A 72,089-nucleotide genomic window follows, 5' to 3' on the forward strand; every position below is an offset into this window, starting at 1 on the left:
TTTAAATGTTTGGTAGAATTCAGCAGTGAAAGCAATGGGTCCTGGGCTTTTATTTCCTGGAAGACTTTTTATTATGGTTTTGATCCCATTACTTGTTAGTGGTCACTTCAGGCTTTGGACTTCTTCATGGTTCAGTCTAGGTAGTTTTTATACCTCTAGGAATTCATCCATTTTTTTTCTGGCTCTTTTAATTTATTCACATATAGTTACTCATAGTAGTCATGAGATATCCTTTGAATTTCTGCAGTATTGGCATAAATATCTCCTTTTTTATTTCTGATTTTGGGTTTGCTTTGCTCTTGCACTTCTAGTTTTTTAAGATGCATTGTTAGGTTATTTATTTGAAGTTCTTCCTTTTTAATTTAGGCATTTATAACTATAAACTTTCCTATTAGTGCTGCTGTCATTATGTTCCACAGGTTTTGGTATGTTGTGTTTTCATTATCATTTCTTTCAATAATGTTTTCAATTTCTTTCTTAATTTCTTTATTGATCCACTGTTCATTTAGGAGAATATTAATTTTTGTGTGCTTATATACCTTCCAAACATCCTCTCATTTTTTATTACTAGTTTTATTCCATTGTGGTCAGAAAAGATGCTCTGTGTCACTTCAATTATTAAGACTTGTTTTGTGACCTAACATATAATCTACCCTTGAGAATGATCCATGGTGCTGAGGAAAATAATGTGTATTCTGCAGCTGTTGCAGGAAGTATTCTGTAAATATCTATTAGGTCTATTTGACCCACAGTCCAGATTAAGTTTAATATTTCTTTGTTGATTTTCTGTCTGGGATATCTGTCCAGCACTGAAAGTGGGTTGTTGAAGTCTCCAGCTATTACTGTATTGGGGTCTATCTCTCTTTAGCTGTAATATTTGCTTTATATATCTGGCCACTCCAGTGTTGAATGCATATATATTTAAAATTAGTATATCATCTTGCTGAATTGACCTCATTATCATTATATAATGACCTTCTTTGTCTTATAGTTTTTGTATTGAAATACATTTTTGCATATAAGTATAGCTACTCCTGCTCTTTTCTGGTTTCCATTGGCATGAAATATTTTTTGCATCCCTTTATTTTCAGTCTATATGTGTTTTTATAGGTGAAATGCAGTTCCTGTAGGCAACAGATCATTGGGTTATGCTTTATTATCTATTCAACCACTCTATGTCATTTTATGGGAGAATTTAGTCCATTTATACTCACTACTATTATTGATAATTAAGGACCTACTCATACAATTTTGATATGTGTTTTGGGGTGGATTTGTGGTCTTCTCTCTTCTTTCTTTCTTTCCTGTCTTCCTTTTAGTGTAGGATTTTTTTCTGGTGGTATAATGTTATTTCTTGCTTTTTATTTTTTGTGTACCCATTGTATGCTTTTGATTTGGGGTTACTATGAGTTTTGCAAATATTATTTTATAATCCATTATATTAAACTGATAACAACTTAACACTAATTGCACAAATGAATATTTAAAAAGAAAACTAATAAAAACTCTACACTTCATTTCCCCACTTTTTAACATTTGTTGTTTCTCTTTATTTATTGTTGTATTGTCCATGTCTTGAAAACGTGTAGTTATTAGTGTTAACTGATTCATCTTTTAGTGTTTCTACTTAAGAGTAGTTTACACACTACAATTACAGTATTATAATATTCTGTGTTTTTCTGTGTGCTTACTGTTGCCAGTGAGTTATGTATATTCAGATGATTTCTTATTGCTCATTAACATCCTTTTCTTTTTGACTGAAGAACTCCCTTTAGCATTCCTTGTAGGACAGGTTTGGTATTGATGAAATCCCTCAGCTTTTCTTCATCTTTTGATGCCTTTATTTCGCCTTCATGTTTAGAGGATATTTTCACTGAACACACTATCCTAGGGTAAAAGGGTTTTTTTTCCTTCAGTACTTTAAATATGCCATGCCACCCTTTCCTAGCCTGTAAAGTTTCCATTGAGAAGTCTAGTCCAGACATATTGGAGCACCATTGTACATTATTTGGTTTTCTTCTGTTGCTACTTTTAGAATCCTTTCTTTATCCTTGACCTTTGGGAGTTTGAGTATTAAATGCCTTTAGGTAGTCTTCCTTGAGTTAAATCTTCTTGGTGTTCTATAACCTTCTTTAACTTTAATATTGATATCTTTGCCTACATTTGGGAGGTTCTCTGCTATTATCCCTTTGAATTAATTTTCTACCCCAATCTCTCTCTCTCTCTCTACCTCCTCTTTAAGGCCAGTAACTCTTTGATTTGCCCTTTTGAGGCTATTTTCTAAATCCTGTAGTAGTGCTTCATTGTTTTGTATTCTTTATTCTTTTGTCTTCTCTGCCTGTGTATTTTCAAATAGCCTGTATTTCAGGTCACTATTTCTTTCTTCTTATTGAGCTATTCTGTGATTAAGAGACTCTGATGCCTTCTTCAGTATATCAATTGAAATTTTCATCTCTAGAATTTTTGCTTGATTCTTTTTAATTATTTTGATCTCTTTGGTAAATTTATCTGATAGATTAATAAATTTATCCTCTGTGTTAACTTGAATTTCTTTCAGATTCCTCATCACACCTATTTTAAATTCTCTTTCTGAAAAGTCACATATTTTTGGTTCTCCAGGATTGGTTCCTAGTGCTTTATTTAGTTTGTTTGGTGATGTCATGTTTTCCTGAATGGTCTTGATGTTTGTGGATCATTGTTGTTGTTTGGGCACTAAAGAGTTAGATATTTACTCCCATCTTTACAGTCTGGGCTTGTTTGTACCTGTCTTTCTTGGGAAGGCTTTCCAGATATTTGAAGGGTTGTGGGTCTTGTGATCTAAGCTCTATCTGCATTATGGAACACCCCAAGTCCAGTAATGCTGTGGTTCTTACAGATTCACAGAAGTACTGACTTGGTGGTCTTGGATAAGATAGGAAAGAATTATCTGAATTACCAGGCCAAGTCTCTTGCTGTCTTCCTTTATTTTCTCCTAACAAATGGTCTTTCCCTCCCTCTCCCCCCTCCCCCTCCCCCCCACTCCCCCTCCCCCTCCCCCCCACTCCCCCTCCCTCTCCCTCTCCCTCTCTCCTGAGCCACCTTGAACTGGGGATGTGGTGACATAAACCCTGCTGTGGCCACCACTGTTGGGACTGTACTGATTCAGGCCTGAAGCCAAAACAGCACTGAATCTTGCTCATGACCCACTGCAATCACTTCCTGGCTACTGCCTGTTTTCTCTCAAGGCCCTAGAGCTCGATAATCAGCAGTAGGTGGCAAAGCTAGTGAGGCTTGCATTCTTCATTTCAGGATGATGAGTTCCCTCAAGTTTAAGTGGGTCCAGAGATGCCATTTGGGAGCCAGGGACTAGAGTTAAAACCTTAGAAATCTACTTGGTGCTCTATACTATTGTGGCTAAGCTGGCACTCAAACCACAAGACAAAGTCCTTCCCAGTCTTTCTTCTGCTTTTCATAGACAGAGGAGTCTCTCCACACACCTACTATCACCACGAACCCACAGGGGTTACTGCCAGGCTACTGCCAATATCCACCTAAGGCTCAAGGGCTCTTCAGTCAGCTTGTGGTGAATGCTTCCACGTCTGGGACTCACCCTTTAGGACAGTGGACTCCCCTCTGGATCAGGGCAGGTCCAGAAATGATGTCCAATTGCCAAGACCTGTAATTAGGTACCTGAAAAGCCCACTTGGTACTCTACCCTCCTGTGGCTTTTAGTACCTAAGTTGTAAGGTTGTAAGACAAAGTCCCCTTTACTTTTCCTTCTGCTTGAGAAAAGCAGAAGAGATTTCTGATGTTAGCCACCACAGCTGGGCATGTGCTGAGTCTTACATAAAGCCAGCATGTATCAAAGTCTCACCAACAGACCACAGTTTACCACCTGGGTATTGCTGCTGGTTACTCAGGGTCCAAGGGCTCTTTATTCAGCAGGTGATGAATCCTGCCAGGACTATGTCCTTGTCTTCAAGGCAGCAGGTTCCCCTTCTTGCCCAACGTGTGTCTTGAAATGTAATCTGGGAGCTAGCAACTGGAATGGGGGCCTCTCAGCTCTGCCAGTGCTGTATCCTACTGTGGTTGATCTGGTATCCTAGATGCAGGACAAAGCCCTCTTCACTCTTCCCTTTCTTTTCCTCAAGCAGAAGGGAGGAGTCACTTTTGTTGTCTCAAGCTACACTGCCTGCAGTTGGGGAAGGGGTAGCACAAGCATTCTCAGCTATTTCAGCTGATGTCTCATAGGTCACATGCCTCCCAAGTCCACTGGCTCTTAGCCCAACTCAGCACTAGGACTTCCCTAGGAATTGCAGTCTTTATGGCCTAGATTATTTTTCACATTTATTTTAGGTCCCAGAGCACTGTAGCTCACAGTGGTGAAGTTTGCTGAAATTCAAGTTCCCACCACTGGGATGAGTGATTCCTCTCTGGCTAGGGCTGCTATAAATGCTCCCTCCATGGGCAGGTATCAGCTGAATTCAACCTGGTTTACTTTCTGCTGTGATAGGCAGCACTGAATTCAATGCAAAACCCCACAATAGTTACACTCTCCCTCCCAAGTGCACAGATTCTCCCTCTGTTCCATGCGGTTACTAGTTACTGCCAGCAAATGGAAGAGGGGTGGCATTAGTGATTGAAAACTATCTTTCCTTCCTTCTTTAAGGCCTCTTTCAGTGAAATGAAATTAAAACCAAGTACTGTGATTTCTTACCTGATTTTTGGTTCTTATGGAAGTCCTATTTTTGTGTAGGTACTTGTAAAATTTTGTGTTCCTGTGGGGGCTGCGGAGAAAATCCATGGAGGCTTTTACTTGGCCATCTTGCTCTGGCCCCTCCTGCTGCATTGCTTTTGATATATGTCACAGTTATATTTTTCTCAGTTCAACTCAGTTTTTAAGATATTTGGTGTTACTTCGTATAAAAACCAGTTTTAAAATATCTAGGCAAATTTACTGTAGCATAATTTACATTTAGTAAAATTCACCTTCTTTAGGATATGTTTATTTGAGTTTTGACAAGTGTGTACACTTGTGTGACTATCATCAAAACCAAATATAAAACAATTACATCACCGTCCCTAAATCATTGCTGGCCCCTTTGTGGACACTTCAACTCCAGTACCTGTCAATTGCTGAACTGGTTTGTTGTTTTGCTTTTTTGGCAGTCAAACAAATTGAATTATATGTAGTAACTAAACTTGGGAGTCAGGCCTCTCTCATTTAGTGTAATACATTTAATATTCATCCATGTTGTTATGTACATTAGTACTTGCTCATTTTTATTAATGAGAAATATTTCATTTAAAGATTTGTTTCATTCAGCTTTTAAGAACATTGGGACTACTTCCAGTTATTTCTAATTGTGAATAAAGATGTTACAAATATTTGTGTAATAATTTTTGTGAGAGCATGTTTTCATTTCTCTTTTGTGAATACTTATGAGGGTGCCATATTATTAAGTGTAGTTCTAACTTTGTAAGATAGTGATGAACTATTTTCCAAAATGGTTACAATGTTTTACATTCTTCCTTTTATTGTATGAACATTAGAGTTGCTCCACATCCTTGCTAGCACTTGGTATTGCCAGATCTTAGCATCATGGTTTAAATTTTGCTTCCTTAAAGACTAGTGATATTCATCATGTTTCCATGTGCTTGTTTGCTATTCATATATCTTCTTTGTTAAAGTGTCTGTTCAAATCTTGGGCCAATTGTTAAATCAGGTTGTTTTTTCATTACTGAGTTTTGTGAAACATTTATATATGCTGGAAGCAAATCTATTGTCAGATATGTGTTTTGTAGATGTTTTTCTCTCAGGCAGCAGCTTGTCTCTATTCTCAAAGCAATATTTTTCAAAGAGCCAATATTTTAAATTTTGATGAGGACAAACTTACAAATTTTTCTTTATAATTGCGCTTTTGTTCTCATACCTAGAAAATCTATATCTAACTCAAAGTTACAATAATTTTCCCCTATTTTATATTCTGGAAGTTTTATTAATATAGGTCTATGATCCATTTTTACTTTTATTTTTTGTACATAGCATTAAGTCTGTTTGTGGCTCATTTTTTTCCTCTCTTTCTGTCTGGATGTCCAGTTGTCTTAGGATCATTTGTTGAAAGACTATTCTTCTTCAATTGAGTTAGCTTTACACATTTGTTAACAATCAATTGATGAAATTTATGTGGCTCTATTTGTAAACTGTTTCTTTCACATATGTATACATCTTTTTGCCACCAATAGCACACTGTCTTGATTGATGCATCTCTGTGAAAATTCTAGGGTTTAGATAATATGAACCCTCAAACTGTGTGAATGATTTACAAAATTACTTTGGCTATTCTTACTCATCTTTCTTTCCCTGTATATTTTAGAATCAGCTGTTTATTTCTATTGGAAGGAGAAAAGTTTCCTGCTGGAATTCTGAACAGAATTGTATTCAGTTTATAGGTAAATCTGGGAGAATTGACATCTTAACAAATTTAGTCTTCCAATCCATGAACATGGTATCTATCTCCACTTACGTCTTTTTCATTTCTTTCATTATTGTTCTACAATTTTCAGCTTCTAGATCTTATATATATTTTATGAGATCTATAACTGTTTATTTTTGTTATTGTTGCTATTTTCAATGGTACTTGAAAAAATTCAAATTCCAATTGGTCATTGCTAGTATACATAAATATAAATTATTTTAATAAATTGATCTCATATCCTGTGAACTTGTTAAACTTCCTTAGTTCTAATACCTGTTTTGTAGATTTGGGGAGATTTCTCTCTATATAAAATCAAGTCACCTGTGTATAGACACAATTTTATTTTGTTCTTCCAAAACTATATCCCTTGAATGCATTTTCTTGACTATTATCTTGGCTTCTTTTGTCTGTTAATATTGTGAATTACATTAACTGCATATGATTATACTTTGAATTCCTGCCGTAAACTTATGTTGGTCATGATATAGTATTTCTAGCTTTAAATATTAAATATTTTATTTATGAATTTTGTATCTGTATTGATGAGGGCTACTAGTCTCTAATTTTCTTGTAATGTCTGTATAAGTGTTTTATTGTTAGTGCTATTGGGGTGTTTAGCCCACACACGTTTAAATTATTTTATGTGTGAATTCGATTCTACCTTTTTTAAATTTGTTTACTCAGTCTTTATTCTCTTCCCATTTCCCATTTCTTTACTTCTTTTGTGTTATTTGAACATGTTTTAGAATGCTATTTTTATTTATTATGTTTTTTGCTATACCTTTTTGCATTTTTAAAAACCATTGTTCTAGGGATTACAATATGCAAACTTAACTCTTCACAGTCTTCTTAGAATACATGTTTTACCACTTTCCATGTAATGCAGAAATGTTATATGCTACCCTTTATGTCAGAATCTTTCTGGTCTCTATGGTTTCTGATGTGAAAATTACAGACATTCAAATCACTGATTCCTTATAAGTAATATTGTTGCTTTCTAGATTATATTATTTTTCGTTAAATTTTAGGAGTTTAATTGTCTGAGGATAGGTTTCTTTTCTTTTCTTGCCTTTCTTCTCTCTCCCCTCATTGAGATTCTGAGATTCTTGAGTTTGACTTTGTATGTCTTTGTCAAATTTGGGAAGTTTTCAGCCATATTACTTGAAATATTTCAGGAACTCTAATAACTCAAGTCTTCAAACTTTTATAAGTGTCTCCACAAGTGCCTGAGAATCAGTTTACATTTTAAAATTATTTATTCCTGTTTCACAGACAGAATAATTTCTTTTAATCTATCTTCATGTTCACTGACTTTATCTTCTGTCATCTCAATTTTGCTATAAAGTTCACCCAGTAATTTTTTTATAAATACTTTTTTCATTTTTGAAATTTCCAATTGGTTCTTCTTTTCTTATTCTTTTTCTTTCATTTTAACAGAAATTTGCTTTCTATTCCTTTAAGAGCTTTGGGTGTACTTGTTGTAGCTCTACTATAATAGTGTTTAAAATTCTTCTTAGATAATTCCAACATCTTGGATATCTCAGCTTTGGTGTCTATTAATTACAAGTTGAGATTTCTGTGGTTCTTCAAATGCCAAGAAATTTTAGGTAGTGTGCTGGGCACTTTGGTATTATGTTACAAGATTCTCAGTCTTATTTAAATCCTGTGAGAAATATTTATATTTTCGTTTGATCACCTGATTTTTCTGGCAAATTTAAGCTCAGGTAGCAAATTCTTCTCTGAGCTGCAGTTCTAATATCAGCTTAATTTCAAACTTTCCAAATCCTTTTTACTGCCATCTAGATCTGTGCCATATATATCATTCAGTGGTTCAATCTGGGGCCTAGCAGTGGTCTATCATTTCAGTTTCCAATGTCTTTTGCATTAGCATTAAATCTGTGCAAAATTGCAGGATTGCATTTTCACATTTATCACTCTCTGCAATCTCCCCAATACTTTCCATTTACCTGGAGAATCTTTTCAGTCCTCCAGCCAGGCTTTAGTTCTCTCTGACATGGACATCTGCAACTGCAACCAGGTTTTTGAACAAGCAGTGGGAGACCTGAAGGAAAAAGTGTTACAATCATCTCCAATGTGGTGAAACTTCGAATTCTGGTATTCTTCCCCAATCCACCTACAACTATTTACCTCTCAGATTCATCCAATAGCTATCCTAAAATCATCAAATAACTGTCCCATGACTTCTCTCCTGGTTTTATGTTTGTATTCATTGGTAAAGGCAATGGACTGTGCTTACTCCATCCTACTCATAGCCAACACTTAAACTTTATGTTTCAATAAAATAAAGGTACAGTTTCAGAAATACCATATTCATATTTGCAAGATATGCAATAGAGATGACAATATGTTTTTTGCAAACCATGCATCTGACAAAGATCTAATATCCAGCATCTATAAGAAACCTAAATTTACAAGAAAAAAAGACAAACAACTCCATTAAAAAGTGGAAAAAGGACCTGAACAGACACTTTTCAAAAGGTGTACATACAACCAACAAGTATATGAACAAAAGTTCAACATTACTTATCATTAGAGAAATGCAAATCAAAACCACAATGAGATATCATCTCATACCAGTCAGAATGGCTGTTACTAAAAAGTCAAAAAATAACAGGTGCTAGAGAGGTTGCAGAGAAAAAGAAACACTATACCCTCCTGGTGGGAGTGTAAATTTTGTTTAACCATTGTGGAAAATAGTGTGGCAATTTTTCAAAGACCTAACAATAGAACTACCAATTGACCCAGTAATCCCATTACTGAGTATATACCCAAAGGAATATAAATCGTTCTATCATGAAGACACATGCATGCATATGTTGATTGCAGCACTATTCACAATAGAAAAGACCTGAATCAACCGAAATGCCCATCAGTGATAGACTGTACAAAGAAAATGTGATACATATACATCATGGAATGCTATGCAGCAATGAAAAATGATGAGAATATGTTTTTCGCAGGAGCATGGATAGAGCCGGAGGCCATTATCCTTAGCAAACTAATGCAGTAACAGAAAATCAAATACTGCATATTCTTATTTCTAAGTGGGAGCTAAATAATGAGAGCACATGGACACATAGAGGGGAACAACACACACTGGGGCATGTTGGAGGGTGGAGGTTAAGAGGAGAGGGCGGGTGAGGAAAAATAACTCATGTGTACTAGGCTTAATACCTGGGTGACAATCTGTAAAACAAACTCCCATGACACAAGTTTACCTGTATAACAAACCTGAACATGTATCCCTAAACTTAAAATAAAAGTTAAAACAAAAATGACAGTATATATGATACTGCACACACTTAGCAAGCATTTCAGTTAACTAACATGTACCTTACGCTGCTTGCTCCGAATTCTTTCTCACTGTATCTTCTAAGTATGCTCAGCATTTGTGATTACTCAGAGAGACACTTACTTTTTATAATCTGAATTATAAAAACAAGAGCTTTCTTTTACATTCTTTACATATTAAAATTATGTTGTAATATTGAATAATTTCTCTCAAGTCACATGTCTTTTTATTCCCAATAACGTGGTAGCTCCTTTTAACTTTACCCCCTAATTCAGAATTGCTGTCCTAACATATACTATGTTCAGGCTGTTGCTAGCCCCAAAACATTTGCTGGTTGACTATTTGCATTTTTAGACTAGGAACTAGACTGGCAAAGCCGATTTGAAAACACAAATGTCCATCATAGAATCTGCAGTGTGGGTAATCTGCATAAGAACAATTGAGAATTTTCTCTAAATAAAATTTTAACCCATATTGAAGGCCTTGGATACCCAAAATAATCTTAACATAGTAAAAAAAAAAACCCAAATTATTATTCTTTCATACTTTACATGGTAGTTCTTACTAAACTACAGGTGGAAAATAAGATCAATCCTAAGAGCTTAACTGTTCTAAGAAGTCACTCGCTACTTCTTTCTCTGACTGATGAAACACTTCTCATCCTCTAGGTTCAGGTTAAATGTTATATTCCTATTGAAGCCCTCATTCATACACCCACTCAGACTCATTTGTTCTCTCTTTTCTGTTTCTATGGCACTGTATTCATGCTGCTAATATGTTTTATATGCCTTCTATCTTATTTTATATAGTTTTGCTTCTCAGAGAGATTTTTAGCTTCTTGATGGTAAGGACCTAGGATGATTTTGTTTTTTTCATCTTCAGTGCTTAGTTCAGTTGCTGACAAGATCAGGTACATATCTTTTTAAATAAAGCTCCAAAGGTGATTCTGATGTACAACCATTTCAGAGTTTACATGAGATAAAGAATTTCTTAAATAAAAATGATCATTTGATGAAAATTGAAAATACTGACTAAAAAATCGGATGTAAATTCAGCACAAGAGAGTGCTCAAGGTATAATGAGATGTCATTATTACTCATTTTTAACATATTTTTCATGAATTTTTGTTGTTATTTACCAAAAAGTTTTTACCAAGATATCTCACTTAGTAGCAGCTGTCTCCCTGGGTTTTCTGGATAACATAAAAAGGCCAGTCCCAGCCAGATCTGACACCAACATAATAAGAATTTTTTAGCCTCATGACATGTGTTAGACTCATTGTTAGCTTAAGGGGGCACTCAATGTAATATTGCAAATACAGCTTGAAAAGTACATTTTTAGTTGAGTTAATATAGTTTTTAAAAAACCTTTTTCTGTCATACAATTGCTTTTAGTCCCCTCTTAGTTCAACTAGCTTCCATTTGCATAAGAAGCATTTTATGTCAGGGAGAAGCAGTGTTTTCCAGAGCAGGGCACAGGGGACAGAGGGGGCAGAGGGGGCAGAGGGTGCAGGATGAACATGTCAAACAACCAACACTCCCAAATAGAGAGATTTCTTCTCTGAAATTATCAAGATAAGAGGTTTGAAATGTATTCATTTGGTTGTTTGAAGTGAATTTGCTTATAAATAAAGAACCATTAATCATTCCTGAGCAGTAAGGAAGGATATTAATATTTATTATCTGCTAAGTGCCAGTCAATATGCTTTCAGAGCTAAAGGCTTTTGTAACTAACACTCTTTTCTTACTTACTCTACTCTTCTCACTTTAGCATCAAGACTTTCAGGTTATACCATTTATGGCTTTAAGGAATCTGAAATTTCAAAGGCCCTAAAGCCGCCCCAAAGTTTCATACTCTTCTGTGGCTACACTGTGCACTACCTTGGTGACAACTTTGCATTTCGTATTTAGACCTTTGTACTAATCAGAAAAAAATTATACCCAAATAGGTTAAGACAGCACTTAAAGTGTGAACCCAGACCACTGCCATCAAACCATGGAGTGTAGGTGCTTAAAATAAAGATTTCTAAGTGTTACCTTAGCCACACTAATGCAAAACCTTTGAAACTAGGGTCCAGAAAGCTGTATTTTAACAAGCACTTAGAGTATTCTAAAGGGCAAAATAAATGACTTGGGGGTTCATGCAAATACAACTTTGTAAGAACAAGATCCTCAATGAGTTGTCTGATGGGTCCCTCACTAAACATCCTGAAAGTGGAGTGCTCAGACCCATAACCAACACTCATGCCATTAACCTTTATAGTTGTATTTCAAGGAACCAAATTATAGTCAATTGCAAGCAAGTTTCACCATGAGCCTTGCAAAGCCACAGACTTTGCTCTTCTCTCATCTTCTAGAGTACAAAGAAAAAGCAAAAACACAATCGATAAAATCATGGTTCAGTTTTGATTTCTGTTTATGCAACTATAACAAAATACCACAGATTCGTTATGAATCATAGTAATTTATTTCTCATAGTTCTGTAGGCTGGAAGTCTAAGATCAAGATGCTGGCAAATTCAGGGTTAGTAAGGTCCCAGCCAGTCTATCTGTTTCTATGATGATGCCTTGTTGCTGTGATTTCATGTGGTGGAAAGATGAAAAGTTAAGAGGGCAAACTCTCCTTGTAGCCTCTTTCATAAAGACATTAATCTATTCATGAGAGCAGAGACCCTATGATTTAATTGCTTCCCAAATGGGCCTACCACTTAATACTACCATAATCAGGATAAAGAGTCAACATGAATTTTGAAGGAGATTCACATTTAACCCACAGCAATTTCCAAATCTCTTGCACTTATTTTGTACTTTTCTTCTCATTAAATATCAGCATAGAGAAGAATATGTAGGTAAATATATATCCCTTCACATTCATTGTGATCTGTGATAAGTCAAGTCCGGATGCTCAAGACCTAAATGAGTATTATCGACATTAAGAACTACTTACTTTATAGAAGATTGTAATGAAAGAAATGTGCAGATCAAATTCTAGCTGCGTGTACAAACCTTTATTTATAAGCAGATGAAACCATCATAGATAATATTTCAGAAATGTAAATTAGTTGTTTATCAGAATAAAATGACCATAAAAATCTTCAAAGCAACATCTTGACCAGAAATGTTTAGAGAACAAATTTACAATGCAATCTCAAACTACAAAGTTCACTGTATTTTTATGTCCTGTTTATAATGAACACATCTTGGATACAACTAATTTTACTGAGAACCTGTTGCTAGCATCCATTATACAACTTGCAAATCTTCTAGTATTGGTAGAGATAAACACAGTTGAAACAACTGAAATAGCCAATTCTGGTCTTGCAAATTAAATGCCAGCTGACAAGACTTAAAATGGGAATTTCTGAAGTGGACTACTGACTGCTTATTAAGCTTGAAATAACATATTTCAAATATCAGACCCTTAATGAAATGTGGACCTATAACTGAGTGTCCCAGGTTCTTAGCCTCCCCTGCCCCAAGAATGGGGGAAGAGGCCCTGGAGGTGTGGTGGGTATACAATTCGTATAAATATCATGGACCCAAAGTTTTGCAGAGAGCAATTTATTAGGCAGAGAGAGAGAGAAGTACAGAGACAACTTCCATGATGTTGTGAGCGGGGATCCCAGAGAGAGAAATCTGCACAGGTAGAGAGGGAGAGACAGCTCACACATTACAGTGGGAGATGATCTGGAGAAGGAGTTCGCACAGCTTAGGTGCAGTGGAGTTTTAACTTTGAAGTTATTCCCGCCTCATTCATCTTCTTGTCCAATGAGAGCAATTATTTCAAACTTCCTCTGGAGTGATTGATCTTCGACTCTGATACAGGATTGGCTGTTTGGCTCCCAGAGAGCCCCTCCTTTCAGGGCTTTTGGCTGTCTTTTTAAACAAAGGAGCACACCTGAAATTTTACCTAGCCCACCTGCAGGAAAGTTAGACAAATAAATCTAGGTTCCCGGATGGGGAGGTGGATGGAGGCATGGTACTGGGAAGTTCTTGCCTTTGAAAGCACGCCCCTTGTGGAGCCAGGAAGAGAAGTTAACATAGTCCCTCAGATCCATCATTCCCCACAAATAAAGGAAGAAATTTGCTTTCTTCTTTAAAAGGTGGAAAAAGCTCCATTCCCATCCATTATTTCTAAGTGTTAAGTGGTTGAGATATATGTACATCAACAATTTTCTATATCTATATTTATATTCATATGTATATCAATGATTTTCTATTCTCCTAGGATTTCCTTTGGCAAATTTCTTATTGAACATACTAATTAACTTATTCATCTATAATAATGTTACTATCTATTTTTTCAAGTTTAAGATATAACAATTATAACATACTTCAATATTTTATGTGCCACTAAGAAAAAAGAAAGCATGCTCATTAAGTTGGGCAAATGCAATTTCACAATTTCAAGATGGTAAACTTTGAAAAAAAATGGCATCATAGAACTGATGAAATACAATATTTTATAAAAGGTAATTTTGTAGGTATTGAGACATTTACAAAGAAAAGAATATGACGCACATTTTCTTACAGGTTTTGTGAATGAGAAAAAGTACATCAATATTAATGCTGCTAGGTGATATGGTGTAAGAACACAGTGGTCGGAAGCAACAGAGTCTCAGATGGTTCTTCTACAAAAAGTTAGTACCCATAGTTGTTACCAGACTAAACCCCATACCCAATGTTAGCCTTTGTGTAGGGGGTTTCCTTAGTAATGTCCCTTTAATGGTCACCAGAAAGATGTTGCCAGGCAGAGTCCTGGATCCAGACCTCAAGAGAGGGTTCTTGGACTTCACACAAGAATTTGAGGCAAATCCATACAGTAAAGTGAAAGCAAGTTTATTAAGAAAGTAAAGGAATAAAAGAATGGCTACTCCACAGGCAGAGCAGCCCCAAGGGCTGCTGGTTGTCTATTTTTATGGTTATTTATTGATTATATGGTAAACAAGGGGTGGATTATTCATGCCTCCTTCTTTTAGATCATATAGAGTAATTTCCTGACATGGCCATGACATTTGTAAACTGTCATGGTGCTGGTGGGAGTATAGCTTTAAGGATGACATGAGGCCTCTCTCATTGCCATCTTGGTTTTGGTGGGTTTTAGCCAGCTTCTTTACTGCTACCTGTTTTATCAGCAAGGTCTTTATAACCTGTACCTTGTGCCAATTTTCTATCTCATCCTATAACTTAGAATGCCTTAACTGTCTGGGAATGCAGCCCAGTAGGTCTCAGCCTCATTTCACCCAGCCACTATTCAAGATGGAGTTCTCTGGTTCAAATACCTCTGGCATTTTACCCTTCCTTTTTATAACGGATCCCTTAATCCTAAGGGTTGCAGAGGGATGAAGGTCCATCTGCAAGCTGAACAGGGTGATGATATTTCTGCCTAACTATGAGGGTCTATTTTATTGGGGTGGAGAGGAGCCAGTCAGAAAGCATTGGTATGTCAAGAGCAATTCAGAATTCCTGAGTTACAACAAAAGGTGATATCTGGAAGATTAATGTGTTCAATTTAAGAAAATGTTGAGTAAGCTTATTCTGCATTCCTACACAAAGAGTACAACAGCAATATAGCCAAATGAGTAAAGCAAAATAAGTGAAATTATTCCAAGGTAACTGAATTAGAAGGCTTTCCATTAACTGGGCAACTGTTGGAACCAAGCTGATATGGGGTTGCTAGCTGATTCCAATGTGCCCATAATTAGAATATTGACTCCAGATTTTTACATTACCCATCTTTTTTCGCTTCTTTTGAGCAGCAGCCAGAGATCACTGGTTGACTTAAAGGAATAAGCAAGGTCAACCTAAATTGCAGAAAAAACTCAAAAACAACTGATGAGACTAGAATCTAATAAGAAGTATACCTTAGTTCTCCAAACATATTTTTTCTCTACAGTTTCACATTTTTGCGAAAGACAAATCATGGTAAGACTGATTTGCTTTATTATACTTGGCCTAATTATTTGTATAAAGTGTATCAAGAATAATTATTTTTCACACAGATGTTTTAAATTGGCTTTGATGGAACTCTTTTCTATAAGAAATCTCAGATAAGACTTTTTATTTAAAGGTGAGCCCAGACATGGGTTTGTACCCTCAAATCACTATGAGTTGGGTAAATTCCTCTCCTCTTAAGGTCCCAAGATAACTTGGGCTCCTGGACCCATCGGCAAGTCACATTCTTTACTTACTACAGGTCAGAAATCCCATACAGGGACTGTGTAGGTAAGATATAAGGCCAGTTTTCTTAAAGGGCTTTTATTGGCTTTACAAGTAAAATTTGATATCTTAAAGGAAAGCACACCATTCCAGTCAAAGCCTTGGGAAAATAACCAGTTTCTCCAATTGTGTTCTGTAAAAAATAAAAATAAAAAAAAAAAAGCAGATTCTTTTGCACTTATACAAATAACTATATTGCCATAAATAAAGAACACTCACAACTCCTTTCCAAATTCTGGAGAAATCAGGTAGAAAGAAAGAAATATGCTCCAAATTTTCATTACAGGAGTATACTTTACTCAATTGTTAAAAGCTATAAATAGCTCAAAAGAAAGTTTCTTTGACTCTGAAAAACAAAATAAAGAATCAGCAACATTATAAGCAAAGTCAAAAAGATTACTTCAGTCTTCTATTAGTTTAGCCCATACAGTTGATTCCTGTTCCATTATATTCATGAATATTACAGCTCTCCTGAAAGGTTTTTCCCTATGCTAATGTCACAATCTCCAAAGGTATCAGAAACCTGCATTTAAGAACACCTATTAAAGCCCTATATCTGACCATCAACCACATTTTGAAGAGGAACAAAACAAGACAAAAATTGTCTGTGGATGATAAAAAGTCATAGGACAGCCACTATTAAAGCCACAATTGACAAGGAAATTTTGGTTACTTCTGTGCCATACTTTTGTGGCACCGTTGTTATGTACAAACAATTGTACATAACAATTACAACTATTAATAACATACGCTAAGTTATATCAGGATTATAGGAGTTTTACATAATTTTGGAACATATGCCAGTAACATATTTATATCAACACAGCCCAAAGAAAGCCAAACAACATTTCATATTTGACAGTGCTTCCTATGTGATTTTTATACTAAATGAGCCAAATTTCATGTTGCATTTGTGCATTATTGATGTCAAACCCAAATCTTAATAAAACCTTATAGAAATATCTATGTTTTTATTTTAATATTTGACCATAAGGTAAGAGTCTCATAAACCTTCTATAAACATTTACAAAATTTTGTTAAGGCGCAAATCACAAGCAGATTTTTGCTCTAAGAAAAACCTGTTGTGCTTTTATTCCAATGTTCAATTTAAGGAAAAACTGAATGATACCCTTTTAACTTTAGCCAAGAAATTTTTTTAAAAAGATTAATTTTTATACATCTTCCACACCTTGCTTAAACCTTCAGCTTTACTCTATCTAACTTAAAACAATCTTTTTAACTTTTAATATGGGCAAAAACATCCACATTTCTATGACTTCTTATAATCTTTTACCAAAAACACATTTCACTTTCCTTACAGGCCTTACATGTAAAACTGTTTCTTCAGTAGTTTCAATTACATATTGCACTGTTAACTCTTAGCAGCTTTTACTTTTGGAGAAAACCTTGGTAAGTAAGAGATTATAATTATGTACTATGTGTAGAGCTTAGGACACCAGATAAAGTCTGACTTTTTCCAGCATTGCTACAGGATACAGCCAATATCACGTGTTTCTGGGCCTTACCTAAAATCTAATGCTCCAAAGTAGCTAAACCGAACAATTTTCAAAAGTCAAAGGAGCTGTTTATGACCTTGAAGCACTTAGCAAACTTAATATTTGACCTGCATAATATACAAATGTTTACATTTTTGAAGATATTTTTATTTGACCAATAATCTTTAAAACTGTTTTTGTTTTCCAAAGATTACTTATGTGAACCAAAAGGCATTACACTTTTTCTTTTTCTGACAAAATATTTAATCGAAGCACTTATTATTCTTAAACCAATTAAAGCTTTTTTATATCACACACGCAACACATATAAATACACACACAGAAGATAAAGAATTCATTCTCAAGCTGAGAGTTGAATCCTGAACCTGGGCTGCTATTGTAATGGTGGAGACCAAGAGAAAGTACTGCCACATGATTACAAGCTCAAGCTCCCACGGATATATAAGACAAGAGGGAAACTTCATCCAGTTTTTTTTTTGTTGTTGTTGTTGATTTTTTGGTATTTTGTTTGTTTGTTTTTAGGGACCTGCAGCAAAGTTTATAACTGACCAGTTCAGTGGGTCATCTTGAACAGTGGGCTTATGGGGTCCTAGGCCCACATTCTGCCCTAAGGTACCCCTCTTTATGACAAAATAATACAGAAAGACACAAAAAGCACACCAGATTCACTACAGCTTAAGATTTGCTTCATGAATCCTTCTTTCTATTAATCAAAACATAACAAAGGAGATAAACAGTGATATTTACCATTCATTCAACTGGTTTGCACAGAGAGAGGCCAGAAGTCTGACTAGTAAGAAATTCTTACATTTTTGCCAGAACGCCAGGCTTCTGGGTTCCCTTTCCCTGAGTGGCCCCAGTGACCCAGCTGGTTGCACCATAGCCCTGGGGGCCAAGCTGCAACACAAAAGAATATTATCTTTTCCTTTTCTGGCTAGAGCAAAATATATGAGATTAAACATAGCCATTAGCCACTCTGCTTAGCACCCAATATCAAACTGGCAAGACTCAAACTTGCCCCACATTGGGCCCCATCATCATTAATCCAAACTCCTACCAGGAGTTTCAACCTGTGGTCTCTAGGCAAGATGGTCTTCCTGAATAACAGAAAAGACAAGAAAGGGGAAGGAGAGAAAAAAGCATTGCCTGTGGCAGGATGGGGAAGGCAAAGAGCTCAGGGAGGCCAGAGAAAGACTCACCCATTGCAGCAACACTGAAAAGCTCAGGCAGTCACTTGTCAGTAGCAAAGGGGTCTTTTCCAGCAGTCCCATCTACTCTCAACTTGCCCCTTTGGGGAGGAAAAAGCTCCCCATATCCCATTATCCTGTACATGCCTAATTCTGTCACTCATAGCCATCAGCAAAAACGGCAAGACAGATTAATCTGAACAAAACAGCAGTTAATATCCGGTAGCACCAAAACCTTTCTTAGCCGAGAGATTTTACTGAGAGGAGACTCCAACCCCCTAAATCTTAGGAAGAACTCTAACTCTCTTAAGTTAGGCCTCGAACCCAAGTTTGGTCAAGCATTCTTGCTTTTTATTGAGAAGAGCCCTTAACCTCTCCATTTTAGGAGAGACTCTAACTCCCTTAAGTTGGGCCTGTAACTCAGCCATATACTTTACCCAGGTTTATGCACCCCACCTAACCAAAGTCAGCCAATTGGTGCCTGCAGACAGATGATTTTCCTCTGGGTTGCGGTGGTCTCCTCAGTATTGCTCTTCAGGGTTCACCATAAAGATGTTACCAGACCCTACCACTTAACTAAGGTTAGCCTCTGGGTCAACAGTTTCCTCAGTATTGTCCCTTCAGTAGTCACCAGAAAGATGATACCAGAAAGGGGTCCTGATTCAGACCCCAAGAGAGGGTTCTTGGATCTCAAGCAAGAAAAATACAGGAAAAGTCCATACAGTAAAGTGAAAGCAAGTTTATTAAGAAAGTAAAGGAATAAAAGAAGGCTATTTCATAGGCAGAGAAGCCCCGAGGGCTGCTGGTTACCCATTTTTATGGTTATTTGATTATATGCTAAACAAGGGGTGGATTATTCATGTTTCCACTTTTCAGACCATTAGGGTAACTTCCTGACATTGCCAAGGTATTTGTAAACTGTCATGGTGCTGGTAGCAGTGTAGCAGTGAGGACAACCAGAGGTCACTCTTATTGTCATCTTGGTTTTAATGGGTTTTAGCCAGCTTCTTTATTGCTACCTGTTTTATCTGCAAGGTCTTTATGTCCTGTATCATCTTGTGCGGACCTCCTAGCTCATCCAGTGACTCAGAATGCTTTAACTCACTGGGAAGGAGTACCCAGCCCCTATTCAAGATGGGCTTGCTGTGGTTTAAACATTAAAATGGAATGAATACCCAAACAAAGTACTTCTTCTCAGTAGGTGGTGGCCAGAAACAAAAAGGAAGGCCCTGGCTCTGTAAAGAAAATAAAAATGGCTGATAGCTCTACATTCTTTTGTTATCACCCTTCAGCCCTAATGCTGCTCTTTGAAAACCAGCCGTCAGTATACATTCCCCAAGACCAGCCACAGATCACAGAAGCCTGTGACCATCAGAGCAGTGAACTTGCCTATGATACTGCTGATGAACAAAATTCTTTCAACAGGGTGAACAAAATTCTTTCAACAGGGAAAAAACAGGAAGAAATAAACAGAAGGGGCATTCAAAAAAAGTGATAATTTGTTTCTTTATGAGAAAGAGGGTGATAGGAGGATTGACTTCTTGAGTAAGAGGAGGTCTTCTTTTGTTCAATATTTACATGGATATTTTCTTCCTTTCACTTTTGACCTATTTGTGTTTTAAAATCCAGTCTGCTAATTATGGACTTTTAACTGCTGAGCTTAATCCATTTACATTTAACCAGATTACTGATAATTAAGGACTTATTTTTGCCATTGTGCTATCATACATATATGTGTTTGTATGTATGTGTTTGTGTATATATGTATATAAGTATATATCTTTTTGCTCAATTATTTCAACACTGTCTTTTGTTTTTATTTTTTTAGCGGACCACTTTTGATTCTCTCTTTATTTACTTTTCAGTATTTTTTTTTAGTTATCTTTTTAGTGGTTACCATGGAGATTACAATTAACATCCTAAATCTGTATCATTCTAGTTCTAATTAATAATAAATTAGCTTCGATAGCACACATTAACCCTGCTCCTATTCAGTGCTTCCTCCTTATGTTGGTATTGTCACAGATAACAGCTTGATTCAATGCATGCTCATTATAATAGATTTATAATAATTGTTATATGCATTTGTCTTTTAAATCATGTGGAAAACAAAAAGTGGAGTTACAAACAAAAACATCAGTATATTAGACTTTATAGTTACCTATGCAGTTACCTTTACGAATAATCTTTGTTTTTATGGCTTCAAGTTACCATTGATTTTTCTTTCATTTCAGCTGAAGGACCCCCTTTAGCATTTACTATTATTTTTTTTTCCTTTAGCATTTCCTGTACGACAAGTCACTAGTAGTAAACTTCCTTAGTTTTTGTTGTTTTCTTTGATAATGAGAAATTGGTCGTTAATCCTTTTTAGGGTCCTTGTATGTGATGTGTTGCTTCTCTCTTGTTGCCAGGTGAAGTGGCAGAGCCCTGACATTAGGAAGTGGTTAATTCACAGGTTTCTAAGACGAATTTACCAACAACAGTATAGGTTTGCAAAAGGAAAGTTTATTAGAAAGAAAGAATACTGCAAAAGGGTGCAATAGGGGCACCTCAGTGAGAGGACTGAGTGCATCATGGTGAATTTTTCTTAGGAGCATTTATGGACCTTAAGGCGGGAACTTAAGGATAATTTGGGCCATATTAGGCACATAGGCCATGATAAATGATTAAATTTTGATGCCTTAATGTCAGCAAGGGTTACAGAATGAGTTTTGGCATGGCATTCTGGAGATGTATAGAAATTCTAGGCCTGGAACCAGATGCTGACTTTATTTTCCATTATTATTATTTTTTGAGATGGAGTCTTGCTCTGTTGCCCAGGCTGCAGCACAGTGGCACAATCTCAGTTCACTACAACCTTCACTCCTGGGTTCAAGCGATTCTCCTATCTTAGCCTCCCGAGTAGCTGGGATTACAGACATGCACTTCCACACCCAGATAATTTTTGTACTTTTAGTAGAGTCAGGGTTTTACCATGTTGGCCAGGCTGGTCTCAAACTCCTGACCTTAACTCCTGATTCACCCGCTTCAGCCTCCCAAAGTGCTGGGATTACAGGTGTAAGCCACCATACCTGGCCCAGATGCTGACTTTAGATACTAGGAAAGTTTAATTACTTCTAAATTCCCCAGATAAGGAGTTTTGCCTTCACATTTCCTGTTTGATGGTCACCAGGTTGTCTTTGCTCCCTTCTAAATTCCTCAGATCAAAAATTTTTGTCTCCAGGGCCTGTTGAATGGTCACCAGGTAATTTTCACTCTCCTCAGTTGATTTTTAAGATTTTCTCTTTGTTTTTAGCTTTTGACAGCTTGCATATACATACATCTATATACATATATACTTAGTGTATATATATACTATATACATATATACGATATATACGTATATATATACTATATACATATATACTATATACATATATATACAATATATATACATATATACTATATAAATATATATACTATATATACATATATACTATATACATATATACACATATATACTCTATATATGTATATATATGAAAGCTGAGATACATATATGTGTATATATGTGTATATATACATGTATAAATATACATGTATATATACACATGTATATATATCTCAGCATAGATCTCAATCTCTTTGTTTTTATCCTGCTTGGAGTTTGTTGAGCTTCTTGGTTGTGTAGATTCATGTCTTCCTTCAAGTTTTGGAAGTTTCCTGTCATTATTTTTTTCAAGTATTCTTTCTAACTCTTTATCTTTTTCTTTGTCTTCTGGAGATGTCTATAATGTATATGTGGGAATGCTTGGCAGTGTCCCATAGATCCCTTAGGTTCTGTTCACTTTTCTTCATTCTTTTTTGTTTCTGCTCCTCAGAGTGGGTAATTTTGTGTCCTATTTTCAAGTCTGCTGATTCTTTTTTGTTCCTGTCTAATCCTACTGTTTTACCCTGTTTTATTCCATTCCTTACTGCTATAATAAAATAACCACAGGATGAGAAATTTATTTTTAAAAGGGATTTATTTGGCTCACAGTTCTGGAGGCTGGGAAGTCTAAAAGCATGGCACCATCATCTGGTAAGGGGCACCTGATGGTGAAAAGTATCACATGGTGAGGAAGCACGCACTCAAGACAGACAGAGAAAGGGGACCAAACGCCTACAATAAATAACTCACCCCTGACAACAGCATTAATCCAATCCTTAACAGCAAAGCCCTCATGAACTAATCACTCCTTAGAGGTCCTACCTTAAAGGTCCTCTTACTACCATCATGATGGCAATTACATTTTAACATGATTTTTGGAGGGAATGTGCAAACTGTAGCATACTCACTAATTGGTTCCCCCACCTACCCGTTTCAGCTGTTATACTTTTCAGTTCTAGGATTTCTATTTGCTTCCTGTTTCTTTCTCTTTATTGGTATTCTCTACTTGCTCATACACCATTCTCCCAAGTTTTTAAGTTCTTTATCTATGATTTTTGTTCACCTCTTTGAGCCTATTTGGTAGTTAATTCAAAGTCTACGTCTCATAAATCTAATGTCTAGGGCTTCTTCAGTGATGATTTTGTTCAAATCCACCCCCTCTTTTTTCCCTGTGAATGGGCCATACCATCTTGTTTCTTTGTGTGCTTTCTAATTTTTTTCTTCAGAATAGGACATTTTAAATCCTGTAAATCTGTTAACTCAGGACAGATTCTTGCCTCTCTCCCCTAGTGATTGGTGTTGCTGCTTGATGAAAGTTCCAGATATTCATTTATTTTTTGACTTTTCCAAAATATTTTTTTGAAAAAATATATTCCTGTTCACATACAGTTACTGAAGCCTCTGTTTTGTGATCTATAAAGTCAAACAGTGACCTGAGAGGAATGTCCTCAAATGCACAGATTCCATAAGAAAAGATGAGAAATGATGCTCTATCTCTTTAAATCCCCTCAACTGACTGTTCAGGGGAAGTTAATTGTCTTTTGAGAACTGAAACAATGGCCAGCTCTTTTGCCAGTGCCTAGTAATCTATCAGGAAGATCAAAAGATGCAATCTTGATTTTTGGAGGACAAAGACCCCTATTGCCCACTGTCACACCAGCAAGCTACACTGGAAATGTAAGCCACCATCCTTGTAACTACGTTGTCAGGCTGGGAGACAGTGCATGTAGGTCACTACATAAAATATTGAAATTCAATAAAATCTACCAGGCTTTTTTCTTCACTAAGCACTCCTCTAGATGCTACAAGTATTAGACTAGACTCTAAAGTTCTGAAATACTTGATTCTGATGTTTCTTGCTAGCTCCGTAGTTGTTACAGTGAAGAGACCAATTCCTGGAGCTTCCTACTCCACCATCTCCTATGATGTCACGATGACTAATTTTTTTTTAGCATTTATATGTTTTATATATTGAAAATAAAGAAGAAAGGAAGGAATGAAGAAAAAAGGGGGAAAAAAGGAAGGAGAGAGAAGGAAAAGAAGAGAGAGGGGTAGGTGATACAGTTTCGCTCTGTTCCCACCCAAATCTCATCTTTTAGCTCCTGTAATTCCCACATGTTGTGGAAGGGACCTGGTGAGAGATGATTGAATCATGGGGGTGGGTCTTTCCTGTGGGGTTCTTGTGATAATGAATGGGTCTCATGAGATCTGATGTCTTTAAAAATGGGAGATTCTCTGCACAAGCTCTCTCTTTGCCTGTTGCCATCTAAGTAAGATGTGACTTGCTCCTCCTTGCCTTCCACCATAATTGTGAGGCCTCCCCAGCCATGTGGAACTGTAAGTCCAATAAAACCTCTTTCTTTTGTACATTGCCCAGTCTTGGGTATGTCTCTATCAGCAGTGTGGAAAAGGACAAATACAGTAAGAGTAGTTGGAGGGAAAGATAAAAGAAGGAAAGAGAGAGATTTTTCATTGCAGAACATAACCAAATACTTAATTCAGCATTCTAATCATGGGGCAAACACAGAATCCTGAGAATTGAACCTCGCATGGGTGAGAAAATGCTGACACCTAAGCTACGGAATAAAAGGCAACTGGCCTAGATTCTTGGGTTACTTTGTTGGAGCTTCTGCCACATGACATTAGTTCCCCTTTTGTTAACATCATGTTGAAAGAGGTTGTGCAATTGCTGGCACAGTTGTATTCTTATAATTTAACAGTTATTTTTTTCGTTTCTGGAATTTCTTGGCTCTTCCACTGTAATTAGTCACCATAGTAAAATTTACAGCACCGATTTTGTACAGCATCACTATATATTCTGGTCCTCTTGCTTTCATGACATTTTTCCTAGGCTGTATGACTACATGATCCTAATGGACTTAACTGAACTGTGCAGGGGGGCAGGGTAGTTGCAATTGCATCCTTCTTTCCATACCCTCTGACTTTGTAATCAATTCTGTAAAGCTCAAAGAAAAATATCAAACTTTGCAATCTCTAAATGATTAATACACAGATCTAATTACCTGGTACCTTAAAATATACATTGTGTTTGGGGACAAAAAGCTGGGGGGAACCTTCTGAAATAGTTCCAAGGAAAATAAATTTAAATTGCATTTATTAAGCAATACACTAAGTGCCATCAGGAGATTTCTTCCTGCAGCATTGCAGAAACATTTCAGAGATACAGTTTGGCATGCTGCAGAATGCACAGGTCTTCAAAGAATGCTCTGACCTACTTTGTTTCTGCCTAGTCTGTGCTGGTTCTTGATGCTGTAGCTTTTTGAGTCAGGTAGAGTCAGTCATTGCACCATTTTTGGTAGCCAATCTGCTCATACAAGACCCAAGGCAGAGTCATAATACAGACGCTTCTCATTTCTTACCTACATTTAGGAACATTATTACAAGCATTTTGCTCAGAGTTGAAGGAGCTTTCTGTTTTCATCATTTCAGTGTATATTTCAAAATAGCTAACAGGAATGTCATCTTAAGTAGTAGATCGTGATTTCTAAATGTACACTGGCTATATCTCATAGGCAGCAACTTATTAATAAGAACTTCAGAGAATATTTTTTTGCCATAACCCAATAAGGCTAAGCACAAGGATGGGAGCCCCAAATTAGGAACCTCATTGGTTTTCATAGGCCATATGCATTGTGCCCCACTACAATCCAAATCCATATAGGCACTTCCAGTCCCCTTGATTGAGAAGCTAAAGATAAAGTAAAGGGGTCCAAGACACAATTGTGTGGAAGAAACAAATTGAAAAGATCAACCTGATCCTAAAGAATACTGGAGAAAGTCCACACAAATTTTAAAATGGGTCTTCTGAATAACCTTTCCTCTCTGCCTTAGACCCAGCTAAAACTTTCTGCATTGTGTACCTTAATGAGAATATTTGGCTTCATTCAATTTATTCATGTAGGCACTCATTCTATGGCCCTATCATTCAACTGTCCAGGAAATGTGTTGCTCCTCTGATCTTTCTCTTGAGGCTTCATGCACAGTCAATAGGTATAATTTTTCATTAAAAGTCCAACATGATTTAAAACATAACCTGAACTGATAATTTAAACAGTTCCTTTAGGCAATATTTGAGCTTTTGTTTGGATAATAATGCTTAGTCTCTTAAGGAACCTACCCCTCTCATTGCTTCTCTTTCAAAAATATCATTTATATGTGAGGGAAGGTTCTGGTTGACCCATTCTTGTGGCATTAGAAGGGACTTCCTGGTGTGGAATGCTGCTGGGTGTGTGCTGACATCCTCTTGTCCCTGGGCCACTGTTTCTTACTTACCTTGTTCCTGGCGGCCCTCCTGCCATTGAGAGATGAAGTTTCTGGTGGGTATTATTCTTGATCTGGTCTCTGCTGCATCAATTCATGTTTGCAGTGGTCCCTGTCTGAGCTGCCCTGACCGTGGTTCCCACTGGTACTATGTGCTTTGACTCCTAATTATTTCTTCAGACTTCACTACAGAATATTAATTGGCAAGCTCCATGATTATTTTGAAGTTCCATATAGAATATAGAGAAGCAAGAGGCTTCTAGGGAAATGTATGCCTTGATATTTCTCTCTTCCTGGAAACACCATACATTTAAGTTAACTTTGCAGTGACAACACCTTGCAAGGTGTTTTTCTAGAGTCATAAATGGAGAGTAGAGAGTTCCTTCTTCCCAGTGTTCCCGTAAAAGCAGTAGGAGAAACTGGGAGAAGTGACTTACAGCTTCTCTGGCCTGACTCTCAAACTCTTTCCTTCCCTTCCAATCACCAGTTAGTCAGAAAAGAGCCTGAATTACTTTTTCCTCCAATGTCTGACCCTAACTTATATACAATTTTGGACCAGACCTCAAATCAAATCTTTGATAAAAAGGAAGTTAGCAGGGATCCAAACAATCCTTTCTAAACACAGAGCCTGGCTCACTGGATTTGTTGGAAATTTTGTTTTAAATGTCATTGAATAGGAGTTTCTTTTCTGGTAATGGCAAAATAGCTTGTAACAGACTGATTCTTCTACAGAGAACAAGTAGACAGACAGAATTAAATAAAAACAAAAATATAAAAGATTTTGAACACTAAATAGAATTACAAAGATGGCTGAGACTTGAAGACCAAAGTCATGGACAGATGAAAGTCTTATTGAGGTAAGCTGGCCTGTTGTGGCTGTTTCCCTTAAAGCATTCACCAATCCCTGACTGCTGTAGATAACAAAGACTGGGAAGCGAAGCAGAAAGTGACTTCAAAGAGGCAGAGAAGATGAACAGTGCTGTTGTCAGTATTGTGGGATCATGATCAAATTTAGATTTCAGGGCTAATCAGATAGCAAGGATTTGAGAAGCCAATATTTCATGGAGAAAAAAAGTGTAGAACTGTGGGCCCAATGGTATGAGTTTCTTTAACTGTCAAGGTACTCATGATTCATAAAAGTAAGCAATGAGGGCAAAGTGAAGCAAGAGAGAAATGGCAGTGAAGAAAATGAAGACTTTTGGCGGTCTCATTATGCTTAAGAGATTAATATTGGAGTTTATGACTTGTCAAGGACTCGAAGATTTCAGTTTGGAATCTTGAAGGACTACCCTCAAAGAGGAAGGGAAAAAATAAATAAATAAATAAAAACATAAGAAAGACTAAAAGCCCACTCCAAAACACCCCAGATCCTTCTGAGATTAAGGTTTTTTGCCCTTAATTTGCTAACAGAAACAACTTATCCAGAGCTTTTATAAGTATGTATATATAAAATGTTTAGTTAATCAAAATATTTTAAGGATATGAGAATGGACCAAAAGAAAATGAGACAATAGGAGACAGATCCAAGATGGCTGATCACTAGCAGCTCGGGCTCGTAATTCCCAGTGAAAGCACAGAGAACGAGAGGACGCCACACTTTCAGACGAATATTTGTTGCTCACGGACTAGGAGATTCCCAGCAGAGGAGCCCCACGGGTCGCCAGGGCGACTCTTGTGGCTGGCCTGGTGGTTTTACTGGCGCCTTAGTGTGCCAATTCTTGGTGCAGAGTCCGGAGATTCCTGGGCAGAAAAGCACCATCAATCTTAACACTGCTATTTTGGCCAGCGCAGTGGATTGCTCAGATTTCGGCGCTGGGAATCAACAAGTTGGATGTCAGCTCAGAGACCTAGTTAGAAAGTCGGTAATTACAAAGACGACAGACGGATAAATATATAATGAAGGGAAGAAACCAGAGTAAAAAGGCAGAGAATACTCAAAATCAGAATGCCTCTCCCTCTACAGGGGATCGCAATTCCTCATCAGTAACGGAACAAGGCTTAATAGATTACGAGTGTGTTCCAATAACAGAAGCAGGTTTCAAAACGTGAGTGATAAGAAACTTCTGTGAATTAAAAGAACTTGTTCTAACCCAATGCAAAGAAACTAAGAACCTTGAAAAAAGGTTTGACGAAATGTTAACGAGAATGGACAATTTAGAGAAGAATATAAGTGAATTGATGGAGCTGAAAAACACAACACTAGAACTTCGCGAAGCATGCACAAGTTTAAACAGTCGAATTGATCAAGCAGAAGAAAGGATATCAGAAGTCGAGGACCAGCTCAGTGAAATGAAACGAGAAGACAAGAATGGAGAAAAAAGGATGAAAAGGAATGAGCAAAGTCTTCAGGAAATACGGGACTATGTGAAAAGACCTAATTTACGTTTGATAGGTGTACCTGAATATGACGAAGAGAATGAATCCAAGTTGGAAAATACTCTTCAGGATATCATTTAGGAAAACTTTCCCAACCTGGCAAGGCAGGGTAATATTCAACTCCAGGTAATACAGAGAACACCACAAAGATATTCCTCAAGAAGACCAACCCCAAGGCACATAATTGCCAGATTTATTAGGGTTGAAATGAAGGAGAAAATACTAAGGGCAGCCAGAGAGAAAGGTCAGGTTACCCATAAAGGGAAACCTATCAGACTTACAGCAGATCTCTCAGCAGAAACCCTACAAGCTAGAAAAGAGTGGGGACCAATATTTAACATCCTTAAAGAAAAGAACTTTCAACCCAGAATTTCCTATCCAGTCAAACTAAGCTTTATAATCGAAGGAAAAATTAAATCTTTTGCGAACAAACAAGTACTTAGAGACTTCACCACCACCAGGCCTGCTTTACAAGAGCTTCTGAAAGAAGCACTATACATATAAAGGAACAACCAATATCAGCCTTTCCAAAAATATATCAATAAGCAAAGAGCATTAACACAATGAAAAATTTACACTAACTAATGGGCAAAACAGCCAGTTAGCATCAAATGCCAGTATTAAACCTATATATATATTCTAATTGGATAAAAAGCCAAAACCCATCGGTATGCTGCATCCAGACCCATCTCACATGCAACGATACACAAAGACTCAAAACAAAGAGAAGGAGGAAGATTTATCAACCAATCAGAGAGTAAAACTAAATAAATAAAGAAAAAGCAGGAGATGCAATTCTCGCCTCTGATAAAGTAGACTTTAAAGCAACAAAGAGCAAAAGAGGCAAAGAAGGACATTACATAATGGCAAAAGGATCAATGTAACAAGAAGAGCTAACGATTTTATAGATCAACGAGACAGAAAATTAACAAGGACATTCAGGACTTGAACTCAGACCCGGAACAAGTAAACTTAATAAACATTTACAGAACTCTCCACTTCAAATACATAAAACATACATTACCACCTCACACCTATTCCATAAGTGACTACATAATTGGAAGTAAATCACTCCTCAGTAATCGCATAGCATTTCATAGGTTTAAATGAAATATTGGTTGGCTGCTTGTTTATTATTTTCTTCCCTTATTCCTTCCTGTCTGCATCAAGTATAATTATTGGTATAAAAGAGGTTTTCAATACCCATTTCTAAACTGCATTCTAGCCTGGGCAAGAAAGCAATACTCCCATTCTCTCTCTCTCTTTCTCTTCCTTTTTCTTCCTCTTCTTCATTTTTTTCTTTCTTTCTTTCAAAAAAAAAAAAAAGGAGGAAAAGAAAATGAGACAATAAAAGCAGATTTGCAGGTAATACAGAAATTAAAGTTTCCACACACAGACTTTAAAATAATTTTGACTGGTATGTTTAGAAACATAGAGGACCAAGTGAACTTTACCAAATAACTGGAATCTATAATTTTTAGAAAATCAAATGTATGCTCTAGAGCTAAAAATGCGTAAAGTGCCAGTAGACCGATAACACCTTGATCATTTTCTTTGAACTATTTCCATGCCAAATCATCATGCCTCTCTTCAGCTTCCATGAAGGGAACCCAAGATTCACCATGCAGGAAATCCCCTAAACATCTGATCTTTCAGACTCTTAAATTTCTTTGACTGCTTCTAGCATCCTCTCTGTATCTCCTGAGTTTCAAACTTGAGGAATAAATTAGAATACAAGGGTCTCTCCTTCTCTCTGTCCAAACTCAAACTAATGTTTAAAGTATAGAGCAGAAATGAAACAGAAAGTAGACAAAAATAGACCAAAAACAGATTATTAAGGAAAGAAAATTACCGAACAAATTTGTCAGAACAAAGAAAATCACTAATAAATCATTTGGGGAAAAAAAGTGCTTTATCCTGATAAACTATTTTATATCAAATAGAAAAATATATTAGTTATTATTTTATAATCTTAGCATGAGAGCAAAGTTTTCTAAGCATGAAAACAAAGTCACATGAAAAGATAAAATTTTCTGTATAATTTATCTTAGGGAAAAAAAGAGAAATAAAAGAATAAATCAAAACTAGATAAAATATTCACAATTTAGGCAGGGCACTATAATAATAAGTTGCTATTCTGCATTATATACTGTACTATTATGAAACAAGAATACCCAAATAGATTAGAAATATAGGCAAAATATATGTACTGGCCATTTTCAAATGAGGAAATAGAAATTACATGGCATTCAGCCTTACCTGGAATTTTTAAAATGCAAACTAAATGGCAATTAATTTTAGCTTTAATCCATTAGCCTAAAACAGAATTTAGGGTTTAGTAATACCTATTATCAGAGTTCAAGCGGAAAAATGGAAACTGTCAAGTAACAGTGGTGGGATTATAGGTGGGTATATTTGTAAAGGGTATTCTAAATATAAATGAAAAAAATGTAATATAAAATAGAATAATATAGGGATTTCCAAGATGGGTTCTGGAGCAAACTCCCTGGGTCTGTATCACAGTATGTCAGCTTACAAGCTGTTTAAACTTGGGCAAATGGTTTTGGTAGGTTAGACACTTGAGAAGCTGCCATGGTTTCAGCATCTCTCCAAGCTTTAGCTTTCCTGACAAAGGATGACTCAAGCATCTCATGGCTTCACCATCTTACATGGTTGTATGTACAGGCAAGGATGCTGGAAAATCTACCTGTTTTCAGGTCCAGAATGGAAAGAAAAAGCAGATATACATGAACACTAGGACTCTCATTCTCACATGTAGGAATCATGCATGAAATGTAACTATTAATATTATCTCATTCTTTTGGCCCAAGAATTTCACTTTTCAAAGTTATCCTATACAAATACATGAAAAAGTCTGCAGAGAGATACATTTAAAGATTTTATTTATAGTGTCCTCTATATTATTGATAGTTTGAAACTATGTTACCATTTAAAAATTATGATACAGAGCTATAGTTATTGGCAAAGAAAAATGTCCATAATTTATCTTTACATGAAATAAGATATTTTATATCAATACAATAACAATTGTGTAGAGGTGTGTTTACCTGTATTTCAGTATGTGCTGTTATCTGAATATTTGTGTTTCCCTAAAATTCATATGTTGAAATCCCAGTCCTTCAAGGGACAGTATTAGGAAGTAGGGCCTTTAGCAGGTAATTAGATCATGAAGGTGGAGCCTCCATAAATGGAACTGGTGGCCTTATACAACACTACAGAGAGATAGCTATCTCCTTTCACCATGTGAGATCACAGTGAAAATGTGCCACCTATGAGAAAGGAGCCCTCAACAGACACCATATCTGCTGTCACCTTGATCTTGAACTACCCAGACTCCAGAACTGTGAGAAATAAACTTCTGTTGTTTGTAAGCTACCTAGTTCATGGTGCTTTGTTACAGCAGCCCAAAAGCACCAAGTGAATACCGTGGGGGGAGTGTGTATGAGACACATGGTAAAGGTTTTCTTGCTTGCTTACGTTAGCAAGCTAAAATTGTAGGTATTGTCCTTTAAAAAAAAAAATTAAAGCCTTAAAAATGTCTTATTTAGTTTTAAAAGCCAAAGCATTCTTTCTTTCATTCTTGTTTTTGTCTTTTCATATGTTTCAAAAAGGAGAAACTATATTATGTTCACAAACTCATCATAGAAACATGTATATCAGAACCAAAGTAAATGTAAAATTTAAAATGGAAATGTAAAATATATTCCGTTCACTACATACTAAAAATTATAAATCTTAGAAACTAAAGTAACAAGAAAGAAACAGGAAAAATATGAGATAAACAATAAAATCTTATTATAGGATATAAAATTAAATCTGAACACATATAAATATACAATATTCTCTTCATGGGAGGAATTCCTTTCATAAACCACTATTCTCTCTAAATTAATATAAATGTAATGTGTCTCTAATTAGAATAATAGAGATGTAAGTCAAATTTTATAAATGGATCTTGAAGTTCACATGGAAGAAAATGACACTTAAGATTAAGCAGAAATAAGAGGACAGTGATGATAGTAAAGAGGGACTTGCCTTAACATAAATCAGGCTATTCCAAAACTCCCCTGTACCTAAATCAATATGTCATTAGCACAAAAATAGATGCATGGATGGGTGAAATAAGATGTAGAAAACTAAATTGGCATTAGCATATATGAGAATTTTCTACACAATAATACTAGTATTTCAACTTAATGGATAAAATACATTATAAGATTGTGTCACAACTGGTTATTTATATAGAAAACAAATTTTTTTCTGATATTATACCATATACAAAATAAAATTACACATGAAATAAAGACTTTAATAAATTTAAAGTTTAAATCTTTATAAAGATTTAAACAACCTGGGAAACATGTTCAATACCTTAATGGTGAGCTGAAGGGAATGTTCTTAAGCAATATGTAAAACCAGATTCTATAAATAAAAGATAGACATTTCTGTCTTAAAAAATGTTAAACCTTTGTATGGCAAAAAGCGATATAAACCAAAGCAATAGACAAAAAATGGATTTGGAAAGAAAATTGTAAACTATTCTATCGAAAATAGTTTACTATTTATAAAATTGAGAAATAATTTTGCCAACAATAAAACAATTTTCCATAATCCATACTTCATATATACTTAACAATTTCTGAATGACAAACCACTGAACAGTGTAAATGTAAACTATGCCTTTAGAGTCTCAACACAAAGCCCATGGCTAGTCAGGTAAAGACAACATTTAATTACTAATACAGCAGACAATCCTATACTTTGGTTAAAACTTCAGTGTTATTTTTTTTCTTTTTTGAGATAAAGTCTCGCACTGTCACCAGGCTGGAGTGCAGTGGCACGATCTCACGTCACTGCAACCTCCAACTCGCTGATTCAAGCGATTTTCCTGCCTCAGTCTCCTCAGTAGCTGGGATTACAGGCATGCGCCACCATGCCCAGCTAATATTTGTATTTTCAGTAGAGTCGGGGTTTCACAATGTTGGCTAGGATGGTCTCAATCTCCTGACCTTGTGATCCACAGGCCTCGGCCTCCCAAAGTGCTGGAATTACAGGTGTGAGCCCCTGTACCAGGCCTATTTTTTTCTTTTATATAAACATTATTTCCCAAAGATCCACACAGAGTAAATATTTTGAGTGGCCTCTATGTAAATGTGTTTTAACATATAAAAACTTTTGTGTTTAAAATTTTCCTTAACAAAATGCAAAGCTCTGATATTTGACAAAGAAAAGGGCAAATAATACAAGAAAAATGGAAAAGGGATATGAGAAAATAAATTTCTTAAACATTTAATTACTAATACAGCAAACGAAAATTCTAATGTCAAGAAATATATGCTCAGATCAGGTGCAGTGGCTCACACCTGTAATCTCAGTACTTTGGGAGGCCAAGGTGGGCAGATCACCTGAGGTCAGGAGTTCAAGACCAGCCTGGCCAACATGGTGATACCCCATCTCCACAAAAAATATGAAATTTAGTCCCAACTACTAAAGAGGGTGAGGCACAAGAATCACTTGACCCCAGGAGCCGGAGGAGGTTGCAGCAGTGAGCTGAGATCATGCCACTGCACTCCAGCCTAGGCAACAGAGCAAGACTCTGTCTTAAAAAAAAAAAAAAAAAATATATATATATATATATATATATATATATATATATATATATATGCTCAAACTCACTGGTAATCAAAGAAATGCAAATTAACACTGATATATCACCTTACTACACCTTTCAAAGGAGCAATAGCACTTACTGTTGGTGGGAATGCTGATATAGGATGCCTTCAGAGGAAGAAACAAAACTGGAATTGTTTAAAACCTTTTTGGGAAAATAATCAGGCAATATCTACTGAAATTAGTCAGCATATTATTTGAGCTATGAATTTGCAATCCTCCTTTTTGGATCATATTTACAGAAATAAAAACACAGATATTAAAATACATAGACACACAGATTTTATTAGAGCATTGGTCGTAGTGAGAATAGTTGAAAAATACGGTACATTCATACTGCCAGAGTCGCTTGAACTGGAGTGACTCCACCTTGAACGGGGGCTGAGTAAAATAAGTCGGAGACCTACTGGGCTACATTCCCAAGAAGTTAGGTATTCATTTTCACAGGATAAGATAGGAAGTCAGCACAAGATACAGGTCACAAAGGCCTTGCTGCTAAAACAGGATCCGTTAAAAAGCCAGCCAAAACCCAACAAAACCAAGATGGCAACAAAAGTGACCTCTGATTCTCCTCACTGCTCATTATATGCTAATTATAATGCATTAGCTGCTAAAAGACTCTTCCACCAGCACTATGACAGTTTGTAAATGCCCTGGCAACAACAGAAAGTTATATGCTCTATAAAGGGGAAGAACCCTCAGTTTGGGGAATTGCCCCCTTTCCTGGAAAACTCATGAATAATCCACTCCTGGTTTAGCATATAATCAAGAAATATTAATAACTATTTAATAACTATAAGTATACTCAATCAAGCAGCCCATGCAGCTGCTCTGCCCATAGAATAAACATTCTTTTATTTTTTTTTACTTTTTAAAACTGAATCTATGTCATTAGCATAAAAATAGATGCATGGATGAGTGAAATTGGTTTCTGAACCAATATGAGTGATTATGGCCCTGGAAACAGTCTCAAGGGATCCTGAGAAAGCATCTTGGCCAGGCTGGTCTTGAACTCCGGACCTCATGATCCACCCACCTTGGCCTCCCAAAGTGCTGGGATTACTGGCTTGAGCCCCTGTGCCTGGCCAATATACACTGTTTTTTAATCCTTTCTACATTTTGCAGTGTGTTGTATCACACTGAATATGAAACCACCTTTGCAAAAATTATAACTGAGAAAATTATAACAGTGAAAGAGATCTGACCTCACTGACTCCGTCTTGCTTCTAACATCCAGGCGGTCTAGCTCATTACTGGGCATAAGCCAAACTAACTTTGGGAGAAACTTACTTTATAGTTTGATTTTGAGACAAAGTTGATAACAGCCCCCTTCTTGCCTGAGGACTAGACTGCCTTTGCAGAGTAACAAATTAGCCAAGAGTGAGAAATTATGGTTTAGGAGTCACTGTTATAAAATGTGAGATCAGTGCTTGAGATGTTTTGCAGACCCTGCCTTTTGATGCACCAGCTGATCCATCCAGAATGATAAACGGTCTCATCTAGTCTTGCGGTCCCCGCCCAGGAAATGACGCAGTAAAAGAGGACAGCTTCTACTCCCTATGATTTCATCTTCCACCTGACCAATCAGCACTCTCAACTTTCCAAACCCCTACCCTCCAAATTATTTTTCAAAACCCTGATCCCTGAATTTTCAGAGAGACTGATTTGTGTAATAATAAAATTCAGGTCTCTGTTACAGCTGCTTCTGATGAATTGAATTTCTTTCTCTATTCCAATTCCCCTGTCTTAAAAAATCCGCTCTACCTAGGCAGCTGGCAAGGAGAACCCACTGGGTGGTTACAAATATAACAATGTTTCCAGAGCTGGCATGCATACTATTACATGAGTTGGAAGTATGATAGGACACAGACTATTAAATAAGCATATTTTAAAATGTATAGAAATAAAATAAGTTGAAAACATAAGCAGAAAACACAAGAGAATACAAAATAGCCAGGCAGACATGAAAGAGAACCAAATAGAACTTTTTCAAACAAAAAATGTTGTTACTAAAGTGAAAACACACACACACACACACACACACACACAGATTGAATCAAATAATAGAGCTGAGGAGAGAATTAGTAAACTGGGGATAGATATAAAGATATCATTCAAAAACTATCCAGAGAAACAAAGAGGTATCTTCTATATAGGAGAGATTCAAAGACATGGAGGATTGAGTGAGGATTTCTCACATACCTTTATTTTGGTTTCCAGAGGAGAGATGAGAGAGTATGGGAAAAATAGTGTTTGAAGAGGCAATGGCTAAGAATTTTCTAAAATTAATAACAAACATGAATCCCCAGATTCAGGAATGCAGTAAGTATCAGGCATAACACATAAGAATAAATCTATACCTACATCCATCATATAAAACTGCAGGATACCAAAGATGATGTGGAGATCGTAAAGAAACTAGGGAAAAGCAAGTTTTCTCTATAAAAAGATTGATAGAAGACTTTTGCAAGGCAACAAAGGAATCCAATGAGCAAAGAGAATGGACTGACATCTTCGAAGTGCTAAGAAAAAGATAACTACCAACCTAGAATTATATACCTAGTTAACGAGTCTTTCTTTTTTGAGACAGAGTCTTGCTCTCTCGCCCAGGCTGGTGCAGTGGCACCATCTCCATTTACTGAAACCTCTGCCTCCCAGGTTCAAGCAATTCTCATGCCTCAGCCTCCTGAGTAGCCTGGGACTACAGACACACACCACCACAGCTGGCTAATTTTTCAATTTGTTAGTAGAGACAAGTTTTTGCCATGTTGGCCAGGCTTCTCTCAAACTCCTGGCCTCAGATGATCTGCCCACCTCGGCCTCCCAAAGTGCTAGGGTTACAGGTGTGAGCCATTGTGCCTGGCCAAGACTTTTAAGAAAAACAGAAGGCGGCCGGGCGCGGTGACTCACGCCTGTAATCCCAGCACTTTGGGAGGCCGAGGCGGGTGGATCACGAGGTCAAGAGATCGAGACCATCCTGGTCAACATGGTGAAACCCCGTCTCTACTAAAAATACAAAAAATTAGCTGGGCACGGTGGCGCGTGCCTGTAATCCCAGCTACTCAGGAGGCTGAGGCAGGAGAATTGCCTGAACCCAGGAGGCGGAGGTTGTGGTGAGCCGAGATCGCGCCATTGCACTCCAGCCTGGGTAACAAGAGCGAAACTCTGTTCCAAAAAAAAAAAGAAAAACAGAAGAGAAAGGAGAAAGATATTTTTAAATAAACAGAGACTATTGTAAGAGCAAACTCTCATTAAAGAAACTTCTAAAGGATGAATATGAAGACTGAAGAAACGAACTCCAATACGATCTCTGGGAGACAAATAGCAACAAAGAAGTTGTTGAACATGAAGATAAATATAAAGCCAATGTTGATGTGTCTTAGAAAACTCAGCTACAGTGGTCTTAAGCTCACAATGGCCTATTCCATCATGTGGAAGACTTAGTCACTTCTATTCTGCTCTACTACACCAGGCTTCTGGCTGCCAATACATCCAAATTCCAGACAATAAGGAAAAAAAGGAACAAGAAGTCTTGCTTTTATAAAAAGGTTTCTGTAAAATGACACATAATACTTTCACTCAATGTTTGGCTATACTTTAGTGATATTGCCACTCCTAGAAGTAAGGATATCACATTGTTTTGAATTAGATTCACTTAAAAAGGGAGAACATGAGAGTACAATTGCAGTCTCTGCCACATATTGATTGGTAAGTTTTAGCAAATGGTTAATAAACAGATCACTTCAGTTTAATGCAAACTATCTCACAGAATATGGAAAACATAAATACTCTGCAGATTGTTTTATAAGGATAGTATGACCTTAATTACTAAAACCAGACAAGTATAGGATAGGAAATAAAAATTACTAACCAGATTCACTCATGAATATAGATAAATAAAGTATTAGCAAATTAATTTACTCATGTATTTTTTTAAAAGAAATCTGTAAAAACTAGTATATCTCAGCATGGTAGACCTATAGGTATGAAGCCCAAATTGCTCTTAAAGACAATCCTGTTTAAGATCTGTTCAGAGTGTTGTGAAAAGACATCTTTCAGCAGAAGCCCCTTCAGGGACAAGGTATCTCTCTAAAACTGGAACTGTCCCTGAAGGGAACCCTTTATTCTCATACATTTAGAAATTGTTTTAAATATTTTCTCTATGTATACTTAGAGGCAATTGGTATTATGATTTTGTTTCAACCATAAAACATAATTTAGAAAAACATAAGAGGAGAAGAGACACCTATTATATTTACCCATGTTTTTGCTTAGTATATTCTTTCTTTTTTCTAGATGCTTCAGTGATCCTTCTTTTATCATGTCCATTCTGTTTAGGTAAGTTCCCTTATATACTATTTTAGAGTGGCCTGTTACGGACAAAGTATCTTAGATACCTTTCATTCAAGAATGTCTTCATATTGTCTTCATGCATTCATTTTGCTTTGTATGGGGCTCTGAGTAGACAGTTCTTTTTTTTCAGCACTTAAATAGTATTGTGCCATTTTCTTCTAGCCTCCATGATTATGATGAGAAATTCACTGTCATTTGAATTATCTTCCCCTGTGGATAAAAAGTCTTTTTTTCCTCTGGCTAATTTTAAGAATTTTTTTCTTTAGTTTTATGTCTAATTATCTTATTCTCAGCATGAATTTCTTTGAGCTTATCTTGTTTAGGATTTCCACAGATTCTTGAATATATAAGTTTATGTGTTTTTCCAATTTGGAAAAATGTTCATTATTTTTTAGCATACTATTTGCGGGCTGCTCTCCTTCTTCTCTTTTTCTTGGATTCTGATGACATGTTAGATTTCTTGGATTCTGATGACATGTTACAGTCTTCCAGGTCTTTAAGGTTCTATTCTCCTTTTCTTTCAGTCTGTTTTCTTACCATTGTGTATATTAAGAATTATGATTGTTTCATTTTCTTGCTTGCTAATTCTTTCCTCTGACTCCTTCATTCTGCTGTTGAGATGATCCACTGAGATTATTTTGGTTATCTAACTTTTTATTCTAAAATGTTCATTTGATTCTTTTCTATATTCTCTACTTTTTTTCTGAGACATCCTATTTTTTTTATTTGTCTCAACCATGTTTGTAATGGCATCTATAGCTCTGTCATGATGATTGCCTTCCAGTGTATGACAGACAATTCTGATATCTCTGTCACCTTAGTATTTTCATCTGTATTATTCTGTTTTCACACTACTGATAAAAACATGCAAGAGACTGGGAAGAAAAAGAGATTTAATGGACTTACAGTTCCACATGGTTGGGGAGGCCTCACAATCATGGTGGAAGGCACAATCATGGTGGAAGGCAAGGAGGAGCAAGTCACATCTAACATGGATGGTGGCAGGCAAAGAGAGAGCTTGTGCAGGGAAACTCCCATTTTTAAAAAACATAAGATCTCATGAGACTCACTTGCTATCCTCAGAACAGTCCAGGAAAGACCCATCCCATAATTCAATCACCTCCTACCAGGTTCCTCCTACAGCATTTGGTAATTGTGGGAGCTACAATTCAAGATAAAATTTGGGTGGGGACATAGCCAAACCATATCATTCCTCCCCTGGTCCCTTCCAAATCTCATGTGCTCATATTTCAAAACCAATCATGTCTTCCTAACAAGACCTCCAAATTCTTAATTCATTTCAGCATTAACTTGAAAGTCAACAGCCCAATGTCTCATTTGAGATAAGGCAAGTCCCTTCCACCTACGAGCCTGGAAAATCAAAAGCAAGTTAGTTACTTCCTAGATGCAATGGTGGTACAGGCATTGGGTAAATAAAGCCATTCCAAATGGGAGAAACTGGCTAAAACAAAGGGACTACAGGCCCCATGCAAGTCCAAAATCCAGCAGGGCAGTCAAACCTTAAAGTTCCAAAATGATCTCATTTGACCCCATGTCTTGCATCCAGGTCACGCTGATGCAAGAGGTTGGTTCCCATGGTCTTGGGCAGCTCCACCTCTGTGGCTCTGCAGGGTACAGCCTCCCTCCTGGCCACTTTCATAGGCTGATGTTGAGTGTCTGAGGCGTTTAGAGGCACCCAGTACAGGCTGTCAGTGGATGTACCATTCTGGGAACTGGAGGATGGTGGCTCTCTTCACACAGCTCCACTAAGTGGTGCCCAGTAGAGACTCTGTGTTGGGGCTTCAACCCCACATTTCCTTTCCACACTGCCCTAGCAGAGGTTCTCCATGAGAGCCCCACCCCTGCAGCAAACTTCTGTCTGGGCATCCAGTCATTTCCATACATCTTCTGAAATCTAGGTGAAGGTTCCCAAACCTCAATTCTTGACTTCTGTCTACTCACAGGCTCAACACCATGTGGAAGCTGCCAAGTCTTGTCTCTTGCACCCTCTGAAGCCATGGCCTAAGCTGTACCTTGGCCCCTTTTAGTCATGGCAGGAGCAGCTGGGAATGCAAGGCACCAAGTCCTTAGACTGCACACAGCATGGGGACCCTGGGCCTGGCCCATGCAACTACTTTTCCTCTTAGGCCTCTGGGTCTGTGATGGAAGGGGCTGCCATGAAGACCTCTGACATGCACTGGAGACATTTTCCCCATTGTCTTGGGGATTAACTTAATGCAAATTTCTGCAGCTAGTTTGAATTTCTCCTCAGAAAATGAAATTTTATTTCTATTGCATTATCAGGCTGCAAATCTTGCAAACTTTTATGCTCTGCTTCCCTTATGAAACTGAATGCCTTTAGCAGTACCCAAGTCATATCTTAAATTCTTTGCTACTTAGAAATTTCTTCTGCCACATACGCTAAAACATCTCTCTCAAGTTCAAAGTTCCACAAATCTCTAGGGCAGTGGCAAAATATTGCAAGTCTCCTTACCAAAGCATAACAAGAGTCACCTTTGCTCTAGTTGACAATAAGTTCCTCATTTCCATCTGAAATCACCTCAGCCTGGACTTTATTGTCCATATTGCTATCAGTATTTTCGGCAAAGCCATTCAACAAGCCTCTAGGAAGTTCTAAACTTTCCCACATTTTTCTATCTTCATCTGAGTCCTCCAAACTGTTCCTACCTTTGCCTGTTACCCAGTTCCAAAGTCACTTCCACATTTTCAGGTATTTTTTTCAGCAATGCCCCACTCTACTGGTACCAATTAACTGTATTAGTCCATTTTCACATTACCGATAAAGTCATACTCAAGACTGGGAAGAAAAAGAGGTTTAATGGACTTACAGTTCCACATGGCTGGGGAGACCTCACAATCATGGCTGAAAGTAAAGAGGAGCAAGTCACATCTTACATGAATGGCAGAAGGCAAAGAGAGAGCTGTGCAGGGAAACTCCCATTTTTAAAATGATCAGGCCTCGTGAGACTCATTCACTATTATGAGAACAGCGCAGGAAAGACCCACTCCCATAATTCAATCACTTCCCACCGGGTTCCTCCCATGACACATGGGAATCGTGGAAGTTACAATTCAAGGTGAAATTTGGTGGGGAAACAGCCAAACCATATTATCATCCAATGACTGTCTTCTTTTATTCAATTTGAGATCTTGTTTCTTGGTATGAAAAGTGATTTCAGTGAAACCTAGTCATATTTGCATTATGTTATGAGGTTCTGGATTTTATTTAAACTTTTTGTTTTCACTGACTTTCTCTGACACCATTCTATCAGGAAAACAGAACATTACCTTTTTACTATCAGGTGGAGACAGAAGTTCAGATTCACCATTTGGCCTCTCTTGACCCTGAGGCTTGGCCACTCCTTTTTACGGATAGGTGGGGATGGGAGTCTGGGCTCTCCATGTAGTTTCCACTGACATTATTACGGGGGTGGTCTTATTAGAACTATGCAGTGGTAAAGGTCTCACTCTCTGGTTAGTCTCCTTCAACATCACTCTAGCAGGGAGAAGGGCACCTTGAGTGGGAATAAAAGATCAGGCGCCTCATGTGGTTTTCATTGACACTGTAAGCAGGGAGCCTCATTACTGGCCAGTCCCAAATCCCTACTTGACCTTCTCTGACACAATTGTTGCAGGGGTTTTGGGGTAGCTACCTCCTTACAGTCTTGCATAGGTAGAAGTCAAGCTTCTGCTGGCATGTATGATTTGACCACAGATTTGAGGGAATTTCCATTATCTATTATTTTATTTAGGACAGGAAAAGAAATTCCCCTCATTTTCTTTGTTGCCTTCATTTTAAATATATTTTTTTGAAGCATAAAACCTCAGAACATACAAGTTTATTCTTTCACTCACACATCAAAAGTTTTCCATTTCCCATTTATTTTTACCTCATGCATTAGATTCTTATTCCACTTACATTTGAAAACCTTAAGTGGCTTATTAAGTGAATAGATAAATAATACATGTATTAATACCAAAGTGATGAGCGTGAGAAAAATCATTCTGTTATCTTTCTCAGTCCTATAATTTGATGAAGGTTCTTAGCAATTTTTAAAAATTTATAGAATTGCATTATTTAATTGCTATAGAGCTTCAAATAGAAGTAGTACAACATAAAAAGAACTCAGAATTAGAGAGCTACATCCTAATTATGCCACTGACTAACTAAATAATCCTAGGAAATTCACCTCTAGGAAGATTTAATTTCTGCATTTACAAAATGGAAACAAACATCTATCCCTTCGTACAGATTATGAATGCTTCATTGTCCCACTAAGTGGAAAGTACCAAGTAAACCAAGTTTAATAAGCATAATAACAGGATAATCAAATTTCACACAATATATACTCAACAATTAGGTGCTTATTGTGTCAGAAAGAAGAGAAATCCAATTTCTAATTGTATCTCTAAGAATGATCCATTTTTTAAATCCTAGAATATAGCCTTTAACATAAGTGGCAGAATATCAACATAGTTTTATAAGAGCATAATAATAAAAGTAAAACATAAGAAACTTTATTAATTTTAAGTATCTTCAAGTTACTATGTAACTTATCACAAGCACCTAGTGATCACTATTCCTTAGTTTTCTTATCTGCAGAAGTTCTAAAATAATATGGTCAGGATAAACTCCAATGTCTTTGTATATAAGTGTCTAGAATACTTCAAACAGCTAGAATGAAACTCTGATTTAGGAAGAGTGAATCGAGTAGATAGCCCAACACAAATTAGGTCATAAAAGGGAAAAAACTGCAGGAAACTTGAAGTTGCTTGTTAAACTAGAGAAAATCATTTATTGAAATCTAATGTACGGATATGTGCCTTTAGGGTTTGTTTCTTACTTTAATTGGAGGATTACTTTAAAATTGCTTCTGTTTCTCAACAGACTATATACTGGGAAACAAAATGAAATAAGCTTTTTCTACTTCAATAGGCATGAGAAAACCTCTCTGGGTTTTAAAATAATTCTAATAAATATAATTATAAAAATGAAACATTCAGATTGTATCTAGTTTACCTCTCTCTCAAATAACTACCATAAGAAACAAATAAATAGAACAAATGTTCTCAGATGTAAGGTGTGACAAACCATCTTTAATGTTTTTTACCAAACTTGTATATCACAAATAGTAACTTATTTTATAAGTATGCATTTGGTATTCAGAATTATGATCTAGTCTTGGCTGTGTAAGTTCTGTGATCTGAGGACTGTCAAAGATAAATTGCACTGGACAAGTTAAACAGGCTAAGAAGATTTTTAGTCAAGACAATTGCAATGGGAGAGAAATTGAACTGAAACAAAAATAGGGGAGAGATTGAACTGAAACAAAAGGTGGGAACGTTTTTAAGTGCCTGTATTAGTCCATTCTCAGGCTGCTATAAAGAACTGCCTGAGACTGGGTAGTTTATAAAGGAAAGAGGTTTAATTGACTCACAGTTCCACAGAGCTGGGGAGGTATCAGGAAACTTAAAATCATGGTAGAAGAAAAGGAAACACATCCTTCTACAAATGGTGGCAAGAAGAAGAAAGAGAGCTGAGCAAAGGGAAGCCCCTCATAAAACCATCAGATCTTGTGAAAACTCACTCACTATCATAAGAATACCATGGGGAAAATTGACCCCATCAGGTCCCTCCCACAACACATGGGAATTATGGTAACTACAATTAAAGATGAGATTTGAGTGGGGACACAGCCAAACCATATCAGTGCCTGAGTGAAGTAGCAGAAAATGTGAGGGCAGAGGTTGGTCAATATAATTAGCCTACCTGTCTTTCCTAATCATAACTTATGGAAGTCAGACTCCTACCTTGGCACAGAGACTAAGAGATAGGGGCATTATCTACCTTGAGGATTATATTTCAAAAGGATAGCTCTCTGGTCCTTGAGAAGAAACTCTCCTGGATTATAAAGCTGGTAAAAGGCTGGAAGATTTACATCTCAAAGGGGCAGAGAAAGAATTTACAAATGCAAATTTTCTATAGTAAATGCTCTAAGAAAAGGGAAATCAGGGGTCTACAGTCAAAGAGAAACCTGTCTAAAGTTTAGTCAAAATGAAGGAAATATTAAGGGCATCTTGGCCAGAATTTTATTTACTATCCCTATGCTATTTGGAAAAAAGAAGAATTCAGACTTGATTAATGTTAACCCAAATTGTGTTCTGTAGGAGGCAAACTTAAGACCTATGAGATGTTTCAAAAATATTTGTTTATCCTCAATGAATATAGTATTTAATCTGCTAATTCAAAATGTTTGTGAGCAAATTACAGGCACTATGGAGTCCTTCAGTTTAAATAAAACAAAACAAATTAAAACATTCTAGCCTTTCCTTAAGTCAATATTTTTCAAATTGATTACAAAAACCCTGCAAAACTTATGTTCCAAGAAACAGAATTAAGGGTAAAATATTTTGAATTTCCCCTTTACTTCCAAAACTCTATTGTTATATACATTTAATAGCATTATTTTTCTTGGAATATAAGAATTCATTTCTGGTTTTTGTGCATCTCTAAATTCTTTGCTCCCCATCTCTGTCCTCCCATGCAAAACCTCAGACTGATTCTTTACACTTGAAATGATTGAGAAATCACTACAGATTTTTTAAATTCTAGAACAGCCCATTTAGTACTCAAAGTTTTCTAAAACTAGTAGCTACTTTCCTAATCATTACTTATCTCTTAAAACAAGTAAGAGGATTCTATAGAAGTTCAGGCAAAAAAGAATCCTAAAAACCATTACTAAGCAACAACTTTTTACGTGTAATCGTGTAATCCTTTGATTGTTGCTTGAGTAATTTACAAAAAAATAAAAAAAATTTGATAGGAGGGGAGGGAGGAAGGAAGAAAGCAAAAGAAAGCTGCCTGTGTGCATTTATCTCCAAGGGTCCTTATTTCACTAGTTATGAAAACAAAATTTATATGCTCCTATTTATTTTACTCTCTGAAGTATCCTGAGAGTTTTAGCCTTGTAAAATCTCAGGCAGCATTTCAGCTTCAAACTTCTTATTAACCATTGCAGGGGGAGGAGTTACATACTGGAAAAATGTATTTTCTTTGCTGACAAAAGTAACTAGAGGGGCCAAATGGCTGAAGATAGTTGGTAAATTTCTCTCATTGTTATAACAAACACTAGGGAGATAGCTCCTTTGAGCCACATAATTCTATTATGGCTAATTAGTAAGAGCAAACTAAGAAGCAAACTGGTATTGAATTTTCTTGTAAATAGCACAAATACATTATTCTACCACAGAACAGAAGATATTAATGCAGTGTTCTTCCAAAAAAATAATAAATTAAGGTCACCAATATAAATAAAATAAACTTTATATAATTATCAGCTCAAAGTGAGATAAAAAATCAAAAAAAAATCTTTTGATTATTAACGTATAACATAACAGTGCTGTTAAACATATCAGTTTATGTTACTATATGCATTGGGGTTGGTATATCTCAGACTAATGGTAAGCACATAACTAAGATGAATTCTACTGTTACTCACTTCTGAACAGCTAATGGTAGAAGACAAAACCAAATTATTCTATTTTTCCATGAAAAGTTATTCATATTTTAACCCTAAATAAGAATCCTATCCTGTAATTACAGATGTAAATAGAAATCTCATTTCCAACCATAAAAAGTGAATTTTGAGTCCCAAATATGCATTTTAGAAGTACAAAGTTATGTTAAGTTTATAAAGAATACAGTTGCCTTAGAAGGTAATAGAATGTTTTCAATAACACAGACATATATGTAAATAATACCATACTTTAAAAATAGGTTCATTTTCTTCTAGGCTAACATATTTGTCCATTGTGTATCTTTAGTACTATCATGAACACAACATAACACACATTGTTGGGAAAAATGATGAATAATAACATAGTGTACCAAATGTTAGAGAACTGACCTTATATTTTGACAGTTGAAATGTATTTTCTAAAACAACCAAGAAAGATAAAAGTTATTTTCTATAAATCCTTTTGTTCATAATCTATTTCTCATTCTAAATCTAATTTTATTTAATCTATTACTCTGAGGAAAAAACTAATTGATAATGTTATTCTATACAAGATAGGATGTGCATATTCATAAGCCCTCATGAATTATTTGTGAAATTGAAATGAGTAAACCTTTATCTTATAGGAAAGCAATTAAAAGTACTTGACTCACAAGATGATAAATCAAAACTGAAAATTCAGTCCTCTAAGCACACACAATTTGAAACACTGCAATGAGAAGTAACACATTGTGCTAGGTTAGACTTCCCAGAGTAAAAAAGAACATTTAAAATTTTAAAGCTACTGTTTTAGACCATAAAACATTCCACTGTTGGTAAAGTTATAGCACATTTTAAAAAGCTAAGCTGATGGGTGATTTAAAGTACCTTTGGACAGCATATTATCTTCTGACATACCTGCTTTCTGAAAACCTAAAAGGTTTTATATTTTTATTGAAATGCCTAAGTAGCACTGAGAACCAAGAAGATTCCTCCCTCAGGCAAGAAGAATTTAAATTTACTCAAGCTGCATAGTAGAAATTAACAAATGATGCAGAGCACAATATCTCCCTATTGCATGCTGTGTGCTAGTTTAATAATCAAATGATATATAAAGTTGTCAAAAAGCAGTGAATTTAAAACAAGGAATATATAATTTAAGTAAATGCACCAGAAAAAATACATTGATAATACAATATTCTGTGTGAAAAAAGCTGAAAGCTACACTGCAAGGTTAAAATTTTATATGAACCAGTTTAAGCAAATGATATTCTAATAACTTCCCAACCTGGCTATATATTTTTCTTTTTTTTTTTTCTGCTCATGAGTACATACAGGGCTGATTTTTTTTAAATCTAGCAAAACACAGATTTTATGTAAATACATACTACTCCTGGGAAACCCTTTGGGTCTTCTTATTGTTCTATTGCCATTTACATCTTAGCGATATTGTTCTATAGCATTAATTGTAATGTTTAATATTATTCTGTTTGAAATATCCTCAGATCTTCTTTCCGAGTGTTTGTGTCCACGTCTCTGTATCCATTTTAAAATACTTCCAGGATCTGAATTATGTTGTCACTTTATTTTATGTTTCCTCTTTTTTCCTAACAAACTCTTTCCTGCTCAAACCTCCTATCATCTTGAAAAACAAAAATTCTGCCTTCTTCAGAAAGGTTCATATAATGAAAGTGTATCTATTTTTACTGACTTCATCAAGCAAGACTTCACTAAGTATCTGTATTTTATGTGAATGTTACAGCTTAAGACTGTTTCCTCTACTTAAGACTTTTTTATTTTATAAACATGGGAAAAAATATGAGAAATCAATGGAAATTAGCCAAACTTAAAAACACTTTGTAATATTGGGGAGATAAAAGCCCTTTAATTAGGTTCAGACTCATGGTACTACTACTAGAAACCTGAGTCACTAGATTTTTTTAAAACCTCAGTTTCATCTTCTATTAAGTGATACATTAAAAGTTAAATAAGGCACTATATATAGAGCAATTTATATTGTAGAGTACTGTGAAATGTAAGGAAGCATTATAAGACAGAATGCATTATTGCTAAATGACAGCTGAGACAGTGGAGCCATCTTATCTCAACACTAGATGCTACAGATGTGGACGCTGTTTATTCCTAGAAATTCGTAGATGGATAATAAAAGAATATTAGATTCACAACATGGAAATAATTGACTAACAAGACCATAGGAAGAATTAGTGCCCTTAAGATAAGAAGAGAGGAGACCCAAGATGCTCTTGGCTTTAGGCATGAAATTCCCACATATTTGGAAGACCAAGGCCACTTCTCCACAAAGCTGTCTAATTCTGAAAATGAAGCTACTCAGAGTTTCATAACCTATTAATGAAATTTAAGTTACTTTGTACTGTTGGAGGAGAAAAATACATTTCCCCCAAGTTCATAAAATATTCTTTTCAGGAGACAGCATTTTATTGATGTTATAATTAATGTAGTCTGTCTGCTGCAGCTATTCAAACATTATTTTATTCTATATTTTGCCCCATGACAATTCTCTGACTACTCTTTAGTACATTATTGGTAAAATACATTGCATAATAAGACTGCATTCTCATACAAACATGGAATTTTTTTTATCATACTTTTAGCCTTATTTCATGATCTCTATCTAATTTGTCTAAATTTGTGGTGTAACCTTAATTTTCCTCCAAGGCATTGAACATTATTTGCAAAAAGATTCAAAGTTAGATTTATTGTTATAGGAACTCACAAACAATAATATGAACAAAAACAAATAATTACAGGGTTATTTAAATCTTAGTGCATTTGCTGTACAACTGCATGTAAGGAACTGTTCTGGGGGTTGGAAACACAGAGAAGAGTTGACCATCTCTGCCCACGATGAGTTTACAATCCGTAGTTTGGACATTGTTATGGTCTGAATATTTGTATCCCCTGCTGCCAAAATTTCTATATTGAAAACCTAATTGCCAATGTGATGGTATTAAGAGGTGGGGGTCAAAAAGTGTGATTAGATCATGAAGGCAGAGCCCTCATGGATGGGATTAGTGCCCTTGCTGAAGAAGCCCCAGGGAGCTGCCTTGTCTCCTCTGTCATGTGCAGACAGAAAGCACCATCTATAAACCAGAAAGTGGGCCATTACAAGACAGCAAATCTGTGGGTGTCTTGATCTTGAATTTCTCAATGTCCAGGCTGTGAAAAACAAATTTCTGTTTAGCTCCTTCATTTATATTATGTTACAGCACCCTGAATAAACTATGCCAGACATTATTGTGACTCTGAAGGAAATTGTGGAGGAAAGAGTGGGTTAGGGAAAAATTACTCTCAAATTATTTGGAGAGCAGTGATACTGAAGACAGAGGACTACAATGATGACATAGTTGAGTTCCAAAAGGTAACTTTATGTCATCTGCCCATTAGATTGTTTAACACTTATGCATTTCTTTATATTTTTACCACATGAGTATGTATTCCTGCATAAAATATAGCTTTGTTTACATTCAATGTTTGTAAGAATCATCCTTGTTAGTGCTGATAGTTCTCAGCCACTAATTTTTATTTCTGTGTGATATTCCATTGTAGGATTGTCAGACGCATGCACATTTTAAAATTAAAATATTAACTATTGCCAAGTTGTTATCCAAAGTGATTGTAACAATGTTTATCTCAATCTACAATGTATGAAAAGTTCTTGTTATGCCATAATCTTGCCAATACTTGGTATAGTCAAATACTTAATTTTATCAATATAATGGAAATGACTTGAATTTCTCTTGAATTTTTATCTTCTGTAGGAGTTGGCAGACAGGAATCAGATTTCTCTTCATACCTTTTGCCCATTTTCCTATTGGGTTGACTTTTTCTTACTAAGTTTTAGGAATCATTTATACTGTATATTCTTCATACTTATGTTTCAACGATTATGCACATTATAATATTTTTCTAGTCTGACATATTTTTACATTGGTTTTTTTGTATAGAAACTTAAAATCTTAATGTGTTTGAAAATTTCAGACTTTTTAAAATAATTTATCCTATTTGCATTAAGAAATGTTTCTCTTAATCTGTCCTGATAAAAATTTTGTTATATTTTCCCAGAATACACAGTTTTGCTCTTTATATTTACATTTTTGTTGTAATATGCAATATCACTCTAATTGTAATTTTTAAAATCTGAATAATATATTGTCCTAAGACCATTTTCTGAGTAACCCATATTTTCCCACTAATTATAATACTATTGCTGTCATATACAAAGTTCCATAAATGTCTGGGTCATTTTCTGGGGTTTCTACTTTATTTTCCTTGTGTCACCCTGGTTTTGGGTCACTTAAAACACTTTCTTAATTACTATAGATTTATAATAATCTTAATATCTGCCACATAAATTTTGTATACTCTTTTGTGTTTCAAAATATTCATGACTCTCTCAACAACCTGTCAAAATCTAAACAAAATTTTGTTGTGGGTTAAAGTTTTAAATTAATTTTGAAATAATTGATATCTTTATGATATTGAGGCTTCTCATATATAAAAACAGTATCTCTCAATTTATTTAATTCTTTTTATCTCTTTTAGCAATATTTTATAATTTTCTCCACATTTAAATCATTTATAAAATTTCTTAATAGGGTTCTTACAGTGTTTTTAAGTTTTTATTATTACTGTGAATGAAAATTTTTAAACCAATGCATTTAATGGAATTAGCAATCCTAAAACCACTCAGTTTTTGTATGTAGATCTACTATCTAAAAACCTTGTAATTATTTATGATAACTTATATACAATTTCTCTTGCATTTTTATACAGAAAATTTCATCATTCAAAAATAAAGAGAGTGATATCACTTTCTATTATTTCCATGTTTCTTGTTGTATATCTTTCTTGTCTTTTGCATTAGCTAAACCTTTAGTACAATATTGAATATTAGAAGTGATGGCAGTTATATTTGTCTTATTCTAGAATAAAGGGAACTACTTCAGAGTTTTGCCATTTTGTCCATATTTGCTATCATTTTCCTCCTACAGAAACCCTCTATCAGGTTAAAAACTAAAATAATTTTTTTTCTATTCCCAGATTGTTTGGAATTTTTATTGAATAAATTTTCTGCATCTAAATAGGTAGTATGTTTTCTTGTTTACTTTCTACTGTTTAATGTGATGCTAATATGAAAATAGATTGGCTAAGATTCAAAGATCTTTATATTCCTTGGATAAAACTTTTTATCAGCATATTTTTGGTTGTTAGCACATGCACAAACACCACACATTCATGCACACACACACACATACCCTGCAATAAATAACCTCAAAATCAGTTCTTAAAATCCATGTGTAGAAAAAGAAAAATGAGAAAACAGGTTTAGTTTCATCCATAATACCACAGAACAATCACATTGTTCAAACTGAGAATAACACAAAATTACTTGGATCTCAAGTGTTTAAAAAATCATGGATTTATTCTGTTAAATTAAATTAAATTAAATTAAATTAAATTTGTCCTAAGGCTGCCTTTGTACTCCGAATCCCTACATAGTAAACTGCAGACTAACTTAATATGTAAACAAACTGCAACCTTAATAAGAGTATATTCTTGTAACAAATAGCTGAGTCTCAGTCAATTACAGTAGCCAAGCTTCAGCCAATCAAAGGCTTCCAACTTATCAGACCACGTTCACAGAAAGCAAATGCCTCATCACACCATGTCCAATAAATGAAATACCCATCTGTAGCCAATCAAGCTATTTCTTGTACATCACATCTTTTTGCTGTCTATAAATATTGTCCTTCCCATGTTGCTGGGTGGATCTCTCTGAATCTCTTTTTGTTCAGAGGCTGCCCAGTTCATGAACCTGTCTTTGCTCAAATAAACTTTACAAAATTTAATTTGTTTGAATAGTCCTTAACAAGAGATTTTATTCTAACACAACACATAGTCAAATAATATGGCCAAAATAGTATACCACATGGACAATTCTCTTATTTGAATTAAACTACAAACATTCAGTTTAAAAAGGGAAAGAAAGAGAAAGAAAATATTTTGAATTGTGTGGTGAATTCCTCCCATGAGGCTATTCAATAAATATGTTCCCTGAAACAAACATGATGGTAAATGCTAATGTCCTAGTCTGTTTGTTTTTTGTCAGTTTCCCCATAATCTCATAGTCTATGCATCTTACTGCATTAAATTGTATTTAAATATATGTATTTCTCATCAAACATGGCCCCAAGTCAAATGCATTATCCAGTGCCAAAAGAGGCAGAAACTTTTTTCTCCAATACTAGAGACCATGCTGGGCATATTTTGAGATGGATTACTGAACTACATTTTTGTACCTTTCGAATGGGTATTTAAGGGTAAGTGTTACAGCTGAGTTTCCAACATACAGAATGGTTTTAGGATCTTATGAAATGGGAGTTCCCTTACGTCCCTCGCAGGGCGTGCGACAGGGATGTGGCTCGCTTCTTTGGTGCCCCCAACGTTCAACTCCTAGGGGGAGCATGCAGGTGGGCAGGTACAGAGGTCGTGGGGAGCATTTCGGGTTCTGATCCCACCCACGGCAGCATCTAGGGGTGAGTGTTTACGACTCCTGAAGCCCAAGTGAGCGCGTATTACAATGTGCTCTTTTAAGGTTTGCCGTCTGCAGGCAGCTTGTGTTAATCAGCTCAATCAGACTCTCTGCCTTATTACAAAGACAGAGGGCTTTCTGCATCCTGGGTTCTTGCCCTAGTGTATTGGAAAAATCGGATCACATGTAGACTTGGAAGATGAGTGCAAAGTTTTATTCAGTAGTGGAGGTAGCTCTCAGCAGCATGGATGGGGAGCCAGCAAGGGGATGGAGTGGGAAGGTTGCTTCCCCTGGGGTCAGGCTGCTCAGCGGCCAAACTCCCCTCTGGATTGCCCCGGCCGAATTCCCCTCGGTGTCCACGTAGTTCCGCCATCGCCTGTCTGCCAGTGTCTGTTGGTGTGTTCTGCTCTTCTCGACATCCAGCCATTTGTGTGTGTGCCTGCTAAGGTATCCTGGGTGTATATGGGCACAGGATTGCGGGGCGTGGCAGGCCTGAGTGGTCTTGGAAAATGCAACATTTGGGCCTGTAAACCCAGAGTGCCTATTCTCACTTAGATCCACGGGCACAGGCCCGAGGGTGGAGCCCTTGCCAGGGACCCTCCCGTTCTCTACCCAGCACTTCCCTGTCTGCCTCCCTTTTCACCTATACAGTGACTTTAACATTAGAATCACCTGCAAGGCTTGTTAGAATACAGATTGCTGAACCCTATCCCCAGATATTCTGATTCAGAAAGTCTGGTGTGGGGCCTCAGTTCCAAAGTGATTCTAGGACCTTCTAAGAAGTTTCCAGATGATATGGCTGTTGCTTGTCTGAGGACCACTCCCAGGAAAACCACTGACTTTAAAAAGGGATTTACGTTTTCTTTGGATCCAGGCAAGCTCAATTTCCACTGAATGTTAATAGTGTTTGTTTCTTTGCGTAGGGAGGTAGGAAGCACGGAGAGAAATTTGTCATGTTTTATTAACTGTCACATGATAGGTGTTTTAGAATAAACTGGGGACTGAAATTATTCTAATTCACCTATAGCCAATATCCTTTAGTGCCTACTACAAAATTATGATAAATTTCCTAGCCATCGACTGCTGAAAGTCTTATATTTCTTGTAGTTTATAATTAACAGTTTAAGATAATATTATCAACCAGTGATTGTTGACACATTTCCTTTCCCCATGGTTAAAATGCATAGAGCAAAACCATTCTTTTGACAATTTAACATTTTGGCTCAGCAATTCTTGACATTTGTTTTGCATTCGGAAGCTATGATATACTCTCTTTGCTGTGGCATGTCAGTTTTTCTGAGTTATCATTGCCACAATGCATTCCCAGGTTTTTATGAAGATTTGCTTTTGAAATCAGTTATCTTTCTTCTAGCTTATTTTTCTCAAGATGGAAATGCCTCTTTATAAATAAATAAATAAACCATCAGAATTTATCACAATCTGAAAAGATCATAGAGAAATCTGAAGAAAGTGTTTAAGGATTCATCATATCATTAAGATATCTCTAGTCCAGCATCTTGAAGATTTCTTTAAGAGAAACTTTCATGTTCAAATGACATCTGGTCCATAAACCATTTTTCTTATCATGAAGGTTGTGGAAATGCAAAAGTTTATACAAAAGAACAAAGATTTTGTTTTTTTGATAAAGTAATGGACTGCAAAATATCATTGGGCTTATACAATTGCTTGAAATCTCATTAAATGTTAAGCAGATAAAGTATTTCAAATAAATTAATAAAAAGCTCTAGTTTCTAATTTAGAAAACATAAGTCTGAAATTTGTAATGATGAGCTGGTTAAAAGCAATTTTAAGCAGATTTATGTGACATTTATAGCTACAGTCTGAATATTACAAAAAGGAACTCTCTCATCTTCTTTCCCCGGCCTAAGTTTTTTTTTTTTTTTTTCTGAATATGCATATGCTGTATCAAAAGTTCCCAGTAAATGTTTGTGGAGTAGATGATGCAAACAGTACCACTAAAAAGCCTTTGGATATTGGTGAATATTGGTAAATACTGAGCTTAATAAGTTGTCAAGATTTCATTTTTACTTAAACCAACTTTCACCAAATAGTTCCTTCTGGGAGGCTTTAACATTTTGAACTGACAGTAGATTTTATTTATATATTTTGCATCTTTTTCTACTGAAAATGTACTTATTCACTTTAGAAAGTTAACCATTCATTTGGAGAAAGAAACAATGTGGCTGCATCAACCCAAAGCTGGATACATAGGCTTACCGCCTTGTCATTCAATGCAAAGTAGTTGCTATAACAACCACTAGATCAACTGAATGCAAAAAGTCCTATTTTTTCCTAGGACAGGAAAGCAACTTTCTAAAAGAGACCACATGTTAATTAATATCTTCTCCCCACTGTATTATCCTATCAAACTATTTGGTGAAAAGCACCCTGTCTATAAATTAACATTTCTGCTGGGTATCTCTTTCAGAATTCACATTTTCCCTTATTCTTTTGTTTAAACCTCACCTTCTGCTGGGTCTGAAATCTCCTTTGTCAGAGGTTGGCTCTGGTTCAATCTGGTGAGGAAAGAAAAGTCACTTGGCATTCTGGGCTCCAGAAAGGGATTTTCTAAGCAATCTTTTTGTTTATATCTGCGGTTCCAACCACATCCAAGTCTTCAGAAGTACCTGGAACCTCTAGTTCTTAATTTTTTCTTAGGATGCTCCATTGTGAATTTCTCAGAACTACAAGCATTGCCTTTTAACAATTGTCTTATCTTAAATCATTTGCCAGCCTTCTAAGTCCTTCCGTCTTCATATATTGTCTTTTAGATTTACAAATATTATCTAATTTCACGAAGATATACTGTTCCTATTTATTGTTCTTTTTGAATCTGGGTAATTTTTTGGATAAAGTTGTGAAAATGTGTGGTTTTTTTTTTAACCATCTTGAAACAGTAAGTTCTGAATACTCAAATGAAACAAACACGGAATTTTTGCTCTCTATCTTATCAAAGTAGTAAATTTAATAATAAGTTCTCATGATATAGTTAAAACATCTTGTTTGCAGAAATTTGGGGTTAAAATCATTTAGTAGTGATTCTGTAAATTAAATTTTTATACTTTTGCTTGTTTACTAAGAAGGTTCTTATATGGACGTAGCTCCTATTCCATACCACCTTCATCCTAACTTTCAAATCTAGCATCAGAACAAACTAGGAAAAAAAGGAGATTGAATTTTCTGTGTATGAAAAACAAGGGAATAAAGACAGACATTTTAAAAAGTAAAGAAAGAAACAATGGCAACTTTCAGTACATTAGCAAAATCATATACTTTCAGGTAATAGGAAATTTCAATTTATGAAGCTTGAACCAAAATTTAATGGCTAAGAAAGGAAAACGTAAAACTGGATTAAGTCTGTTGTTAGAATTAAATCATAGACAGCAGAGCAGCTCACGTCTATAATCCCAGCATTTGGGAGGCGGAGGCAGGAGGATCACTTGAGTCCAGGAGTTTGAGATCAGCCTGGGCAACACAGTGAGACTCTGTTTCTACACAACATAAAAATTAGCCAGCCATGGTGATGCATACCTGTTGTCTTAGCTCCTTGAGGGGCTAAGAAAGGAGGATGGCTTGAGCCTGGAGATTGAGGCTGCAGTGAGCCCTGTTCACGCCACTGCACTCCACCCTGGGTGACAAAGTGAGATCATGTCTCAAAAAAAGGACAAGAAATAGATTTTGTTCATTCTGATTTATCAGAGCTCTAGAGATTAGTGGGCAAAACCAAATTGTGAATAGCAATAATAAAATAAGGAGAGTTCCTTTTTTGTGATGTCAGTGTTCCTGATTTGTTTACAGCTAACTTTAATTACAAGCGTTCAAGATCCTGGAACTGATGAACAAAAAGGTCAAGGCTAGGACACGCTCCTCAAAGTCCCTCCATACTACTGTTCTATTTAACGTTGCACAAAAACACACCTGAATGAGCTATAGGAATTAAGCTTTAGCTCCCTTTGCACGATGACAATCTCTGGCCTTGAGAAGACTTATCATGATTTTCTCCTTATATGGTTTGAGACAAAAGCATAACACAGGGACAGCTTGGAAACCTGAAGAAGAAAGCTAACTGCGTGAATGAAGTGTTGCTGCCTTAGACAAGCTAATCTGCCCATCAAAGCAAAAAAGCATAATTCAGTATGCCTGGGATGTCTCCGTTTCCAAGGAAAGAAAAGGATCTGAAAGAAATTGGTGACATTCTGGCTACTTAAAGTAGATGCCTTGTTAAATGAGATTTCTGCTGAGACTAGGATGCTCTGTATGTGCCTACCAGTTCAAAAATATAATGAAAGTGCTCTGTGTTTCCTGTTGACTTTCATATTCAAAGATCAATTTGATGGAAAATAAAAAGCTTCCATTCGTGGGATACATCTTTGTATTAAAAGCAATTAAATGAAGAAAGTTTGAAACTTTAGGAGCTATTAGCATTATTGTGTCTGTGAAGAAACAGTGAGTCCCCAATTCACTCCACACTTTAGCCGAGGTTTCCCTTTTTCCCATTAAATGCCAAAGTCATTAAGCATTTTGTATTGAGCATAAGATCTGAATTTCAGTTAGCATAAAAAATATGATGAATCTGATAAAATGTTAGGAAGTTGGGGGAAAGCAAAAACAGCTATAACTTTTTTTAGATATATTCATTCAAAAATATATGTCATTGAAGTTACTATCCATTTTCACACAGTATCTAAATTTTGAAATTATTCTTTTATTTGATGTGTATTCTGATGAGTCTTCACTAACTTATGGTATTAGGGAGCCTAATGTGTTAAAATACTGTTGATGAAAACAGTCAAACTGCAAAATATTTGGAGAGATTTATTCTGAACCAAATATGAGTGTCCATGGCCCATGAGACAGCCCTCAGTAAGTCCTGAGAACATGTGCCCAAAGGTGGTCGGGGTACAGCTTAGTTTTATATATTTTAGGGAGGCATGAGAGATTAATCAAATACCTTTAGTAAATAAATTGGTTTGGTTCAGAAAGGTGGGACAACTCAAAGGTTGCGGGGGGCTTCCAGGCTATAGGTAAATTTAAACATTTTCTGGTTGACAATTGGTTGAGTTTATTTGAAGACCTGAGATTAATGAAAAGGAACATTCAGTTTAAGATAAAAGATTGTGGAGACTAAGTTTTATTGTGCAGAGGAATCTCTCAGATAGCAGACTTCAGAGAGATAGCAGGTTGTGAAACGTTTCTTATTGGACCTAAAAGGGTACCTGTTCTTGGTTGATTATCTCGTGGATCTGGAAGGACGAGAAGGAAAACAAAGGGGTAAGGGGATTCTCTATAGGATATGGATTTTTCCCGCAAGAGACTGTGCAAGGCAATTTCAAGGTATGGCAAGGAAATGTATTTGGGGGTTAAATATTTCTTTCCTTGTCTCATAATGTTATGCCAGAGTCAAACTGAAAAGTCAGTCAGGACATATAGGGTCAATTAAAAGCCATCTGGTGAGAATTTATGGTTTGTAAGGAATGACTCCCTAGACCCCTTAGGTAGGAATTTGGGCAAGTTAAACAATCAGAGCTTAGTCCTCAATACGTATCTTAATTTCCTCATAGAAGCATTGCTGTATCCATTTTTTATTTCTTTTTTGAGGCAGGGTCTCATTCTCTTCCCCAGGCTAGAGTGCAGTAGTGTAATCAAGTTGCAATGCAGTCCCGACCCCCCTGGGCTCAAGTAATCCTCCAGCCTAAGCCTTCCTAATACCTGGGATCACAACCATGTACTACCACTAATTAACCTCTCCCGGCTAATTTTAAAATTTTCGTTGAGATGAGGGGGTCTCACCATGTTGCTCCTACTGGACTTTGTTTAATAAACTGCAAGTGTCAGAAGAGAGAACTAAGAAATTTTGATAATTTCATATCAATTAAGAGGATAACATATTTCAAGAAATAGTATTTGATCCACTGTGTGTACAAGTGTCTGATATTAGCCACAATTCATTGGTATCTTATTGCATATCTCAGATGTCCATATCTTATATCTCACCTAGAGTACCCTTCAGTTTCCCTTAAGTTGTTTGATGCATATATCTCAACTTCTTTACCAGACCACACCTTCTCAGAAAGCAGAATCATAATTTGTTTTCTCTTGGTGGCTACTAATTTTCTACCATAGTACCCAGCACCCAGTATTCATTCAGCTGTGTTTGTGGAGTACATAAATGATTTTTATCTAAGCTCATTGATTTGTAAAGTACTTTTCTAAAAATATGGTTTTTTAAAATTCATTACCAAAGGGAAAAATATTAGAGTTTCTTTTGTTACGTTGGTGGATCCTCTAGATGATTTGTATCAGTATCACCTTATTGTTATCATACTTATTAACATGGTTATTCTTAGCATGAATTATAATGATGAAGGTGGTAATAACAACCGGAATAAAATGTTTCTTTACAGTAGAGAAAGCATTCAGTCACGTTATTCCATTTGATCTTCACAAAATCCATGTGTCAGCAGAGTGGTCACTGTTATTCTTATTTTACAGTTGATAAGTGAAGATCAGAAATGTCAAGTGACTTGTCCAAGATCACATTAACAGCAAGTGCAGATGCTGGGAAGATTTATATTCGAGTCTTTCTGATTCTAAAACTCCATGCTGAATGCAGGTTAGTCCCCAATTTACAAGTGCCTGAATTGTAAAGCCTTCCTCAATCTAAAAATGAACAAACAAAATAACACCCACATGATCACAGAAATCACCAGTCCAGTTGACCACATGACTACAGGATACTCTTCGGCCATCGAACCTCCCATTTCCATGTTTCTGGTACTTAATGAAGAACAGAAAGCTCGTGCTTTCGCAAACTGCCTTCTGCTTGTTGAAGTAAAATCCTTTAAAAATATATTCTGTTCTGTGGAAATATTTTCATTGCCTTCTATTGGTTTGTGTTTATTTGTTTGTTCATGCATTTTTAATAAGATGAGGAGTACCTTGCAGCCATGCTGTGTAATTTTCTAAATTATCAAAGGTTAATTATTCCTGAGTCACCCAGAAGTTCTGGACAAAGAAATGCCTTCAGCAAGTAATGTCTGGCACCTTCTAGAGAAGAGTATACAGAGGGACCAAGTGGAAGCCTCTTCCCACCTTTTTCTTCACTAGGGCCTTCAACTTTTCCATTCAATGCCTTCCCTTCCTGAGTTCCTAGAAGCTTCTTTCAAAGTCTTCTCTCCATGCTCAACTCTTGTTTCATTTATTATAGTCTATTTAGCACAGAGTAACCAAGGTGATTCTTTTAAAGCAAATCTAAATATATCAACCACTTGTCCAAAATCCTTCTAGAGCTTCCAATTTCAGTTAGAATAAAATCCAAAGGCCTGACCATGATCTCTGGGGCCCCACGTGATCTGGCCTCTGCCTGCTTCTCCAGTACCTCTCTGACTCCCACACTGTGTCCACTCAGCCACAGCCACACTGGCCTGCTGGCTCCTTTTTCACTTGCCGAATATTCTCTCACCTGAAAGCCTTTGCTTTCATTCTTCTCTCTGCCGCAAACGTTTTTCCCTTAGCTATTTCCACAGCTGTTTCCCCCACATTATTCAAGTCTCTGCTGCAAATTATCTCACCAAAGAGGTCTTCCCCAAATTTTCTATGTCCTTATATTATTCACATTTTTTTTGTAGTGCCTATTGCTATCTAGCATTGCACTGCATATTTATTTACCTATTTTAAAAATATTCTGCCCTAGAATATAAACTTGAAGTCAGGAAATGTGTTTGTTAGTGACTGCTCTATTCTCAATATCTAGAATAATGACTTCACATAGTAAGAACTCAATGAAGATATGTCAAACACAGGAAATGAATTAGTAAATAATGTCTTAGTTTCAGGGGCTATTATTTTGCATTTCTCTCAGGTGTTAAGATATCCTAATGGGAGGGTATGTAGGGTAAATGAGGATGCAACAAGCCAGTTGGTATCTAAGCCTAAAAATTTTGTAGCATCAAATTCAATTTCAGAACTACTTAAACTACAACTGAATAACTGTATACTTGGAGGTATCCAAGTTTTTCAGTTGATGGTATTCTTATATAGAACAAACTTTTGTTGAGTATTATCTATGTGCCAAGCACATCACATAGAGGGTACTTTGGACCCATACTGGGAAAGCAAATACAGAAAATGTACAATTCCTTTTGTCAAGAGACTCATAGTTTAGTATCAGTAGTAGTTTATTTTAGTAGTAGTTTACTTTATAGGGATAAATTTATTTGAGAAATAAAGAAAGGAAGGAAAGGAGAGAGGAAGGGACCAGTCTACGTTATTCTGTAAAAAGGATTTATACATAGTGTAGAAAAAGAGTTCAAATTAGGAAAGAAATTTAAAATTTTTGACATCAGTTTTTAAAAAAGGCTTATGCCTGTATTCCCAGCACTTTGGGAGGCTGAGGCGGGTGGATCACAAGGTCAAGAGTTCGAGACCATCCTGGACAACATGATGAAACCCTGTCTCTACTAAAAATACAAAAATTAGCCAGTATGTGCTAATTGTGGTGGTGCGCACCTGTAATCCCAGCTACTTAGGATGCTGAGGCAGGAGAATTGCTTAAACTCGAGCAGTGGAGGTTGCAGTGAGCCGAGATTGAACCATTCCACTCCAGCCTGGGTGACAGAGAGAGACTCTGTCTCAAAAAAAAAGGTCTTGTCACATACTATCCAGACAATATTTTATTTTTGTGTGGCATGAGAATAATTTTTATAAGATATGTAATAATATTTTATAATTGAATATTTGCCAGCATGGGAATCCTGTCTGCCTATATCCTCTTCAAGCAAAATTTCATGTTCTCTTAAATGACCCTAATAACTTCTAGAATAAGTTGCCATATATGAGAATATGAAGCTAATATTTCTAATTATGATAACTCATCAGTTTCTTACCCACTGATAAAGGAACAAGAAATGTGATCATTTCATGTCTCAATCATAAAGGCACTTACATTATTGTAACTACTTGTTAACTTTTTTTAATCAATATTTCAATTTTTAATAGAAAAAAATTTTGTGCTTTACTTTTCATTTTCAGTTTCTAAGATACCATTTAGCATATAGTGCACACGTTACTCATTCTAAAGTATGTAAGTATCTCACCTGCCTAGCCTCACTGTTTTGAATGTGTTTTGAAAATAGATCAATGTTAGCATTTTTTTACCATGAAAAAAATCATAAATGGATAAAAATATCATGTAACTTTAACCTAAATTCTGTTGTTTTCCATACTTTAATATGACTTACAAAACCTGTCCAGGTCCATCATCTATTTTATTATCCTAGACCAGCATCAACCCTCTTTAGGACTTGGCAGTTGAGATGACTGATAAAAAAAATCAAATGGGCTGATTGTGGTGGCTCACGCCTGTAATCCCAGCATTTTGGGAGACTGAGGCAGGCAGATCATGAGGTTAGGAATTCAAGACAAACCTGGCCAACATAATGAAACCCTGTCTCTACTACAAATACAAAAAAGAAAAAAATTAGCCAGGCATGGTGGTGCGTGCCTGTAATCCCAGCTACTCAAGAGGCTGAGGCAGGAGAATTGCTTGAACCCAGGAGGCGGAGGTTGCAGTGAACCGAGACTGTGCCACTGCACTCCCGCCTGAGTGTCAGAGGGAGGCTCCATCTCAAAAAAAACAAAAAAAACAAATTTGAGTTCCTTTGGAGGTATGTGATACTGCTATATTTCTATACCATCTGTTGCCTCTTTTCCTGGAAAAAAAGAACCCGTCTCTTTTTATTCTTCAAGGAGATCATTCTTAAGATTTGTTGGATGATCTATATTACTAAACTTCACTTCTATGTCCTTATATTCCCAGAGCCAATCATTTCTATGAGATTAGAGATCCCCAAGACTATAGGAAATTCATTTACTATCTCGCTTAAAATGAAAAGTAAATCCTCTAAGTTTGTTTTTGTTTGTTATTTGGTTTTGGTTTTTTAGCTTCATATTCTGTATCTTTTTAATGCAATAAGTCAATCCGCTGTGTGAAACTCGTTCTTATTTGGCTATCTACTGAAATAAAATAAAAATTTTATAACTTCGAAGTAAATCTCTCCTGGAAGGTTTTTCAAAATTGTTCACTAATTAATAAGTGTTAGTTTCTGAAATTGCACTGAATACCCAAATACACATTAACACTTATTTTCATTATAATGGTCTTTTGAAATAAGCATGCATGATATTCTGTAAGCAGGGCTGAGCATAGCAAGTTATTTAAGAAGAGATAGGAATTGATTTATTAAGCAAATATTTATTAAACCTAAATCCTACTGTAATTCACATAATATGAAGCATGAAGTAATAGTTCATGGAGAATGCTAGTATGGTTGCCAAGAGAAAAGCATACATAGTGTTTTCATCAATGTACAGACATTCCAGAAGGATATAAGCAAAACAGAAAACCAGATTTAACACACCACATTGTGGAAAAGCAAAATCTTTCCTAGGAATTAATTATTGGGGGACAATTCTTTATAAGTCTCTCACATTTCTGCATGTGTGTTGAGCAGGGACACTAACTGTCCTTTTATTTTTGACTGTCTTTTCAAGGATGTTTATGTAACATACAACCTTGGAAGTTAGAGAGAGTGTTCTTCTCTGGAGCAAGGAGTAGGTTTGCTTAGTGTTCACGATAATAAAGGTAATTTCTCCTGAAACAAACAGCAGGCAGGTTTGTTGACTGCTGATTATGAAAGATTCAAGTTACCTAATCTTAGGGCTCCTCAGCCATGATATAAAAATTACTGCATAATTTTTCCTTTAGAAAATTACATAAGGCCCTCTGCTTTGTCCCATGGGACATGAGGGAACAGAAGAAACTGATGTAAACATGAAGCTCATACTGCTTTCTGTGCCATAAGCAATAAAGCCTCTTGTCTCTGACCAAAGAATCTCATGTCTTGTTAAAATCCATGAAAGTATGGCAAGTTTGTTAGCTTGCAAGTAGGGTGAAAATCTTACATTCTTAACATTTCTTGACATTAATTGATATAACAGTATTTATATTAATTGTTAAAACAGTATTTACAGTTTTAACAAACACCACTAGAAAATAGCCCTTAACTGCCCTGATTGTTGAAAGGGGATTTAGAAATTACAATTAATTGTTCTTGGAAACTCCATGGAAGCTTTCTATCTATTCATGAATGAAGAAAATTAGAGCATCATGCCCCATTGTGGAGCCTGAATTTATACTATGCTTGTTGTGAAATTCTTACATGAAACTGTTTGTATTTTTGAAAGGAGATAATACAGAGAATGGTTACAATACAATAAATCGTAAGATGGTAGCTGAAAATTTTCCAGAATTCAAGGAAAAAAAAAATTAAAAATGAAGGAAGTATGGCACTATACTGCAGTACACAGGCCATCTTTCAGTTTCTTAACCCATTTATACCTAGTGTTCCAATGAACACTAAGCTTCTGGCAGTTACTTATATCCTACTGCTAAAGGTCATTGCCAAGGTCTAATTTTTCACAAAAATTTAAACATACCAAGCTCTGTTGCATGCTCAGGTACTCTGCATGTAACTTTCTCTGCCTATCTGCTTAGAATGTTATTATCCTTGCTTTTTTATAGTGGGCTTTTTCTGATGCTTTGATTTAAGTGGTACCTCCTCTAAAATTTCTTATCTGACCACTTTAAGTGGAGGAGGTACCTTTTCCCTGATTCTCCACTAGTCATTTTGTTATTTGCATGGGTCTGGTTACTTTATTGATTTATGCATATACTTGTTCTTGTTGTCTTTTTTGGTGAGAGCTGATGTCCTATCTTCATGGGCTCCATTGTATCTCCCTTGTCCAGCACAATGCCTAGCACATAGAAAGCCCTCAATAAATATTTGTTGGTTGATAAATAAAGAATTTAAGCACTTAATTCATTTGAACGTAAGTGTAAAATTAAATAAATATGTAATTACAGTTATAAAATTATTACTTACATTTTATATAAAACTCTAAGACAGTTGAAAAAGAAAATTCCCTTGTAATGGACTGTGACAAAAATTTAAAATAATAATAATTCTACCAAAGCCCATTGGTAGCAGGAAGCTATTAAAAAATGGTATAAGTGGGATAATTTCAATAGAAATAGTTTTATATCTAAGTTGATAATTAAAAAATTATAAATGTAGGCATATTATTGGTAATTAAACGGCTAACTCCCAAATAGAACTCAAAACAGATACATGCTTTCTAAATTAAGAGAGTTAAATACACATACACACACACATACACACACACACATACCCTAAATATGAGTGAACATGATTATATAGTGAAATGTAGGAATAAAAGAAAATAGTAAGGCAGTACTAAAACTGCAAAGTAAGATCAGAGAAATAAACAGCTAACATTAAAAGGAATTAATTTTTTAAAATTGAGTCAACTATGTATTATCTAGGAAGTAGTTCTAAAATAAAATAACCCAAAATACTTGAAAGCAAAAGAATAAGCAAGAATATACCAGAGCCATGATACTAGTACTACATAAAGAAATATTCCAGGCAAAAGCATTACATAACATAGAATCAATTTCATGTAGCTATAACTCTCAAAACTCTCTGTAACAAATAATATAGACCTTGAAAATGAAAATTTCTAGGAAATATTATATATGGAACTCTTCGAAAAGGATACAAGTGAGGCAAGATAAATAGTAATATAAATGGGTAAATTAAAAGATTGAAAGATTGATAAATAAATCCAGAGCTGGCTATATTACTCTCTCCCAGAAAGAAAATAATGATAGTAGAATAAGATAAACTACTGGGTAATCTAATTAAGAATAAATAAATATTAAAATATTAAAAGAATTATAAAATAATACTTCCATAAAAAAATTGCCAACAGGATCAAATAGTTTAATGAATCTTCACAGAAGAAATGAATGGTTAAAATGACCCAAAGAGAAAGGTGACCAAGCCCCCAAAACTAAGAAAACTACTTCCTTAAAGACTACCATACCAAGACAGATTAAAAAATGATTTTTTTTTTTTTTTGAGACAAGGTCTCACATTCTGATGCCCAGCCTTGAGTACAGTGGCATCGTCACAATTCATTGCAACCTTGACTTCCCAGGTTCAAGTGGTTCTCCTGTCTCAGCCTCCCAAGTAGGGTGGAACTACAGGCACGTGCAACCATGCCTGGCTAATTTTTGTATTTTTTGATAGAGACAGGATCTCATTATATTGCCCAGGCTGGTCTTGAACTTCTGGCTTCAAGCAATCCTCCCACTTTGACCTCCCAAAATGCTGGGTTTCACACATAAGCCACTGAGCCCGGTGTAAATTTTTAAAAATATTTATTAAACAGATCATTCTATGGTGTTTAAACTTTTCCAAATCATTGAGAAAGTTAAATCACTCTTAATTAGATGATTCTATATAAATTATTAAAATTTAGGATCAAAGAGTATATTAAAATAATGATACACCATGACCTAGAGAGGTTTACTCAGATTTAACTAAGATGATCATACAATTTATGGTCTACACTGGAACCTTTTCAAGAGTAAAAGAGGTGGCTGTTAATAATTACTCTTTCAGATCCAACAGTCAACCTATAAGAAATTGATACTGGCTCCAAATTCAAAATGTGTACAGAATCTAACCCAATCACTTTTCCATATTATTCTGATTTCAACTATATCTGAACCACATTAAGCTCTCTCCTGATTTTCTACAATACTCTCTAACTGCTCCAGTTTTTGTTGTCTTTGCAACTGAGCAGCAAGGACGTGGTGGTTCACGTCTGTAATCCCAGCACTTTGGGAGGCCGAGGCAGGTGGATAGCTTGAGCTTAGGAATTCAAGACCAGTTTGGGCAACATGGCAAAACTCCCGTCTCTACAAAAAATACAAAAATTAGTCAGGCACAGTGGTGCCCACCTATGGTCCCAGCTACTCGGGTGGCTGAAGTGAGAGAATCACTTGAGCCTGGGAGGAGGAGGTTGCAGTGAGCCAAGATTGCACCACTATACCCCAGCTTAGGCAACAGAGTGAGACCCTGTCTCAAAAAAAAAAAACTATAACAGATTATAGCCCTTTCTGTTCAGAGCTCTCTGAAGGCTTCCTATATAACTTAGTGTAGAAGTCAAAGTCCCTTTGATCAATAAGTTTCAATATTATTTAACTCCCTCCTCCTGATTCCTACCACCACTTCTCTCCCTCTAATTAACTCTACTCCATCTACACTCATAGCCTCACTGTTCTTTGAATTTGCAAGTTAATTTCCTGTTTTAGGGTCTTAGCAGTGACTTTCTCTCTGCCTAGAATGCTTTCCCCACAATTATCAGCCTCACTTATTGCGCTTATCAGGATGTCAGCTTCAAGGCTTTGTATGAATGTCACCTTCTAAATGAGGCCTGCCTTTCAACTGTATCTAACTTATATCCACTTACCTCAACTGCACCATCCTACCTGAAGTTTCTTATCTAATTTTTCCTTTGTTACTTACTGTGTTCTAACATGTTATTTATTTACTTATAATTATTATTTATTTTTGTCTGTAGCTACTAGGTTGATGCAAATGTAATTGCAGTTTTGGACTATGAATTTCAAATTAGGCTGAAATACATCTTTATTAATCAAAATAGGAATCATTTTAATCAACACATTTTTGCTAATGAGAAATATGTTTGTTTATTCCTGTAGTGTCAAAATCCATGCTTTGGGATTTAATGAACTCTTGGAAAGCATTTTCTGCATCCTGCTGGTTGTGGAAGCATTTTCCCTCTAATAAAGTTGTAGAGATGCTTAAAGAAGTGGTAGTCAGTTGGCGAGAGGTCAGGTGAATATGGTGGATGAGGCCAAACTTCATAGTCCAATTTGTTCAACTTCTGAAGCATTGGTTGTGAGAACTGCGATCAAGCACTGTCATGGAGAAGAGTTGGCCCCTTTCTATTGACCAATGCTGGCTGCAGGCATTGCAGTTTTTGGAGCATTTCATCAATTTGCCGAGCATACTTCTCAGATGTATTGGTTTTGCAGGGATTCAGAAAGCTGTAGTGGATCAGAACAGCAGCAGACCACTGAACTGTGACCATGACCTTTTTTTGGTGCAAGTTTAGCTTTCAGAAGTGCTTTGGAGTTGCTTCTCGATCCAGCCATTGAGCTGGTTATCACTGGTTGTTATATAAAATCCACTTTTTGTCACACATAACAATCCAATCAAGAAATGGTTCGTTGTTTTTGTGTAGAATAAGAGAAGATGACACCTCAAAACAATATTTTTAAATTTTTGCTCAGCTCATGAGGCACCCATTTATTGAGCTTTTTCCCCTTTCCAATTTGCTTCGAATGCCAAATTACTGTAGAATGGTTGACGTTGAGTTCTTTGGCAACTTCTCGTGTAGTTGTAAGATGATCAGCTTTGATGATTACTCTTGATTGGTTATTGTCAACTTCCGATGGCCAGCCACCGTGCTCCTCATTTTCAAGGCTCTCATCTCCTTGTAAAAATTCTTGAACCACTACTGCACTGTATGTTAGCAGCTCTTGGGCAAAATGTCTTGTTGATGTTGTCTGTGTTGTCTCCACTGCTTTATTACCCATTTTTAACTTGCATGAGAAAATCACTCAAATTTGCTTTTTGTCTAACATCATTTCCATAGTTTAAAATACATATAAAATAAACAGCAGGTAATGTCATTAGTAAAAAAAAAAAACACACAAAGTGAGAAATGAGCATTAAAATGATGTATAACATAACCACATTTATTTAAGAATATATTCGAATATTAAATGGCAAATTTCAACAATGCAAAAACTGCAATTACTTTCACACCAAACTAATACAAGAATTAAGTATCACAAGGGTATAATTTCTTTCCCTTTTGTTCTTTTCTTCTCTTTGTTCTTTTTGGCTCACATTTGATGGTTAATTAGTAGTGTTGAATTAGTGTATAAGAGTTAAACATTTTCTCCTGAAAATTTTCTATAGTTTCAGTTTTTCTTATTATATATATTCTGATTCTTGTGAACATATTATTCACAGTTTTCTCAACAATCTTTCTGATAACTCCAGTATCTAGATCTCCTATGGGTCTGTTTCTATTGTCCATTATTTCAGACATTCCTGCTTTTTCTCTGTGGTGCCCTGCTATTTCTTATTGAATATCTATCTGACCTTGTCTTATGAAAAAAATTGCAGAAGTAATTTGAGTTGCTGGATGATGTTACTTTCCTCCAGAAAAGATTTACCTTTGCCCTTGGCAGGCAGTTACATGAGAGAGGCAGAGTACTTTCTTTTAGGAAGTGAACTGATTCAAAACTAAACTTCAGTCTTTATAAGAGCTGGTCTTTTTTGGATTGCCATTACTCAGAAATATAGCCCTTCACAGGTCCCAGTTGAAAGACTGGGGTATTTTTCATGCCCTTCCTCCTTCGCAAGTCCTGAACTCCAATTTTTAGCCTCCTGAGCACCACAAGATTGCCCAAATTTCTTTTCGGTTTTCCAGTCTCTCAAACATGTTGCTTGAGAAAGCAGAATTGAATATTGGGTTCATCTACCTGCATTCCCCTACTCTTTCAGGATTTTAGCTTTCTAAATCGTTTCTTCCCTGGTATCCCTCAAATGCTATTCAACTTTTCTAGATTTCTTTTTTTCTTATAGCTAGAAGTTTAAATGATATAAGATATTCACCATACTGGAAGCAGAATGCCCTAAGATTTACGGGCTATCCACTAGAGATCTTTGCAAATAAACATGTTACATAAATTTTAAATAATGCATTAAATGTGAATTCAGCTATTTTCAACAAATTTGTTTCTTGCTTTTAGAAAACCATATATTTAAATATTTCTTTAAACACTTAAATCAAGATATTGTTTATATAAAGATGATTTACTTGATTATAAGTGCTAAGATTATTTTTCCCTCTTTGGAAAAAAAAGTTAGCATCATTCCTCATGAAAGAATTTTTTAAAGTCAATAAAAGAATCTTTATGCCTGCCTATGACACATATCATGTTCATAATAGTAGACCATGTACTGCAGAGGAACATTCCACAATGTATATTTTCTCTTAGATATCTTGTCACCTTACTTACCCCTCCCTCTCAAAAAAAAGTTTATATTCAAGTACGTTTGGGAATTCCTACAAACATGTTCCCGGCTTTGGGACATGGGATATGTTTGCATTTTAAGTGTTCTGAAGAGTTATACATTAACAATGAAAAAAAAAACAAGTTTTTCTACCTTATTTAAGAAGACAACTTCAATATTTAATCTCAAGGAAGTGGTTTTTCATGGGACGTTCTTTAGGTAACCCTGCTCTAGAGGAAATAGAAAAATATAGCATAGAGTCTCTACCTTCAACGGATTTTTAATTTAGTTGGAGAGAAAAATATATTCATATTAAGTTAAACTGGAATTCAACTCACTTTACAAGAAACCAACACAAAAGAAGTCACGAGAAGTCATGATTCAGGGTGAAATTGATTACCCAGTCCTTTGTGGTCAAGTAGGACACAGTAGTAAAGTATCAAAATCCATGCCATGGGTTAACTCAACTAGCATTATACATTTGCAACAACGAATGTAAAGTTTTTGAGGTCAAGTAATAGGAGAATAAGCTTTAAAAATTCCAGTGCCAAAATAACGTTGTTGGCCAACCAAGTAAAGATCACAATATTTTTTATTTATTAGCTTGGAAGGTTTAGGGTGCTTTCTGCAAATCTAGTGCAATAAAAATGAAAGCCATTAAAATAGCCTTGCTTCCCTGTGTAACAAACCCTGGACATTACAAGATACATGAAAATAACACACAACAGGCTTTTCTTATATATTTCTCACTAACTTTTTAAAGCCTCCTGACTTTGTGGAATCATTGCAGTAAGTTCTAAGTGATGTATAAAATGGAAAAGAAAACATAGGCTATCCTCACTTTCTCCTAGTCAACGCACACCTGGGTTTTGTTTGTTTATTTTGTTTTTAGCTAAATTACTGTCAGGATTGTTATTTGCTTCTATACAAACCTTCTAAAGAAACAGCACAGCCACACAAACATGCACTGGGGAAACACATAAAATCAAAACTTCAGAATTCATTCAGATCACAGCACATTTTACCTGCTCTGATCTGGTATTTCCAGCTTTTATTATCTGTGGTCTCTCTTTCTCCCTCCCTCCCTCCTCACTTCCTCTCTCTCTCTCTCTCTCTCTTTTTTTCCATCACCTCACAAATCAGACACTCCCTTGGCAATCCATAGGCATAAGTGGTCAGGCTTGCTTTATAACCAATCCTCTGCCAAGTGATGGGATTGGAAAGTTTCTGAAACAGAAAGACAAAAGAATTTCCATGTTGGAACCAAAAGAGTAGCCTCATAGGCTATCTCTGTCATTACTCACAATTCAAGACAAAAATCTCCATCATGATATTTGTGATTTCAGAAATATTGATATTCATTGTCTTCCATGAAATAAAAATGCATTTCACCTCTCGATGTGTATAGCGGTTAGCTAATTATAGAACTTTAAGGGACAGGAGGTGATAGTGACAGGAGGCAGACAAATCCTAAGCAGACTGGTGAGTCCCCAGTAAAACTTCACATTCAACCCCAAAACAGCCTGAAGGCTGAAAGCCTGGACTTCTGGTTCTTGATGAAACCTGCAACCTGTAGTGAGAACATCTGTTCCTGCTCATCTACCCTTTCCCGAATGGTTCTTTCTGCATAATGCTTTGTAAGTGATCGAATGTCACCTTTTCTAATATTGCCTACAGCCTGCCCCTCCTCTTTCGGTGCAAATAAAAACCCCACTCTCAGCCACACTGGGAGAGAAACCACTTGACTTCAGGTGGTTGCCCACCTGGGCACCCCATCTCTGCTGAGAGGTGTTTTGCTCAATAAAATTCTTTTCCTCCTTCCTCACTCTTCCCATTGTCAGCATATCCTCATTCTTCTTGGACACAGGACAAGACCTTGGGATCCACCAAATCTGAGTACAGGGAAGGCTGTAATATCATGGCCCTCTGCCCTCTGCCAGTAGAGGGCAGCCACCCCATGCAATGAAAGCAGAGGCAGGGTTGAGCCAGCTTTGAAGCTATAGGCACCAGAGCCGGGCAAAGGGCTGACAGCTGTTAACAGCTGCTGTCTGTTGGGGTGTAGATGAGGGGACTAAAAGAGCTAATTACCATGCTGTAACATCCCCTCTGGGGCTGTGGGGTCATCGGCAC

Source organism: Aotus nancymaae, unplaced genomic scaffold (assembly GCF_030222135.1).
Source record: "Aotus nancymaae isolate 86718 unplaced genomic scaffold, 86718_ANA_hifiasm-v0.15.2.pri h1tg000072l, whole genome shotgun sequence".
Taxonomy (NCBI): domain Eukaryota; kingdom Metazoa; phylum Chordata; class Mammalia; order Primates; family Aotidae; genus Aotus; species Aotus nancymaae.